Here is a 72,089-nt window from a genome sequence, read left to right as displayed (position 1 = left end):
AGTGTTCCCAGTTGACCTAGAGAATATTTATGTGGAAAACAGTGTAACATTAACCTACTAGGGTATGAATTAAAATAAAGTCCCCAGCTATGTTCCCTGCTTTTTACTCTAACTAGCTGTTGCTATTTGCTCCAAACTTACTAGCTCCCCAAAAGAACTTAAATAACACCAGGATGTCAGTTGAGATGAGAAACCCAGTGCTCTGTGAAGTCTGCTATGCAAGGGACTGTTTGCACATCTTCAGCACCTGCTGGGGTGTTCTGCACATTGAATAAAGCCAGCGAAAGAAGAAGACCAGGGAAGGTCAGGTGCTCAGTCCCTAAGAGACTAATTCTGTGAGACTTCAACAAGATCTTGGTTTGCAGGGAAACAGGAAGAGCATTTAAGAGCTCTGTCAGACATGAGTAGGAGGAAGGCTTGTGAAGTCCTCAAAGTATGCTGGCACAGAATTAGGACACATGCTGATCTCACAGATATCTAACACAGAGAACTCTAGCCTCACAAGAGACATTTCCTCTACAAATAAAATGGCACATGACATTTATTAAGGGATTATCTACAGACTTAAAAACTTATACTATGGTACTCTGCTACAATGTGCAGTAGGAAATATTTACCTTGGTATAAAGAGTTAAAGGGAAACAACAGGATGGGGATGTGGAGGCGTGGATAGTGATTCCCGGGACTAGGTTCAAATATAGGATAATTAAAATTTATTTCAGGGAGAAGTCACTGACACAAGAAGCAGATGGCCGCCGCAGGTTCCCTGCTCTAAGGATCCACACAGTCTGCCCCTGTGACACGACTGAACTCAAGAGAAAGCCACCTGCCCAGACCCAGACCTAAATTCACTCCCTGTCACATCCTCACCTGTGACCATGCCCAAATGGGCGTGGTCAGTGCTACAGGTTCAAGTAGAGTGGATATTTCACTACAATTCCCCTTTTAGTCTAAAGAAAAAGATTTAGGCTTGATACAAAACTATATACAAAGATAGCAAATATCACGTATACTCTAGGAGAAGGAAAAGTAAGAACAGGTACACTTAAGACTTACTGCCAGTGAAGCAACTAGAGCAAAAGACAGGAACTATATATCCAGTGCTTGGGTAAAGGCATGACAGAGATTACTAGAGAGTTGTCCTAAGCTGGCAAGTTTAAGTCTTGTACCTAATATTTCTATCTAAGAAGAGAGAACAATAATTGTGACAGTCTAATCTTCAGCCTCATCAAAGACCTGAGGAGGAGGATAACAATACTAGGGTAGGCAGGAAGTAGAGGAGAGCAACTTCCACAAGATGGAAAGAAGACAGAAACAGCAGGCTCACTGGACAGTCACCCAAAAGTCTCACAGCAACATAGGGGCAACAAGCATTGGCTAAGGCCTAGAGTATCTGACTGACCAAGGCAGAAGCAAGGAAGTAGAAAGGCTGTCTTACCCTGACTTGGCAAGGTTCAGCAAGCACAGTAAAACAGCATGTCCAAAGTCAGCAGTTGAGGTGGGGGCAGTTCTTTGCCCAAGGGGCCATTAGCCAAGGAGAGAAAGGACTCCAGAAGGAGTGACATCGGTGCTCAACATTTTCTCTGGAATAGCTTGGTGCTTTCAGGAGCAATTATGTCTCATGTCAACAGACTACTGGTATTAAAACATTCAAATGCCTGGGACCTCCTGAAACTGAGAAGTTTTTGTAAAGCAAAGGACACAGTCATTAGCAAGACAAAAACGCAGCCCACAGACTGGGAAAAGATATTCACCAACCCCACATCTGACAGAGGGCTGATCTCCAAAGTATACAAAGAACTCAAGAAGCTAGTCTCCAAAACACCAAACAATCCAATTAAAAAGTAGGGTACAGAACTAAATAGACAATTCTCAATAGAGGAATCTAAAATGGCTGAAAGACACATAAGAAAGTGTTCAATATCCTCAGCCATCAGGGAAATACAAATCAAAACAACTCTGAGATACCTAATCTTACTCCTGTTGGAATGGCCAAATCAAAAACACCAATGACAGTTTTTGCTGGAGAGGATGTGGAGAAAGGAGAACACTTCTCCACTGCTGGTGGGAGTGCCAACTTGTACAGCCACTTGAAAATCAGTATAGCGACTCCTCAAGAAAATGGAAATCAGTCTACCACAAGATCCAGCAATTCCACTCTTAGGCATATACCCAAAAGAAGCACATTCATACAACAAGGACATCTGTTCAACTATGTTCATAGCAGCACTATTTGTAATAGCCAGAAACTGGAAGCATACTAGATGCCCCTCTACCAAAGAATGGATAGAGAAAATGTGGTACATTTACACAATGGAGTACTACTCAGTGGAAAAAAACAATGGAATCTTGAAATTTGCAGACAAATGGATGGAACTAGAAGAAAACTCTGAGCAAAGTAACCCAATCACAAAAAGGCAAACATGATATGTACTCACTCATATGTGGATTTTAGACATAGAGCAAAGGATTACCAGCCTACAATCCACACTGCCAGAGAAGCTAGTAAACAAGGAGGACCCTAAGAGAGACATACATGGTCCCCTGGAGAAGAGGAAAGGTTCAAAATCCCCTGAGCAATTTGGGAGCACGGGAAGAGGGGGCAGGGAGCTAGGAGAATGAGAAGGGGAGAAGAGGAGGGATGCAGAGGACATGAGGGAGCAGAAAGGTTGAGTCAGACGAAGAATAGAAGATAACAAGAATAGAGATACCATAATAGAGGGAGACATTTTAGGTTTACAGAGAAATCAGGCACTAGGATAATGTCTGGAGATCTACAAAGATGACACCAGCTAACAATCTAAGCAACAGAGGAGAGGCTACCTTAAATGCCCTCCCCTGATAATGAGATTGATGACTGACTTATATGCCACCTGATAGCCCTTATCCAGCAGCTGGTGGAAGTAGAAGCAGACACCCACAACTAATCACTGAACTGAACTGGAATCCAGATGCAGAGAAGGATGAGTGAAGAGCAAATGGGTCCAGACCAGGCTGGTGAAACCCACAGAAACAGCTGACCTGAACATTGAGGAACTCTTGCTCCCCAGACTGATAGCTGGAATACCAGCATGGGACTCATCCAGATCCCAGGAACATGGGTTTCAGTGAGGAAACCTTGGAAATTTACAGGACCTCCTGTAGTAGTTCAGTACTTATCCCTAGCATAGGTGTGGACTTTGGGAGCCCATTCTACATAGAGGAATACTCCCTGAGCCAAGACACATGGGGGTGGGCCTAGACCCTATCCCAAAGGATATGATAGACTCTGATGACACTCTATGGAAGGCCTCACCATCCAGGGGGAGCAGAAAGGACATGTGATAGGTAGGGTTTTAGTTGGAGGGGGTGGTAGGGGAGGATGGGAGGAAGAAAGGAACTGGGATTGTCATGTAAAACAATCTTGTTTCTAATTCGAAAAAAAAATCTGCAAAAAAAAAAAAAAACATTCAAATGCCATATTCTGCAGGTCTATGAAGTGTTTGAAGATCAAATATGTCTGACTAATCTCATGGATAAGAAACATGGTAAAACATGGTAAAAGTCTATAATTCTTAGAAACATAGTTGTACAATGCCTGAAGCTTCTCAAAATAATTTAAACAGGACGATGACTTCAAAAAATGTAACTATATACATATGTATAATTCTCAATAACAGAGATAGAACCGATGTCTTGACTAGAGGTAGAACTGTAGATTGCAATATGATAAAATATCGTAAGTTGTATCAATGTACAAATGCATACACATCAAGATGGATTTTATATTTGTGTGCAACAGCCACATACAATAATCTAACGATTTAAGTTATCTATAGGAAACAGTTGCTAAAGTTAGTTCACTAGAAAATATGTTAATCTACCTCTACCCCCATCTTAGCCATACCTATCCCATTCATACCCTAAAACTTATCTAAAAGAGACACCTGAGTCTGAGCATCACCTTCCATCCCCAACCCTAAACAACTAAAAACCACCTTATGCAGGTGAATACTATCCCTTAAAGCCAACAGTTGCAAAAGTGAATTGTGTGAAGGTGTATTACATGGAATGTTTGCTGCCATAGCAGACATGGTACCCAACACTCTCATTGGCTTCCCTTTGGCAGTTGCCAACCTGTTAAAAATACCATGCTCAGAATATGAGACCGGGCGCTCTCTTTGTTCTGGCTGCGCTGGCTGGGTTCTTAACCTAGCTCTGGCCTGTGTTTCACCCGGCTGTGCTTGGAATAAAGAGACTTTAATCCAATATCTGGCGCCCAACGATAAACGAACCTGAAGAGCCAACGAGCACCCGGAAAATCCAGTGAGTTTCCCCCGTGCGTGAGGGGCTTACCACCCCCCACCCCCACCCCCCACCCCCGCCTTTCCCGGCTCCTGACTCCTGCCGCGGGGTCCTTGGATTCGTCCTCTTCCCGCGGCTGCTGCAGGCCGCGGCTCAGACGCGAACAGCAGCGCCCGCGCATAACCACTGCTACTGGGACTTCTGACCCGCCACGTGAGAGCTGCCCGCCCGCAGGAGACCCGGCCTGGCTTTGTCTGGCCATCCGGCTACCTGGGAGAATTCTCCGGGGCACTCATCTTAGTTAGCTTCCTGTGTGCGCTTAGGGCCTGAACGCAGAGCTCCTGCGCGCAAAGAGGAGGGTTTTCAGCTTTCATTTACAGGGAAAGCACCCCTGTTCCCACTTGCCTGTCTACACCTGCTGCCTCCGTCTGCGACCAGACCCTGGCAGGGTAAGTCTTTCAACTCTAGCCGTGGGCACAGCCACCCGCCTGACGCAAATACCCACAGGTAAGTTCTAAAAAGTTTCTTAGCGGCAAAAGCAGAATTCTGTGAGTCAGATCCTACTCTAGATAGACGCGCTGCGCCACCTGCTGGCCGGCACGTGGTTACTACAACGGGAAATGAATTTACCAATAGATATGGTTACGTTTCCCCTAAAGCTAGATACGTATAATATCTCTTATGCTTACATGCATTCACTGCTGGAGGAGCAGGCTGACTTACAAAATATGGGCTTACATGTTTTGTTAGCTGTGACTTTCTTGATTCACGTGTCGTTGTTCCTCAAGAATAGAAGGAAGGTTGATATCTCTACCCACTTGCAGGACATACAAGCCTTACGTAGCCAAGCTCTAAATGAATCAAAACTTACCTATTCATCGATTCTTGAGCTGTTAGAACAAAAACTGGACGATGGGCTCCATTCAATGTTCTATAAGATACAGACAGATCTAACTACTCAAGCTGAAATGCAGCATATTTATAACAACATAAAAATGGACAGATGCTCCATCGAGTCTTTAAAGGCCGATCGGGCAAAGGACCGTGATGAGATTCAGGATGTTATTCAGCACATTTATAACAACATAAAAATAGACAGATGCTCCATCTTAGAGTCTTTACAAGCCGATCGGGCAAAGGATCGTGATGAGACTCAGGAACTTATTCAGACCTTACAAGCTAAACAGACTAAAGACCATGAGGAACTGACATCTAGTTTGGGAATGCTGCAAGCTAAACAGACTAAAGATCATGAGGAACTGACATCTAGTTTGGGAATAATTCAAACTAAACAGGTTACAGACCATGAGGAACTGAAATCTAGTTTAAGTTTTCTACAAACAAAACAAACTACAGACCATGATGCCTTAATGGCTAAGCAGGCAGCAGACTGTGAATCGCTAGAGATGGCATGCAGCCGCTTAGAAACTCAGCTAGGCTCTCTCTCCTATTCCTTTGTCACTAAGGTACAAGAGACCCAGAATAGGCTTCAACAATCAGATAATGCCACTAAGTCAATAGCTGGGAAATGTGAGAGGGACTATGATGAAATTAGAACTGAGCTTCAAAGATTACAGGAGGAGTTACAGACCAGGGTGGTCAAACTGGAAATGTCTACCGAGTTAATGGCAGAGATTAATCACAACCTTGATTCTAAATTTCATTCTTTGGATGGCTATTTCCAGGCCACCCAAATGCTAGCTAGGGATGAACGTATTACTTGTCTAGAAAATCTTACAGGAGAATTGTCGAAGCAAATCGAGGATTCCGCATCACGCCTTGAATCCTTAATGGTGGATGAGATTAAAGCCTCGCGTGACGAAATTCTGACCCGGCTGACATACCTTGAACAAGAAGACACTGACTCACTTCGATCCGAGATGCACAATTCGAGAAGGTATTTCAATCACCCTAAAGCGGTTACACACACACCTTTAGTATACCCGGCCATGGTGGTGGACAAGCAATCATCTAAAAAACACTCCCAGGGGCAGACAGCATATACGTGGCAACCAACCCAATTAAAGGATCTTAGGCATATTAAGGAATCGGTTGTCTCGTATGGTCTTCATAGCCCATACGTAAAACAGCTGTTGCATTCTTGGGCCACTTTTAACAGGGTGACGCCCGCAGATTGGGTGGGCTTGGCATCGGCTGTCCTCGATAATTCCTGCTTAATTGAATGGAGAGCATTATTCAGGGAAGAAGCTGGAATCTTAGAACGACAAGCCGCCAGGGACGGAGTTGATGCACCTCTCCAAAAAATCCTAGGAGAAGACATTTATTCTGACCCACAGATTCAGGCTGAATATGACGACCATACACTGTCCCTATGCAGAACAGCAGCATTAAATGCATGGGACAAGGTTCGTGAATCAGGAGAACAGCTAGAAGCTTTTACAAAAATAGAACAGGGACAAACAGAACCATTTAAAGACTTCTTAGACAGATTGACCAGAGCAGTAGACAAACAGGTAACAGATCTAACAATAAGACATCCAATTGTGTATAGTTTAGCTTATCACAATGCAAACCCAATGTGCAAAAGAATACTTTTGCCTCTAAAGATCAGATCAGCTCCACTAGAAGAATGGGTTTTGCATACTGCCCATATTGACTGTAACATACAAGATACTGGAATCTGGGCAGGAGAAGCTGTCCCAAGAGGCTTCAACAAACAACAGGAGATTAGAAGAGATAGTAACAGAAGGACTTGGGAAGGAAGAGCACCTTACAGGGGCTCACACAGGTACCGTGAGGCCAGTGCTCATCGCCACCTTGACCCAGAGCCTCGCATAGGAAGAGCACGCTCTGGAAGTCCATGGAGGCGTCAGGAGAATAGATGTTTCAGCTGTGGTAAGATAGGACATACAAGGAAAAATTGTAGACAGAGAAATTCACGCGACAGGTCATTGCCCTCTAGATTATGTAGGAGATGTGGTAAGGGCAAACACTGGACTAATGAATGCAGATCAACTAGGGATTTTCAGGGAAAATTACTGGCGCCGGGAAACTCGAAAAGGGGCCTCGAGCAGGCCCCTGCCCCGAGAACAGTTCGATCATTCCCAGTAACAGTGGAAGACAATCTCTCACAGGACAAATAGATAATTCCTTGCCTATGGTGGAAAATGATATTGCTCTAGAGGGTAGTTTAAATAGTGATGAAGAATCACATGTGACTAATGAAAATGACAAACGCGTATTTTGGCAAGCTTCTATTAATGATAAAAGGCCTCAGTTACAAATTAAAATTCACAATAAAGTTATGTCTGGTCTGGTGGACACTGGAGCTGATGTGACTATTATCACTCAGAAATGTTGGCCTAAGAATTGGCCACTTAAAGAGGCCAATGTACAATTTTTAGGAATTGGAACTCTATCTAGGGTCCGACGGAGTGTTAACTCGATGGTTTGTATTGGACCGGAAGGACAAAAAGGAATATTAAAACCTTACGTAGCAGATATTGCTATAAATTTATGGGGTCGTGATTTATTACAACAGTGGAATACTCAAATTAACATCCCTCCAGTGTCGGATACGAATTCTAGACAACCGCGGGATAGTAGAAAAGATCGAGTAAGATGCCATGGAAAATGGTTACCAACTATCCGGGCTGTACAGACATTAAATACAAATGACAGGCCTTTAGAGGAACCAAAGGCCCTGCCATTAAAATGGCTTACAGACGAACCGGTCTGGATAGGGCAATGGCCTTTGACCTCTAAAAAGCTAGAGGCTCTAGAAAAGTTAGTACAGGAACAGCTAGAGGCTGGTCACATAGAACAATCTACCAGCCCTTAGAATTCTCCTGTATTTGTCATCAAGAAGAAGTCAGGTAACTGGAGAATGCTGACAGACCTGAGAGCCATAAATAAGGTAATTCAGCCTATGGGCGCTCTACAGCCTGGAATGCCATTGCCTTCCTTAATACCTAAAGGATGGCCGATCATAGTAATTGACCTTAAAGACTGCTTTTTCACTATACCATTACAAGAAAGTGATAGAGAAAAGTTTGCATTTACGGTGCCAACTCTTAATAACTCACAACCAGTTCGGAGATACCAATGGAAAGTTTTACCTCAGGGGATGCTAAACAGCCCTACCTTGTGTCAACAATTTGTACAACAACCTTTGGAAATAATTCGTAAACAATTTCCACAATCTCTTGTTTATCATTATATGGATGATATTCTTTTAGCAGATTCTAATGAGGAAACTTTAGAACGTATGTTTACTATGGTGAAGGAGGTTCTGCCTAGATGGGGTTTACAAATTGCCCCAGAAAAGATACAAAGAGGAGATTCTATTAACTATTTAGGATATAAGATAGACTTACAAAGAATCAGACCTCAAAAGGTACAAATTAGAAGGGACCGTTATCAAACTCTTAACAGTCTTCAGAAGCTACTAGGAGAAATATCTCAATTACAGACGATCATTGGTGTGGAGGGACATGACTTAAAGCATTTAAAAATGGCACTAAAAGGTGATAAGGACTTAAACAGTCCACGAATATTATCGGCTAAAGCAGAAAAAGAGCTACAATGGGTAGAAAACAGAATATTGGATGCACATGTAGATCGGATAAACCTTGATCTAGATTGCATTCTGGTTATCTTGCCATCCAGAGAATACCCTTCTGGGATTCTGATGCAGAGGGAAGACACTATATTGGAATGGATATTCTTGCCACATAAGCAGAACAAAAAGTTAAAGACGTATATAGAAAAGATTTCTGATTTGATTTTAAAGGGCAAATTAAGACTTCGTCAGTTGACTGGGAAAGACCCAGCAGAGATTATAGTACCCTTAACTAATGATGAGATTTCCTCCCTATGGAAGGATAATGAATATTGGCAAATAGCTCTCACTGACTTTTTGGGAACAATTAGTAACAACTATCCCAAAACCGACAGAATTAAATTCATAAAAAAGACGGTTTGGATTCTTCCACGCATTGTAAGACAAACTCCCATTTCTGGAGTTCTTACCTTCTACACTGATGCTAACAAAACAGGTAAGGCTGGTTATAAAGCAGGTGAGGTAAGCAAAGTAGTTCAAAGTCCATATACATCTGTACAAAAAGCAAAATTATATGCAATTCTTATGGTGCTCATGGATTTTACAGAACCTCTTAATATAGTTACTGATTCCCAATATGCAGAAAGAGTCGTCTTGCACATAGAGACTACAGAATTTGTCCCTGATAACACTAAACTAACCTCGTTGTTCTTACAGTTACAGGAAACAATCAGAAACAGAAGTAACCCACTGTACATTACGCATATCAGATCCCATACAGGTCTGCCAGGCCCACTGGCACAAGGCAATGATGAGATCGATCGTTTATTGATTGGCACTATGCTAGAAGCCTCGGAATTTCATAAAAAGCATCATGTAAATAGCAGGGGTTTAAAGAAGGACTTCTCCATCACTTGGCAACAAGCCAAGGAGATAATGAGAAACTGTCCTACTTGTTCCTTTTATAACCAAACTCCACTGCCAGCGGGATGTAATCCCAAAGGCCTTCGGAGGAATGAGATCTGGCAAATGGATGTTTTTCACTTTACAGAATTTGGAAATTTGAAATATGTACATCATACCATTGACACATTCTCAGGTTTCCAATGGGCTACTGCTCTCAACTCTGAAAAGGCTGATTCCGTTATTACACACCTATTGGAGGTGATGGCAGTTATGGGCATACCGGCGCAGATAAAAACTGACAATGCTCCGGCATATGTCTCCACAAAAATGGAACAGTTTTTCAAATATTATAACATTAAGCATGTCACAGGTATACCACACAACCCTACAGGACAAGCAGTCGTCGAAAGGTCTAACAGGACACTTAAGGAGATGCTCCATAGGCAAGCTGGTAAGTCAAAACCCCCCAAACATAGGTTACATAATGCCTTATTAACGCTAAACTTTCTTAATGCCAATGACAGTGGGCAGACAGCTGCGGAAAGACACTGGACTACGGAAAAAACAGCTGAACTGAACCAACCAGTGTATTACAAAGATGTGCTGACCTCGGTATGGAAACCTGGACATGTATTACGTTGGGGTAGGGGTTTTGCATTTGTCTCCACAGGAGAAGAAAATCTTTGGATACCATCAAAATTGATCAAGATTCGAGTTGAAGGAGACAACCCCCTCGACAAGGATGACTGACAGGTATTTTCTGAGGAACTGCCCTCTATAAGTCAAAGGACATTACATGTATGGATACTCAAGGAAAGAACGTAGCTATAACCATCGAACAAAAGGAACGTGATATACGGTAAAAATTTACAGCTGTCTCTCGAATAACTCTATGTCTATTCATTTCCTGGTCCCTATTCAACTAAATCGAGACTGGATTTAGAGTTGGGTTTGGCTTTCCTACTCTAAAATCCAAGTATGTTATTTAACAACATTTAAAAGTTTCTGTGTTATATCAAGAAGCCAATTGCTATAATACAGAATAAATAAAGAATAAGAGGACTATCTTTGTTTTTCTTGGCTTTTCTTTTACACCCTCTCAAATCGTTGTTAGTCAAGGTTCATCAAGGTACCTTTTCCAGTACACATACATAAACAAGCGAACATTTCTCTGATGACACTTATGTTTGAGTCCCATACAGCCATCAAGACCCATCCTGACAGCAATCCCTACATGCTCCGGAAAAGGAATTGGACTACACCTTCCTGACTACACTGGATTCAACTCACTCCGTTTCGACTGACACTCCAACCAGAACCTCGAGTGACGACTTCAATCAAGTTGAGGATTTCAACGTAGATCTTCAATCAAACAAATCATCTAACATGGACTAGATATAACTCACTAGAGACTTTCCCTGTACTGGCATTTTTTTTCCACAGGGCCCCCACATGACCATCTTCGTCCCGTTTCAGCAGGAAGTAACCTAGAAGATGCTACGCCCCCGTTCCCCATTATTGTGTACTAGGGTAGTGTAAGCATAGTTAAGAATGACCTTCTTATTGTTTAGAGTTGGGATTGGAAGAAGGTGTTCAAGTTAGACACTTTTTCCACATGACTTTAAGACTTAGCTAGAATAGACATAGGATGTATCATAGCAGATTATTGTATATTCTTGTATTCCACCCTTATGATTGTTAGTTTTGGATATTTTACACTATTAAGTTTTAATCCTCTCTTAGACTAAAAGGGGAATTGTAGGGAGTAACCCTAGCCCCGCCCAATAGTCCTGGGGCAGGTACCAGGTGGACCTGGGGACTCGCCCATAAGGGCGGGGTGAAGGAAAGCCGGCATGACGTAAGGGGGGCTTCTTAAAAGGCTGCACGTGGGGACCGGGCGCTCTCTTTGTTCTGGCTGCGCTGGCTGGGTTCTTAACCTAGCTCTGGCCTGTGTTTCACCCGGCTGTGCTTGGAATAAAGAGACTTTAATCCAATAGTGTATTACATGGAATGTTTGCTGCCATAGCAGACATGGTACCCAACACTCTCATTGGCTTCCCTTTGGCAGTTGCCAACCTGTTAAAAATACCATGCTCAGAATATATTGCCTACTTCAGGTAAATAAAGGGCTATGGGCTTCAGGGGGGCCAGAGGAGGTTTACATCTGCTAAGTGAGTCTGTATGTATGCTAGCCTGGTGAGAAAGAAAACTAAGGTCTCTGGGCAGCTCTGGTCATGCAACAACCTGAATTCTGTCACCAGGGTCTCTGAAACAGCCAGAGTGTAAAAGGGAATTTTGTTTTTCTGCTTTATCTAATCATTGCATTGTCAGACTGGTGATTATTGCTAAAATAAGTAACCTGTTGTGGGAATAAGTTAGAATCAGCATACATCTCTTTGTTTTGCTCTGTTTTCTATGATTGTGTTATTTGCATCGTTTGAAAGTATGTCTTCTATAAAATTAAAGTAACCTACCTTAACAAACAAAAAAGCCAACAGTAGGAAAAAGGGGTGTTGTTTTCTTAGGTTTACTTCCTGCTGAAATGGAACCATGATAACTCCATGGGATCCTGTAGGGAAAAAAAAGTTAGAGCAACAAAAAGTCTGGAGAGTCTAGCTGTAATATTGTAGTTAGTCTCTGTTACCAAAGACACTTGAGACATACAGCATTCCTATCATGCTGATACTCATCTGGAAGCTTCAACTTCTGGCTAGCTTTCAGTGGTGGAGGCATTACTCTCACTCACTACTAGAGGAGAAAAGTAACTATCAATCTTACCCAGGTGTGAAGCCTGACAACTACAACACCACCCAACCTGGCAAAGCATGCTCAAAGGCACTACAGTGGCACAGATGTCATGGGAGGATCAAACTACCTTCTGCTTGGATTTAGGGCATACTCCACAAGTTGAAACCCATACCTGGTACCATTACCAGAGCCAAGAACCCATAGGTAGATAGGAGATAGTTCTAAGAGAGAACCTGCTACTATTCTTTTGCTAAATGGACATAGTACTAAATAAACCAACTTATCATTGTGCTCATAGATTAACCACTTCTCAACTCTCACCAGAGAAGTTTCCATTTGCACTGGGCAGCAACTAACACAGAGACCCGCAGTGAGTCAAGGTGCAGGGAATAACAGACTGCAAAATTCTTAGCCACAAATGGGACATCTAGATGATACCCCAGCCTCCCAAGAACCAGGGATCATTGTGGATGAGGAAGCAGAAAGCCTGGAAGACCCAGGGGTGATGGATGGCTCCAAGGAAACAGTCTTTTCCTGGCATGGCACAGCAGAGCACGTGTGAACACACGGTAGATGTGACAGCACACACAAGATCTGTGCAAGCCTGACCAAGACAAAATGCCAACCTGGAGAAGGAAGGTGAGCATGAAGTCCCACCCGGTCAAGGAACCATTGATCATTAACAGCTTCTGGGGCAGGGAGAGTCAGTTTTCTCAGAGTTCAACCCCCAGTGACATCAGCCATGCTCCAGTGGGAGACCATATATCTAAGAACATACAAAGTGGACTCCGTAGGTCCCCAAATAACAATAGGACACAAAGGTGGGCTGGCTGGGAAGGGAGGTAGGTTTGGGAGGATTGGAGGAGGGGGATAAAAATGATCAAACACACTCAAACAATAAAAATAAGAAGTAAATAGCAAGCAATAAGATACCCCAGTCAAGTCTTAAATAAATTCCTTCAATGTATAAGGCTTAATGAATAACTATCTCTCTGAAAATAGATGAGGATTTGACTCATGATTTTTTGTTTTGTTTTGTTTTTTTGTTTTTTTCGAGACAGGGTTTCTCTGTGGCTTTGGAGGCTGTCTGGGAACTAGTTCTTGTAGACCAGACTGGTCTCGAACTCACAGAGATCCACCTGCCTCTGCCTTCCGAGTGCTGGGATTAAAGGCATGCACCACCAACACCTGGCTACACCTAGCTCTTAAGATCTCTCTCTCCTTGGACTCCTGAGCTTTAAGAGGCAGGGTATGATTAAAATAAAATAAAATAAAATAAAATAAAAACTCCCATTTGGAGCTGAGCACTCCAACTACTCTTAGTCTCTGCACATTTTCCAGTTGTGGGGTCACTGCATTAATTAACATCCACTGCAAGAAGAAGCTTCTCTGGCCAGGGTTGAGTGACACACTTGATCTATAGGCATAGTGACACGTCATTAGGGGCAGTTTTATTGTTGTGCTCATTTACCAGAATAATAGTATTAGATTTTCCCCTTGCCCCATGCCCAATCTAGTCTCATTAACAATGTCAGGTATGGGTTCCATCTTTTGGAGTGGGCTTCAAATCTGATTCTAAAAGTTGTTGGTCACTATCATAACAATTGTGCCATTATTGCACCGGTGGCCATATCTTGCTAGGAGCCTTTATCATTGATTACACAAGTAGCAATTAATATTCTAGGTATCAACTCCAGAATATTTGTTACTATGAATTTGGTTGTATATAGAATATATATTGGGTGATTTATAGCCTCAAATAGGCCCCAGAGAAAAGAAATTCCTTCTCACTGGGGCATCAGCAGTAAGAGCTGCAGCCTTGGATCTCAGACTACATAGCCTTAGTTTTTCCCTTTGATATAGCATTGAGAAGCCCCCTGTACTCAGTTAACAGCATGTTTTGTAAGTCATGTTTCCCCTCTTGAGATGCCTGCTTTTCTCAAGATTTTATCAGCCTTCCTGGCTCTGAGAGATATGCATGCCCTATTGTCAGAGAATTGTTAAATGTGCCTGTGGGTATAAAAACTAGAAGCCTCCTGGGATCCAGAGAACTTTTTGAAAAAAAAAAAAAACGTTTTAGAAAGAACTCTAGGAGAATTTTTAAGGAGAACTTTTGAACGAGAACTTTAAGAGAGCTTACAGAGAGGGAGAGAACTTATAGAAGGAAAATTATTGGAGAGAATTTCTAAGGAGAAATCTTAAAGAGAGCTTTTGAGAGAAAACTTTTGGGGGAGAACAGTTCTCAAAGAATAAAGAGCCATGAGAGGAACACATATGTGTTTATTTCCTTTTGACCCTCAGATGATAACTTTTTAGCAAACCCCAAGTCACCTGCTGTAAGCCTCCTGCTTGAAGTTGTGATAATATCCTGTAGGCAAGTAGTTATTATAGCTAACAGGGTTTGTTGCTGGGTGAGACTGTTTATTACTAGCTATGCCACTCTTGGGAATATATCCAAAGGACTCCACATCTTATAACAAAAGACACTTGCTCATCTATGCTCATTATTGCTCTATTCATAATAGCCAGGAAATTAAAATAGTTAAGATGTCCATCAACTGATGAATGGATAATGAAAAATATGGTACATTTACTCAATGGAATATCACTCAGCTGTTAATAAAATGAAACTATATATATTGTATAAAAACTTTTAAACTTAATGTTCACATATAGGAGAAAACATGCAATATTTGTCTTTCTGGGTCTGAGTTACCTCACTCAGGACAACTGTTTCCATTCTACCCATTTACCTGTACATTTCATAATTTCATCCTTACAATAAAGTTTTAATAATTTATTAAAAAGAAAGTTAGCTTGAATCTAGAATAGTGATAACTAAAGATTGGGAAGGGCAGCAAGAGAGGATGGGAAAAGGAAGTTGTATTTAATTGATGCACGCTATATAAAATGTGTATAAAAATATCCTACCAAACCCTGTTGACATTATTAATGAATGGAATGTCAATCAAAAACACAATGGAAAAGAAAAATCATGAATAAACTTGCTGAGAACTGGACCTTATAGATAGGATATCACATCCATATTAAAATAAACAATAAAATTATGGATATCAGTATGCTAGCTAGTTTCTGTGTCAACTTGATACATGATAGAGTCATTTGAGAAGAGGCAACCTCAATTGAGAAAATGTCTCCAAAGGAATGGGCTGTAGGCGTGCAAGCGGATAGGATCATTTCTTAGTAATTGATGGGGGAGGGTCTGCCCATTATACATGGAAAAACCCCTGGGCTGATGTCTCTAGGTTCTGTAAGAACATAGGTTGAGCCAGCCATGAGGAACAAATCAGTAAGCATGGCCTCTGCATCAGCTCCTGCCTCCAGTTTCCTGCCCTACCTTCCTTGATGAACTGTGATATGGAAGTATATGCAAAGTAAACCCTCTCCTCCCCAAGCTGCTTTTGATCATGGTGTTTTACCACAGCAATAGAAACCCTCACTTAGACAGTTGGCACATTAAAAATAATGTTAACCCAAACTAGAGGGATGGCTCAGCAGTTAAACGTACTGCCTGCTCTTCTAGAGGGCCCAAGATAGATTCCCAGCACCCGCATGACAGCTAACAACTGTACATAGCTCCAGATTCAGGGATCTAATGCTGTTTTCTCACCTCTGTGGGTATCACCTGCACGTGATACACAGACATACATTCAGGCAAAATATCCATACACATAAAATTAAAAATAAATAAATCTTATTTTTTAAAAAGTATAAACTGTCACAAAGTGAAATAACTTTGCAAGCCAAAACTATCTATTTTTATTATTACTACTCATTTAAACAGCACAGAATCACACACATAATGCAAAAGGCCACCATGCCAAAGGCAGGTGCAATTTCTGATATGTTTTACTGCATTGCTATGTGTGTCCATGTGCATGCAAATAGAAACTTCACATTCTAAGTGTGTTCTATGGTGTGGGTCCTGGCCAAAACCTTGAAAGTCACTGTCTCTGATAACTCCACAAGACCTGGTTTTTTTAAACAGCATCATCTGAGGCTGGTGAGTGAGTACCAGATCCAAAATAACTTAACTCTTACTTCTCTCTGTGGTTTCCCCAAACCTGCCAAACCTGTTTGATTAGTACTCAAGAAGAATGGATATTGCTCTTTATCTTGTAAGCCTATTTTGGAGTGGATTTTGTTTGCAGTTTAGATTTTTTTTTTTTTAAAAGATAAGGAGTATGAGGGAATGTAGGTGGGGCTATAATGACTTTTCTAATCACAAAATGTGACAACTCATGGTGCTGTCACAACCAGTGCAGTTATGCTTTACACTGATAGAGATTGTAGTGGGGGCACCAGTCAAAAGGGAAAGCAAAAGAAATGTAAGGTTATATATTTGCATCTGCATTTGAACTATAATTTTATTTAATTCCATATAGTGAACAAAAAATTTAATCAACTCTTTGATGGACTACAAATAAAATAAAGATGTGGTTCACAACATTCAATATAGTCCTAGGTAGGTTCACAGAGCCGATGTACCGAGCTTCTGGCATTTACCACTCAGCCTCACCAATGGCTTTTGCAAATACATAGTCTCTCCCTCCAAAACACATGACACCATCTTTTAAGTAGAATTTCCATCTGTTCTTGCTTCGATGAATCTGGAGAGAGAAAAATAATCCAGACTTCGTTTGGAAGCTAAGGGATCACATACATTCTTTAAAATAGCAAGTGGGGTTATTCTGACCCTAAATATAAGACCCCAAGATACTTTATTCATTCTTTAGCAAATCTTTGAGTTCCTATAAGTCAAATACTAGCTCAAGTATTGGAGATGTGTCAAGTCATCCATACACAATGAGAACCATCACTCCGTATCAAAAGGATCAATGATTGGCTCCACAGCTACAGAGAGCCAAGTCTGTGGATTGCTCCAGCCCCTTATGTATTTCATACAACAAATGCACATCCTCCTGGGAAGACTTACATAATCTCTAGGTTATTTGTTAACACCCAATGCAATGAAAATGCCTTTAAATAACAGTAATATTGAATTGTTCAGGAAATAATGACCAAAAATAAGTCTTTATATGTTCAATAAATGTGTAATTTTTCAAAGGTTTTTGATAGCCTTGGTTGACTCTGCAGAGGAAACAGCTGGCTATAGACTTCAATATATTATGTATGTAAAAAAACAAAAGATCCTGTCTTTGAAGAGTTTACATTTTCATGGAGAGGGAGACAAAACTTGATAAATTACCATTATAAATATGTACATATACATAATGTTAGAAGGAGATTTTGTAGAGAAAAAGAGTTCATTTTTATAGCTATTAAAAGAAGCATTATCGCCAGGCGTTGGTGGCACACGCCTTTAATCCCAGCACTCGGGAGGCAGAGGCAGGTGGATCTCTGTGAGTTCGAGGCCAGCCTGGTCTCCAGAACAAGTGCTAGGGCAGACTCCAAAGCTACACAGAGAAACCCTGTCTCAAAAAACCAAAAAAAAAAAAAAAAGCATTATCCTATGTCTCCTTTAAGTATATCGAATTATGACTCAAAAACACCAAAGATGTAAACATCCACTGTGTCATACACAGTAGAATGTCAAGTATCTGAAGGTCATGTGACAAGTAGTAGCAAGGATGTGGGCATCGCAAATAATGCTGGTAAGTCTGTCCCAGGCACATATTTCATCCCTTTATATCTCTGCTTTGTATCAGGCTGCACCTTGCATGCCTGCCTTCCACCCCTCTCTCTGAGCTACAAATCATTCAAGCCCCATTTCAAAGGTCTACATCGCCCATGAGGCGTTCATGGAGAATTCCAACAACAAATGTTTTCTTGTATCTCCTTGCTACTTTTTGGTCTTGCTGTCTGCCACATAGCTGAAGGTTTGATTCATATTTCAGCAGCATTTGCTTTACCTGTCACACTCTTCTAACATCTGACTTGCCTGTCATCTTATCATGTGTGTGTGTGTGTGTGTGTTTTTTAATCCTATAAGAAATAGTGTGTTTGAATAAGATTGTCACCTCCCTAAGACAGAGATTACCATTTAGGGGCTGGGTGTAGCCTAATGGCTTAGTGCAGAGCACTTGGCTGGCATGTGCTACATCCTAGGTTCCATCCACCTGGGGAAAACAAGGATTATCACTGTCAAGTGTCACTATAACACATAGCACAGTGGCAGACCCAAGACACGCCCTCAACTCTACAGAACTGGGCTGCAGAGATGGCTCAGTAGGCAATGTGCTTGCCTTACAAATATAAAGACCTGAATTTGAAACCCAGATCCACACAAAAAGGAACTGGGTGCAGTGGTGCACACCTGTAATCCCAGTGCTGGCCAGCCAGCCAGCCTAGCCTACGTGGCTAGCTCCAGGCTAATGAAAAATCAAAGTAGAAAGTACCTAAGAACAACAGCAGAGGTTACCCTCTGGCCTCCGTGCACATACACTGCCATACACACATGGGCACACAATGCATACACACACACACACACACACACACACACACACACACAGAGAGAGAGAGAGAGAGAGAGAGAGAGAGAGAGAGAACACAAGACAGAGAGACAGAGAGAATTAAACCGCTGCCCTATGAGTCACTTGACTGTGAACTGGAACTTGCCATCATATTTGACAATATTTTTATATACCTTCCAGTATAAGTTCAATTAATGAAACCCAAGTCCAAAAGGTGAGCACAGTACCTTATCATACTGACAGACAATTACATTATCTGTGTCAAACAGGTCTGGCACATCCTGCTCACTGACATCATCTCCGGAATTTAGAGGGTCCTAAAGATGAAAGATGGTCACATTAAGGGACTTCATGATGCCTCAAATTATTTAAAGACAGAAAGACATAGGAGTAAAGGGACCTGAAGAGACAGAATAATACTTTTTGCTTTAAAGTCAAATAACTTGGGTTTGGATTCCATCTTGACCACTTAATTACATGATCAACCTTGGACAAATTACCAAAATCTCCTGTATCTTGGTTTCTCATCTATGAAACGAGAAGTGCTTCAAGACCTAGAGGATACCAGGACTGTTAAAGACAGTAAATCAGATAGACAATTACCATAGGCAGACAGTAGAAGGCAGCCACAAGTGAGAGCCAACAGCCCTCACCAACTTAACTACCACATCCCACTCAGACTTCATCACATTTACTAGAGAAAGAACAAAACCTGTGTCTCCTAAGCCTCCTAACTTAAAAGCAACAAATATAAAACCAATTCCTAATCATGCAACAGCAGGTTAAATTACAGTTTAAGGTGGAAATGCTTAAGGCCCTGCATACAAATAACTCTAAGTTTAAAAGACTGAAGGCGAGGTTAATCTTATCAAGAATTGCATTGTGAAGTCCATGAAATCACAAGTCCTGTTAGTTAATAAAGCAAGTCTCGGCTCAGGTGAGCACCTCACCTCTTCCATGGTGTCTATTTGGTGGTCCTCATTGTCACTGCTGTTAGCAGTGGAGTCTTCATTTGATACACTGTCAGCCTCTTCCTCCAGGACCTTGAGGTCACCGGCATCCACGATCCCTGGGAATTCATTCTCGTCTACATCTCTTATACTTCCCCCTTCTTCAGTAGAAGAGTTGTCACCAGTTCCATCTATTTGGATTATTTCATTAATGTCATCATCAGTTACCTGAATATTCAGGTCCCTCTCAGAAGAAGAACTCTGCAAGAGGAGGAGACACCGTTGAGTTCTTCGGGTCAGGCGGGGCACTGAAGCACTGAATCTGAATGTTAAGTCAAATGACTGGCAAATACTGCACAAGGGACCATTTAAACATATCTCTGCCTTCTAAGACCAGTCTGAAAGCTTGGAATTCTGGGATATCTTTAGCATTTCTAACAAGAATGATCGTTCAGTTACAAGTTCAGTAAACACATTATTATACGCTGTCACCAAATGAGCTCACTGCTTTCACATAGTATTTGCCAGCTTTTGCATATATCCCCTTAGATAGCATGTACTTACTGAATTTTAACTTGGTTAAAATGGCAACTGAGTGACGTAGAAAAGACAGTGGCTCGAGAAATGAATGCAAATTCCAAAGGACTATATAGGTCAAAGCAGTCAATACAGAACAGCTATTTTATTTCACTTAACCTGAGGCGCCTGTTGTAGAAATGTCTGTGGAGACAGAAGTGAAACAAAGACTACCAAGGTGAGGGAGGAAGAGCGCAATGGGGGAGCATCATCTTAGTTAAGGTTTCTATTGCTGTGAAGAGACGCCATGACCACAGCAGTCTTACAAGAAAACATTTCACTGGGGCTGGCTTAGAGTTCAGAGGTTTAGTTCATTATCATCATGGTGGGAAGCATGGCAGCGTGCAGGCAGACATGGGCTGGAGAGGGAGTTTGAGAGTTCTCTATCCCACTCAGCAGGCAGCAGGAAGAGAGTGAGTCACTGGGCCTGGCCTGAGCATCTGAGAACCTCAAAGCCCACCCTGGGTGACACACTTCCTCTAACAAAGCCATACCTATTCCAGTGAGGCCACAGCTCCTAATAGTGCCACTCCCTATGGGCCTATGGGGGTCATTTTCATTGAAACCACCACAGGTTATTATTAGTGTTTCTCTTTGAGATGATTAAAACCTTCTGGAAATGGATAGTTGAAGGTGGAAGTAACTTAAACATTAAACCCTGGCTATATCATTAGCTATTACTTTTATCATTTTTTTCTCTCAAACGAAGCTTACAATCATCTGGTAAATACTTTATACACATTTTCTAATTTAAATCTAATTGCAACATACCAAGATGAGACACTATGGCTTTCAAGACCACAACGGCAGCAAAGAGTGAGACAGGATTAAAGCCCAAGCTTGATTTCAGAGGGTTCACCTCCAATGCAGTGTATATACTCTCATTGGTCCATCACAGTGGGCTAGCGCTCCCCAAAACCTCAAGTCTGTCACAGTGGGCTAGAGCTCCCCAAAATCTCAAGTCTGTCATAGGGGCTAGAACTCCCCAAAACCTCATGTCTGTCACAGTGGGCTGGAGCTCCCCAAAGCCTAATAAAAGAGGTACTTTCTGTAACCATAAATAACACAGAATTTACAGCAGAATTCTTATCCTTTTTGACAAAATCAGCCCCTTAAGAAACTAATCAAAGTGTGTGTGTGTGTGTGTGTGTGTGTGTGTGTGTGTGTGTGTGTGTGTGTGTGTGTTATAAAAAGAGGATATGCATTATGGGCATGGTTTCAGAGGTATATGAAAACCTGTATTAGTATTGGGGAAATTAAGTGAAACTTTAGATTAACGCACACAGCCAAGGTCTTTCTTTAAATATATAACATGTTTCTAAGAGATTTATGCCTGATATGAACAAAGTTGTACATGGTTACATGATTTTTCAAAACTCCTCTCTTTTGTGAAGATGATTAACATAAACATTCATTTTTTCTCATTAAAATGACTTTATGTGGATTTAATCACTTATTTTAATAACTAAAAAGAAATGAAAATAATTTAAACACTGTTGAAGCCCAGATCTGGTGCAGCATGCCACTAATACCAGCACTCTGGAGGCTAAGGCAGGAGGATCACATGAGTTCAAGGTCATTGTCTCAAAACTGAAAACTTGGTAATAAGCTCCAGATGTTGTAAGGTAGAACAAAGACATGCTGGCTGTTTGGGAAGCTCACAGATGGACAGCTGGACACAAGTTACCTGACATGGGATACTTTTGTCTCTCAGGACTAGGTACACAAGTACATTCAAGGGCACTGAAAACATAGCTATCTGACCTCAAAGAGCCTCCGCATATCAGCCTCAGAAACTGTTGGAATCTTCAAGGCCACTGATGCTAGCAAGGCTCCCCAGCAGGCCCAGAAGCTTTGTTGTAGTTTGAACAAATATACCCTCTTTCTACTCCTGTGTTTGTAATGGTATAGACAACACAATTATACACCTTAATGCATCACTTTAAGATACTACTTTAACATAGGAAATACTCAACTTGTTTTTGAGTGGATAGTTTCTGGGATGCATATCCATGTAAATATTCTCTACAATGAATCCTCACAAAGTACTCTTTAAAAATAACCTTACATAAAAGATTTAACATTAATAAACATACAAGTAATTAGTTTACATGCAATTAACTTTTTCAACATTGGAAACAGACTGCACTCACAGATGGAATGAAGGTACATCACTTATGCAGAAATGAATGGCTATGGTGTGACTGAAATATAAATAAGTCTAAATTACAGAAACAAGATTATGTTTATTCATGTACCAAAAAACATGGCCACTGTCACTTATAAAAATGCTTAAAAAAAAAAAATCACCACCGCCACACTATCAAAGAGCAGAAGCCAAACTATTGCATCACAGCTTTGCTTGATTTCATTTTTAAAAATCTATCTGGGGTACTGGACACTGAAGGACACAAAACTTGGTTGTATGGAAAATATAAATACATCTCTCTGTGAGAAAAATGACAGCCATCTCCAAGTGTAGGTACCATGTACCCAAGTCTGTCCTTTTCTATACAAGATGTTTGACCATCAATCAAAATCAGTAACATGAAACCAAAATAGCAAGAGAGGCCAGCTATAGGTATGAAAGCCAATCAAGAGAAAGAATCAGACCATGATTGATGTTAGGCAATCCGATGGGAAACGTGGGCTGCATGAATAAACATGACCCTAGCATGGAAACTTCCTTGGCCATACAGAAAATATGAGTCAGGAGGAAACTCTAAAAATAAAAAACATCAGAGTAAAAATTTCATCTGAAGGAGTCATCAGTACAATCAATACAGACAAAGGAAGAATCAAACATATGCAGATAAAGAGAAGAAAGAACACAGCAACAACCAACAAGCAGTTTAATAACTATTCCAGGCATAAATGGTTTAAACACACCAGTTACAAAGCCACAAGGCTGGACCAAGTTAGCAATACCCAATGACATCCTTCCTGTGTATAAGAAACCACTTTGTATGTAACACAGATCAGTTAAGAGTATCTAAGGTGAGGGCTGGTGAGATGGCTCAGTCGGTAAAGGGACCTGATGCCATGCCTGACAAACTGGTCCCTGGGACCCACATGGTAGAAGGAGAGACCCTACCCCTGCAAATGGTCCTCTGACCCCCCCATGCATGCTGTGACACAAACACACATCACACACAGACACCAAACAATTTAAATGTGAAGGTCTTTAAGAAGGACAACGTGTACCTTGCAAATACCAATCCAAGTAAAACTAAAATGGTGATATCAATCTCAAAACAGGAATATTACAAAAGATAGTAACAATATTACCTAACAATAAAAGGCTCTTTTGTAGGAGAAGACAGCAATCCTAAATTTTTATACATGTATCAATACTATGAATATCCCTTCAAAAATATGCAAACAAAAAACAGCTGGAGATGTAGCTAAGGAGTAACAGCCAAGTTTATTATGCACCAAAGCCCTGAGTTAAACTGCACAGAACAACAATAAAAATAACTAAAGGAAGTAAAAAAAAAACAGGTATGTTCATAACTGTCATTGCTGTCAGTAAGCAACAGAAACATTGACAGTAATTACTCGGTAACAATACAGAAGACCCGAACAATGCATACAATCTATATGACCTAACTGACATGTATAAAATATTCTATCCAAAAGTAGTCAAACAACTTTTTATCCAGAGCACAGGAGGGCTGGAGAAATGACTCAGTACTGATTTGCAGTGCCAGCATCAGGCAGCTCACAATGGCCTCTGCCTCTTAAATGCCAGGGTTAAAAACATGCATCTTCCCTCCCCGCCTAGGCAACTCTCAGCAATCCTTTACTGAAGGAAACTCTGTCCACCTGTAAAAGATTCCTACACAAAGCCATAGCCGGCATGGCACTTGCTAACAAGACTTGACTTTTTTCCTTTGGTATCAAGAGCAAACAGATGGCTCTCTCCACTCTGATTCTGTACTAGAAGTCTTAGAGAGACAAGGAAAAAAAGAAAGAAAAGGATGTTGACAAGGAATCAATTAAGCTGTTTCTGCTCACAGTGATTATAACTGTATAAAACAATTCCAAGGACTACACAAACTTGCCTGGTTTTAGCAGGTGACAAGATATAAGATAAGCTGGCAAAAATCAATTGTATGTACACAGTAGCAATAAATAATTAACTGAAATTGTAAACCAGTACATTTGAAGCAGGAAAAGAGAAAATAGCTTTCTATACTCACTAACACTTTTGTCGGGTTTCTAACACAACACCCAAAGGCAAAATCCAGTGGGACAATATATTTAAAGTGCTTAAAATAGGGTAGGGGTTGAATCCAATCCACATCCCAATGAAAGACACTGTTGAAGTGATTTATATAGCTGTTGCCACGCCTCCTTCTCCCCCTTGCATAACGTTTACCTGCCATCTTAAACAGGAGGGGGGAATTAAAACATTCCCAGATAAACGGTAAAGGGACCCATCACCACTGGGCCTCCCAGAAGCCCTTCCGGTTGAAATCAAAGGACACTAGATAGTACCTGGGAAACAATAGGAAGACATTTTCCAGAAATGGGGAGTTGACAATGGCAAACACTGAAGCCCACATGACTGTAATTTTAGTGCAATAGTCTCTTTATTCTTCTTTAAGGCTTAAGAGGCAAAAGCATAAATCTATGTTAATGTGTCTAACTATGTAAATTCAACAAGGAAAAGCAGAGAATGGTTGAATCATGAAGAAGCAAGTTTTTGTGTGGTTGCTGCCAGATCCAAAGGGATTATTACCACATGAAGATAATATATTTAATCCCCATAATAACCAAAAGCTACAGAAAACAGCTATAGAATATCACACAGTGGGAATGATAAGGAAATCAAAATGAACCAAGACAAGAATGTCAACTAAACAGAAAAGAAAAAAGCAAGGCAAGGAATGGAGGAACAAACACTCAAGACACACAGAAAACAAGTAACAAGATAGTAAAAGTTTGTCCTTCCCTATCAATAATTACCTAAAATATACATGGACTAAGTTATCTCTATTAATCCATTTTGTGTTGTTCTAACAAAATACTTGGGCCTGAGAAATCTATTATGAAAAGAGATTGCTCATGATTCTGGCACCTCTAAAGGAGCCAACACCTGCTTGGGTCTGGTGAAGATGTCACAAGCATGGGAAATCACAATGGAGGGACCATGTGGAAAAGAAACAGGACATTGGAGCCTCGGGGGAGGCAAGCCAATATTTTTCACACCTGAAGTTCATGGGGACACTCTTTGAGCCATCCCATTCTAGGAGCTCAGCAGGAATCTATCCTGATGGTGGACCTAGGACCTGACTCATTCCATCACCTTTTCAAATGCTCCTACAACCTCAGCTCCACCTTTGGGGAGACACACTCTGTCCAAATCACTTTCCAAGCAAAACACACAGACTGCAGGCTGATTGCAAAGGGCAGGATCTAACCATCTGCTGTCTACACCATCCTAACTGAAAATCTAAGAACATGCATAGTTTGAAAATGAAAGGACAGAAGAATAAATGTCACATAATAGTAGCCAAAAGAACTCGTAGGGGCTGTGTCACTGTCGACAGAAAGGAAAAAATGAGGGAGGAAAGGACAGATACAGAATCCAAAAAGATCATCTCATCCACAAGATTATAATTATAACCGTGTTACCAAATGTCAGAACCATGTATGCAACAAACACTGAAAGAATGGATGGCAGGGACAATACTAGGACAGGAAGAGACTTCAATATCTTACTTCCGGTGGTATATAGATAGAAACTCAATGACAAAATTATGATCTTAACAGTATAACCGGTAGGACTTAGGGGACTATTCTTCTAGTTAATTTTCTGTCAGTGTTATCAACACCGTGACCAAAAGTAACTTGGAGGAGGCAAATGTTATTTGGCCTCCCACTTCCAAGTCAGTCCATTACTGAGGGAAGTCGGCACAGGAGCCCAAATAGGAACAGAGATAGGAAGCATGGAGGAATGCTGCTGCTTACTGGCTTCCTTTCCCTGGCTTGCTAAGCTACCTTGCTTACCCAGCCCAGGCCCACCTGCCTAGGGATGGCACCACCCACAGTGGGCTGGGCCTGCCTACATCAACCAGCAATAAGAACCTGCCCCACACACATCCCAACAGGTCAGTGGAGGTGATTCCTCAATTGTGGTTCCCTCTTCTAAGGTAACTCTAGTTTGTGTCAAGAGGACAACAACAAACTGGCACAAAGACACAAAGGACCTCTCCATCCAACAAAAGCAGAACGTATTTTTCTCAGGTCACAATATCAGTCACTAAGATTAATTAATTTAGGATGCAAGACAAAATTCAGAAAAAATCATACTAAAGCATCTTTTATAATCATGGTACTAGAAATAATTGTGAATAAAGTTACAAAAATAAGGAATTTAGAATAAATAGCAGAAATGTTTAACTAGAACGTGATAGCAAAAACTAGAAAGTCTATGATAGATATCAAACATCAAACCTTCAAACTCAATGGGTTAAAAAAAAGAAATTGTAAGTTCTTAAGTTCTTTAATCAAAAAACCATTCAGTATGGAGCACTGAATAAGTCCAGTGCTTAGTGGGCTGAGGCAGAAGGATTGTCAGTTCAAGGATTGCCAGTCTGAGTTCCCAATAAATAAACAATACAATTTAAAATAAAGCACACATAACACACATTCCAAGCTTACAGGTCCTAGAAGGGAAATTTCAAGTTGTGAATACTTATATTTAGAAGACCAATCTCAAATTAACAACCTAACCTGATACTTTCCAGAATGGTGGTGATGGTGGTGGTGGGGATCCAAGGTTATCAGAAGTTATAAGGAACATAAATAAAACAGTAAATGGGAAAAGAGGAAAGAAAAACCAGTAAAATCAAAAGTTGGTTCTTCAAACAGATTGATGAAACAGATGCCTCTTTATCTAGAGTGAAAAAGAGAAAAAGAATATTCATAGTCCCCAAATCCTAAGAAAAACAAGGGACATCACTACCGACCTTACAGACACACCGACCCTTCAGAGATTGCTAAGAACACTTCTCCACCAACACAACGACAAATCTAGGGGAGCTGAGGGATGGCTCAGCAGTTGTAAGCATGTGTTGCTCTTCCCCGTTCACAGTACCCATGCTGGGCAGCTCAACTCCAGGGGATCAGACACCTTCTTCTGGCCTCCATGGGTGCCTGCAGTCATGTGGACAGACACACACATATACATACGCAATATTAAAAATAAGTCTTTTAAAAAAGCAGAGAAGTCGATGAAATAGACAAGTCTCTGGAAACCCAGCCCTACTGAGACCGAATATGAAGAAATAGACACTCTGAAGAGACTATGGTTGTCAGCTCTCCCCTTGCATCTCTAGAGTTGACACAGCCCAAAAGAAATCCCAGAAGCTTGGTTTCAGGTTTTTGTTGTTTTGTTTTGTTTTGTTTTCAGTTAACAAGCTGACTATCACATTTATATGGAAATGCAAAGGAATAGGAATAGCCCAAATGATTTTGAAAAAGAACAAATTTGAAGGACTCTTTCTCTGATGTCCAGCTTACTTTAAAATCACTACAATAAAGAGAATGTGGTACTGGTGAAAAGCAAATAGGCATGGATCGAGTAGCAGAGAGAATGTCCATAAACAAACCAATACAGGGCAATTAAAATTGAAGATGAACTGTTCCAGAGAGCCAACTTGCTTTACATGGGCTTCTCAGATGTTTATTCGTGGCCCTGTTATAAAGGAGAAATATTTATCCAACCCCAGCTATACAAATTCCAAAACTAGGAAATAACCCAAATGCCCTACTGGTAAACTGGTAAAATAACATTCATACAATGGATACGCTGCTGCATGCACCAGCATAAGGTAATCTCAAGCATACTGTCAAAGCTGCACACTGCACAACTCCCGTTGATTGCCATTCTGGAAAAGGCAACTCCCTGCTGAAAGAAAACAGATCCAGCGAAGGACTTCGGGCACTGGGGGCAGAGGGCAGGCACTGACTACAAACGCACATAGGGAGTCTTGGGAGTAAGACAAAGGTTCTCTTGCACACTTTTACTTGCTTGGTATAACTGCCTATGTTTGTCAAAGTTCACAGTACACCAAAAGAGGGGGATTTTATTGTACTTAGATTATACCTCAATGAATCTAACTTTTTAATAGGGAGTTACTGAGTCAGTCCTAGTCGTAAATTACATGCTGAGTGTGGCTTTTCATTATAACAGCAAAAAGAAAACCTTAAGTTACAGATACCACTTGAACAAAATGAACTGAAGTCTGTCCCTACAGGACTTTGTTAAATGAGTTCCCAGCTTACTAAGTAAAATGACAAATTCCAGGACTAGGGTGGGGAGCTGGCTCGGTGGGTAAGAACACTTGCTGCTACTGAGTTCATATCCTTAGCACCCTTTGCAAAGCCAGGTGCAGCTGCTCAAGCCTTTAACACCAAGCTAAGTGGAGGAGCAGTTCACTGACATTCACAAAACCATAAGCTCTCAGTTCCAGGAGGCCCTGTTTGAAGGGGACAAGGCATAGATTGACAGACATCCTCTTCTGGCCTTCCCACGGCTGTATGCAACATCTATACCACCCTCTTCTCCCCTCCCCAGTCTCCCCCCTCCCCAGCAATCTCTTCACCTCTCTGTCCCTCCCCTTCTCACTCCCTAGCCCTCCCTCCCTGTCCCTTCCTCTCTATCCCTTTCTTTAGGACTCTTCCAACTGAATTAAAATAAGACCCTGTTTTTCTTAAACTGGGGAAGCTCTTTTTACTCAGAGAGAGAAGGAATATTACAAACTCAAATTTCTTATCAATAACTTCAACAGTCTTTTTTTGTTTTTCATTTCTAACTCTGTCTTCAGAAGCAAACACTGGCAAGTTCACATAGCTGTGCTAGCTCTGGTGTCCACCTGGCTGGACAACCAAAAGAGCATATAATGTTCAACATCATTCCTAATGAATGCTGAAGGACCATGCATAGGAAGATCCGAGTATTTCACAAAGCCCAGCAGCCACAAATAAACCCTCCAGGAGAAATGTTATGAAGGGGTTGTCCTTCCCTCCCCAAAAGACCAGACATCTCCCTAGACATTAAACAGGTTGCCAACCATCCACCAATAAACCCTCCAGGGGAAATGTTATGAAGGGGCTGTCCTTCCCTCCCCAAAAGAGCAAATATCTTCCCAGACATTAAACAGGGTCTTCAGGGATGTTCTTTAGAAAGCTGGAAAGATCCTGCAGAAAGGAGAATATAAACTTTGTTTACATTTTTGATACATGTATTGAAAAAAAAGACAATACTTCAAAACCGTGGCTCAAAAGTCTTTGAGCTTTATGTCAGCAGACAAGACTTCTGAGGTTACTGGCTTTGGCCTAGCAACAATGTAGGCCACATGCTGAAGCCCACAGCATGGGCTCTACCAGAGCAGAGAAACCCTGCCTTGTGGAGGGTGTCCTCGGATGCTGCATTCATGTGCTGGGTCTCAAACCCTACCATGCACTGTTACAAAGATGTCAGTCTCCAGCTTGAAAAGAAAAACCAGGCTCACAGCATAGGGATTGTTTAGTGATGTCAGTGTGTGAGTGGAAATTAAAATCAGATGCCAGCCACCCTCAGAAGCAACTGGTATTTTTACCCTGTTGAATGTTAAAGGAATGTCAGCGCCAGTTCTTCCATGAACCCTGTGTGTACATGCGAAATGTCAGCAGTTCTGCTGCAGACCATGTAATGAGGAGGGGTGGCTGCTTCAGCCTTCCTTCTGTATAGCAAGCCAGCTGCTCAATGGCCAGGACCCTTCACTCCAGGGAGGTGTCTAAAATGAGTGTGGGTCTTGAGGCTAGATGATACAACAAGAAAATAAAACAGGATCCCTTAAGACAAAGCTTTGACAACTCCAGCTTTCAACCATTACAATCTAAGAAATAACTGCATTATTCCAGTGGCAGATAAGGCAGAACTTCAAAATACAGGGTGATAGACACAAAGCATGAGACTTCAGCACCCCTCCCTATCTTCAACCTGAATTACATACAATCTAGTTGTTCACTGGGGCAGAACAAAGCATCTCTTATTCTTAAGAGAAAGCTAATCTAGATCAACCACAATATGGTAAGGTAACAGTGGCTACACATTAGCCAGCTATGACAGTAACACTCTGTGCCATGCTACTCCCATCTGCCATGTGTGCTACTCAGAGTCCTTGTCACTGTGACAAATGCCTGACAGAAACAATGTAAAGGTATTTGTATCTCTTCCCCTCCCCCCCCCATGGTTTCAGAGCTGTGAGTTCACTGGTTTGGGCCTCAGATGAAGGAGACCAGCATGGCAATGGGAGTAGGCTTTCAAGGCTGCTCATCTTGGCAGCCAGGAAGCTGAGAAAGTATATTCATGTTTCTGGCCTTCCTCCTTCCTCTTTTATCCCATCTGGACCCATGGCCTATTACATATCACCAGACACATGCAGAGAACATCCTTTCCCCATGGAAATACTCTCATAGACACACCCAGAAATGTACTTCAACGATCTCCTGAGTGTCTTTCAATCCAACCAAGTTGACCGTTGAAACCAACCTAACTAATTACATCAAAACTAACTAATACAGCATGGAATACTTTAGTATATTTGATGAGTATGAAAAAATATTCAAACTGTTTTCTTTGTTAAATGGGGCTAATATGTCCAGGGTCTGTGAGACGGCTTAGCAGGTAAAAACCTTTGCTGCTGCAAACCCTAATGGCCCTAGTTAGAGCTCCTGGAACCCATATAAAATGTCAGAGGAAGTGGTGCATGTCTGTGATCTTAGCACTCCAATGGCTATATGAGAGCTGAAGCTGGGGTTGTCTGCCAGAAGCTAATGGGCCAGCTAGCCTGGTATACACATCCCTGCCACAGAAACCTGCCTCAACACACTGAGAGAACTGGCTCCTTAAAGTTGTCCTCTGACCTGCACTCATACACTGTGGTTTGCACAACTGTGAACACACACACACACACACACACACACACACACACACACACTAAATATTTTTTAAAGAAAAAGACCAATAAAAATTAAAATTAAAAGAATCAGTAATCTTTGGTGATACCAATAAAATATTAGGCATGAGAGGAAGAATAAATAAGAAAGTGGCAGGGAAGCAAAGGTCCATGCACACATAGGAAAGCACTGTAGCTTATCTTTCAAGGTGATGGGCAGATGGCGATGTGACGAGCAACGGAAGGACAGGGCCAGCTTCACTTTATACAGGTCTCTAGAAGCCAGGAGATGATATAGCAACAGCTAACACACCAGGCATTCCTCATGCTCTAGACAGCATGAGCTAAACACTTCAACCAGCCCAGTTGACTAATCCCACCACCACCATCACCCTGCATTATACACCAACCACAAACAGGTCCACACGAGTCGGAAGCTTACTATTGGTCCTGAAGCTAAGTCCTGTATCCATGCCTTCTTTTGCCATTCTCAACGTTGAAAGGGTGTAATTACACCCAAGGTTACAAGCTATCCCTGGGTTACAGAAACAAACATTCCATCGCTTGCTAATAAGTAGTCAAGCTGGAATCTTAACCTATTATGCTTCCAAGTGACCCCTAAACTATCGTTGATTAACATCCCTGAACTAAGCTTGTTTCTCCTGTCCAGAAAAAAAATACATCACAACAGCTAGTAGAGCAGACTAAATCCTTGATCATCACACCTCAAATCTACAAAGATCATACAAAATCCAGGAGGAAAATATCTCCAAAATTACTAAAGGAGGAAAGCATAGCTCTCCCTTAGTTACTTCTACCTCAAAACCAAAAGTCGAGTTTTGCCTATAGTTAGTTCCTATACTGTATGTGTTATGTGGAAAATATGAGAAAAATACCAAAAACTCGAATTTTCATGTTAATTCTTTATGCCAGAATGAAATGCAAACCTTCTAAAAGGCCTGGAACAAGTGTCATGAAACATCAGAAATGTTAAAAAAAAAAAAAAGAACAAATTGTTCCTCACAGTCATAAGTTTAAACTCTCAAAATAGTTTAGAATATTTGGCTTCAGCCCACCTCTGTCCCCATCATCCTCCACCTCTGTCCCCATCATCCTCCACCTCTGTACCCATCATCCTCCACCTCTGTCCCCATCATCCTCCACCGCTGTCCCCATCATCCTCCACCTCTGTACCCATCATCCTCCACCTCTGTACCCATCATCCTCCACCGCTGTCCCCATCATCCTCCACCGCTGTCCCCATCATCCTCCACCACCATATCCCACCTTCCTCCACCACTGTACCCCTTCTCCCTCATAGCTTGGAAGGGTTAGATAGTGAAGATGCGGCTTGGCACTTGCCTAGCATCAGCCAGGCCCCAGGTGAGATCTTAACATAAGAGACAGAGAGAGAAGAGAGGAAAAGGAAGGAGGGGGAAGGGGAGAAGACAAGAAAGGAAGGAGAGGGAAAGGAAAATGGGGGTAAAAGAGAGAACAAGAAGAGAAGGCAGGGGAAAGGAAAAGAGAGAGAAATTTTAAGTATTCTGAGGATAAAATGTCAGGTTGTGCTTAATTGTCTACTCTACAGACTGTGAGTTGGGCTAGAAAACCAGTCCTCTATTATCTGATCATGATGTTTCGTTGTCTATTATAACACAAACTGAATAAATGGAATTAGCTGTAAGGAGTTTATGTTTGTAAAGAGAAAACAATACTGTCTTGGATTTTAATATATTATTAATTCTTTGAAAATTTCATATCATTTTTTTTTATCACACTCACCTCCTGCTTCTTCCCCTAGGTCAAACTGACATGTGAAACTTACCATGACACCACAAAGAAAAAGAATTTTCTATGGGAAAAACGAAGCGTACATAGTTCTGATTCATCTTCCACCTCAAAAGAAAAACCTAGATGATCTAACCACAGGCCACCGTCTACGTCCTAATACCAAGACGCTGAACACAGAACCCTACCTTCTCTGACGCAGGGAGGCTGCTGGGCTCCTCCGTTTTCCTCGGTTGCTTTATGGGGTCATATCCATACATCCTGTCTTTGAGGCCATGAAGCTGTGTGTCCAACATGTGGTGGTGGAGAGGGCCCTGGGGGCCCGGGGGAAAAGGACCACTATGAAGATTCTGAGTCACGTTTGCGGAGACACCAAGCATGGGCTCCAGGCCAGGCTCCGTCAGGGTGACGTGAGGAGCAAACCCCACACCTGGAAGGCTGATGTACTGAGGGCTATCCTGCGGCCTCAGCAGAGCTTCGGGCAGGGTCTTAGGCTCACTTGCCGGGAGACCGCGCCTCTCGGTGGTCGCGGTGTCTAAGTGTTTCCTGTCCACCGGTGCTGCGTGCACAATCGTGGGCTGCAGCAGCAGAGGCTCCATTCTGTGGGACTTCTCGGGAGCAGCTTGCAGAGAGCACGGGTGCAGCGGAGGAACACCGCTCTGCACCATCGAAGGCGGCCCGAGCTGCTGCAGGACTGGCGGGAATGGGTGCTGGAGGACATCCGGTCTTCCCGAAGTCTGTGTCACCATGACCGGTACGTTGACTTTGTAAAGGTGACCTTGAGAGGGAGAAAACAAGATGGTAGATACAAGACAGTTCTCTTCCGGCGGTGTGTGCAGTGTGTGCGGTGTGTGCCCGTGTGCTCAAGGACAAGGACATTGGTGTCCGGAGTTGTCGCTCCCTGCCTCATTCCTTCAGGCAGGAGCTAGGCTGGTGACCAGAAAGTCCCATGATCTTCCCATCTTTGCTCTGCACACCACTGGCTTTTCCACAAGAGACGGGGATTCCAACTCAGATCCTGTGTAAGCTCTCTTACCCCTGTTGTCTCCTCAATCCGTATAAGAGAATTTATTTTATTTCAATGTATGAATTGATATATGAATAAGCTAATAGTGATTGTCTCTAGGAATTATTGTAAGATATTTTGTTTTCTGCAATAAATATTCATTACTTAAAAAAAATGGTTGTTTTAACACTAGCCTTTCCCCCTATTTTTAACTGACTTATTTTGGTCATACAGGCCACCAATATTTAATCCATGAGTCTCTTCTACTTGAAAAATGGATGTTATTGACACACAGTGGAATTTTAACATGTAATCATGGAAAACGTATTTCCTGTACTGAAGAAGAGGTTAAGAGCACTGGCTGTTGTTCCAAAGGTCCTGAGTTCAATTCCAAGCAACCATATGGTGGCTCACAACTATCTGTAATAAGATCTAATGCCCTCTTCTGGCATGAAGAGATACCTGCAGACAGAATACTCTATACATACTAAATAAATAAAATTAAAAAGAAAGAAAGAAACTTAAACTTCACAGCAACCCAAATAAGTCTGCACATTTTTTCAAACCCAGAGGAGGCCCTGGAAGCCTGACCCTTCTACTAAGCTGTGAACTGTAGAGTAAGAAAGCAGGCAGGGGTTGGTCAGCCTTAATTAGCACTACGAAAACAGAGATATACGCTTTCACTTTCTATTTGCTAAAACTGAGGTGGATGAGCCAGCAAGCTGTCTCAGAAGTTACCATCCCCAGAACTCACACAGCAGTAGGAAAGAACCAACAGACACAAGGTGTGCTCTGACCTCCACATACACACGTATCTCCACCCACCACCCACCATGCACTCCTGCAAACACAAATAAATTAAACATAATTCTAACTTTTTGTTGACTTTTAAGACTTTTTGTGTATGAGTGTTCTGCTGCATGTATGTACCATATGCATGCAGTACTCATGGAGAGGTCAGAAGAGGGCACCAGATCCCCTGAACATGGAGTTACCTATGGCTGTCAGCAACCCTGTGGATGCTGGAAATCCGGCCTAGGTCTTCTAGAAGAACAAATGCTCTTCACCACTGAGTCATCTTTCCAGCCCCTAATTTAATGGATTTTTTAAATTAAAAACAACAAAATTAAGCTAGCTGATTTGAATTGAATTTGAATATATACAAAGTCTCTAATTCATAAGAGAACTGGGAATGAACCACAAGGCAGGCCCAGCTCAGTGTCTTCTATGGTGCACTGATCTCATAACAATCACAACTGCGATTTATTTTTTCACTTTAAACTTTTTATTAAAGGTTCCTATCGCCTCTAGCATACAGTTTACTAAAAGTCATGAAATCTTTCAGGAAGTGGGGGGTAGGGGCTGAAGTGTTGATGCAATCAAAATACATGAGAAATTCTCAAAGAACAAATACTTTTAAAAGATCATATAACTTAATGGCCATGCTAAAATGAATATCCTTAGACTAGCTCTCACCGGATGCAGTCTGCAGGGTCACACCTGCTGGGACGTGGATCGGATAACCAGGAAAAGTGAAGTTTGCGCCACAGCTGGAGGTATTCTAGACAGAACAAGTGCTTATTAGAAAGTTATAAAAGCACCGGAATTGGATCTTTTACCACACTATCATAGAGAGTCAAAAATACCATTCTCTAGAAGACCCTAGTCTAACTACACTTAACATTTAAGGTTGGGCTGGACAGATGGCTCAGTGCTCAAGAGCACTGGCTGCTCTTTCAGAGGGCTTGGGTTCAATTCCCAGTACCCACATGGTAGCTCACAACTGTAACTCCAGTTCCAGGGGATCTGACACCCTCACATAGAAAAGTGTGCACATAAAATAAAAAATAAACAAACATTTAAGACTAAGTTCTCTGACTAAACAGCATGTTAACATTTGGTTCAAATCATTCCATCATGAGGAATCCCACTGCAATAGTTAGCCATGAGTCCAGTAAATCATAATGACTAGAATGGACACCCTCCCACCACACTGGCTCAGGGCACAGCTATGCCTGGACCACTGATTCTCAAAAATGTAAGAGTCACAACTGCTTGCAAGAATCTTCCAAACTCTAAATTGATCCTTAGCTGCATTTTAATGCAGATATAATAGTGCATCTATAATGTTTAATTTTCTATTATTAAACTTAGGGTTTCTAAAAACCACTAAATCGAGACAAAGAAACATTTTTTTCTATCAGATCTGCAAAAATATAAGAGATAAGTGTGAACTAGAGTTCCTGAAAAGGCCAGATCACTGTCAAATATTATGCACACCGACTGGCTAGTTAGAACTTCATCACTGTAGAAAGTTGGAATGTTGCAGATTAAGAGGCAGAATTACTTTGGAATTTGTTTAGTCCTCATAACAGCCATGTATAACCCACCTATGTATCTGATCTAACATCCTCTGACAGTTTGAATCTTTGGAATCTATAAGAAGACTACTAGCTTCCCCAACCCAGAACCCAAGAATGTCTTCAAATACCTCTACAACCTGCGACGGAGCTGTCACATCACTGCCTGATGCCCTGTTCGTGTATTTGTTAAATGCGCTGACTGTGTCTTTTCTTCTGTGACTATCAATGGTCATATAAACACATTGTTCGTGGCAGCCTGAACCCATGCTCTCAGGCTATGGTCACTCTCTCCCCTTAAGCAAAAGCTATGTTCTGCTTTGGCATAAGTAACATGCAATGTTGCTGTGGGTGTGATGAAAACAATTGCTTTTCTCAGATTAATATTTATATAGAGTGCACGCTGACTGGGACAACTCTTTGGAAGCGCAATTTTGCAAATGCCAAAATGAAAATCACATGTTACCATTGTCTCAGAAATTCAACCTCTGGGAATTTACCTGATCATTTATCTCACAAACAGACATGTACAAACCAGTAAAATTCTATATTAGAAAATGGGAAGCGGGAAAATTTCCAACAACGAAGTATTGCCTAACTATTATGGCAGATCTTACTTTACTAGCAAAGAGAGTTAATTTACTAGTAAAGGAGAGGATCATGGGAAGAAAGAAGGGAAAAATAAAACAAGGAAAGAGGAAGGAAGTGAAGGAGGAAGGAAAGGGAGAGGGCGAGTAAGATTACAGAAAGAGTAAAGAAAGCAATTCTACGGTATACCCTAAAAGACAATTCAGGAAATAAGCTAGTGATTCCATTTTAAACAATTACAACAATTATCTTTGGGGAATAGATTTTCAGGGTTTGCTTTATGAATTTGTTTTTATTTTTTATAGAATAGTATTTCTGTAATCAAGGAAAAAGATGTTTCTGTACCTCTCAAAGACTGAGCTGTCCCATTGGTCGCTCATGAGAACAGAGTTTCTCTCAAGAAAACTGTCCTGGGGTATTATCTTAATGGATAAAGGCAAATGGCTACCCAGCTAAGACCCTGAAAAGGCAGTCATGGACCTAAAGACAGTGTGAAATAGTTCCTAGATTATGGCCATCAGTGCCATGGAAGAGAAAGAACTGTGGAACATGTTCCTCTCAATTAAAAGCTGCTTGATTTTCTGTAAATACATATAATTGTATTACCTGTCTCCAAGTCCTAGAGATGGAAAACAATTCTACTTCACCAAAGTAAAAATAAACAAGCAAACAAAATATTCCACTTAAATAGGATGAAAAGCCATCAGATTACTCTTGAAGAAAAGAAAATCGGGTGAAAAAGATAAATCCTTCAGAGGCACCAGGTATGTACCTACACAGCATATTAAATCCCTGCGTACTATAGTTTCAGGAATGTCCTAACCCTGGTGGAAGCTGACAACTCTAGAGGACCAGGGAGATGCATTTGCTGCAAGGCTTTCCAAGGCATAGGAAACACTGCTGACCCCTCTGGTTTTACCTCCTCCCACTCAAGCCAAGGTCTGGGAACCACATCTGTGCTCAGCCTTCTGCCACCCCTCAGTGAAGAGACAAGCTACATACCAGGTCTTCTGGTGTAAAACTTGGGAGAGGTCTACCAGCAGGGATCAGCAACGAGGCTGCATGGAGAACAAGATGGGATGCAGCCATTAGAACTTACCTCTTTACATGGCCACATGCAGATTATTTTATTTTCAATATACGTTTTAATTGAAATTAATTTTTCCTACAAAATATTCTGATCACAGTCAATTGTAAGTTATTTTTTAAAATGTATTCTCAATGAGTCATGTTAGGTCAAGTTAAAGTCTAAACTTAATGGTTCCATCTGAGGGGGAAAGTATTGAAGTATATTTTTCCTGGCAATTTTAGAGACTTTACAACTAAATTACTTTAAGTTATCAAAGTCAAATATCTCATTAAAATAAAACAGACTGTACTTCAGAAATCCATAATGCAACATACAGATTGTCTTTGGTACTCAGGGAAGCTCTAACTCTCTGTGACAACTTTTCACCAGGAAAAGAATAATATTAGAACATTTATACTAGATGATACTATCGATAAAAAGCACATAAGCTGAGACAAACACCAACAACGAATAAAGAACATGTGGTAAGTGGGTGGGGAGATGGCTCAGTGGTTAAGAGCATGTACTACAATTCCCCAAGACCTGAGTTCTATTCCGCCACCCTCTCAGGTGGTTCACCTGTAACTCCAACTCCACAGGGAGTTGATATCTGTGACCTCTATGGGCAACTACACTCATGTACACATACATCCTCACAAACAGACATAGACACATAATTTTTAAAAAAAAATTTAAGAAGAAACTGTGGCACATGTACACAATGGAATTTTTTAAAAATAATGAAATCATGGCATTTGCAAGAAAACGCTCAGAGCTGAAAGGCCTTACGTGACACACAAAGCCACGCAGAAAGACAGATAATTCATGATTTCTAGGAATTATGAAACCTGGATTTAAAACCTGTGGGTGTGCGCGTACATGGTTGCGAGATGTATGTCTGCGTGATCACACTAGAAGGGGGACCATAACTGAGGAAGAAGAGATCTTCATGGGGAAGGGGGAAGAGAGGATAACAGAATATGTGACATGAAAACAGAAATAAGGAGTAAGAAAGGGACCCAGCAGAGAATAAGAGAGGCAGGAGAGGACAGAAGGGGAGGAGTGAGTTACAACAAAGGATAATCACACACACACACACACACACACACACACACACACACGAAAATGTCATAATAAAGCTTGCTACTTGGCATGCTAATTTAAAAACAATTTATAAAACCAATGCCATTTTGCCTTTAACAAAAAGCAGGAGACTTTTAGCATGCTTATGCAGCCATGTGTGTGTTGAGTGTGATGTTAATGCTGGCTCTTTTTCACATACGGCACTCAGGAAAATTGCCCCAAGGTCTGTTTTCCACGCTAGCTAGAATGGCTCCATCGCACACAACAAATAGCTCAATAGAGCACTTTTTTCAAAACTAACTATTCTCCCCTCGTTAAATAGAAGTGAGGCTATGGACCGATGGTTAATGAAGCACACAATTATTTTATCCTCTACTCATCTATGGCTTTGCTTATTAGCAGGCATTCTGTTAGAAAAGCCAAATGAAGAAGAACTGGAACGGCAGGAACTCAGTGGTATTAGTCATAATTAGCTGGAGTGAACGAAGCTGATGCTGCTCCAGCTTAAGCCCCGCCCTGAAGGATACAAAACTGTTCTTCCACATCTGACTCCTGGAAGAAAACCCAGCAGCGACCCTTCTCTACTAAGCCGATTGTGATAAATCCTAAAGGGCAACTCTCCATATTTAAGAGAAACAAGCAAAGCTCTAAGAGAACCGCTAACACTTCTTCATGGACATCAGAATAAAAGCCAGAACTGACAGGTCTGGAGAGGTCTGTGCACCCTGACCCACTTAATTTTAATATGAGGTTCACAAGTTCTCTCTATCATTTAAACTTGCCTGACAATTTAAAATATTCAGCCTTGTTTCATAACCAAGTAACTTTTCATTAAATCTGTATCTTAACTCAAATGAAGTATTATAATTTCAGATTCCATAGACGTGTTCTAGGAACATTAAATTCAAAGCAGTACATTTTTATAATAGTAGCAAGAATTCAATTCTGCAAGTATAACATAAAAATTTAACATAATAATCTGATTTAACACTATTTAAATAGTAAAATACCTTTTCCCAATCCACAACCAAAAATTCTGATACATGATAGCATTTGCTTTACAATTCCTGATCTCCTTTTGAGTCTATACAAATCTTAATTAATATGTGAGCCACATGTCTTAGTGAGAGTCTCTATTGCTGTGATAAACACCATGACCAAAGCAATTTGGGGAGGAAAAGGTATATTTAGTTTACACTTCAATATCACATCACTGAAGGAAGTCAGGACAGCAAATCAAACAAGACAGGAACATGGAAGCAGGAGCTGATGCAGAGGCCATGAAGGGGAGGCTGCTTACTGGTGTGCTTTCCCTGGCTTGCTCAGCCTGCTGTCTTTTGTTTATTTATTTGTTTGGTTGGTTTTTCGAGACAGAGTCTCTCTATATAGCTTTGGAGCCTATCCTGGTACTCGCTCTGGAGACCAGGCTTGCCTCAAACTCAGAGATCCACCTGCCTCTGCCTCCCGAGTGCTGGAATTAAAGGCGTGCTTCACCACAAGCAGCCCTGCCAGCCTGCTGTCTTATAGAACCCAGGACCACCAGCCCAGGAATGGCAACACCCACCAAGTGCTTGGCCCTTGCCCAATAATCACTAATTAAGAAAATGCCCTACAGGCTTGCCTGCAGCCTAATCTTATGGAAACATTTTCTCAATTGAGGCTCCCTCCTCCCCAATGACTCTAGCCTGTGTCAAGTTGACATAAACTAGTCAGCTCACCACACAATTAAAAAATTCAATATCTGGCCATTTTTCTTGAGCACATGGGTGTGTCCTGATGATGTAACTGAATCAGTCCCCAAAATCACCAAAAGGGCCAGTGGGGGCATTCACTCCAGATAAAGCTCACTAACAGTGGTTTACATTTGTACCTCCTACAGTTTAGGAGGTAGAATCTCAAAGAGAGATCCTACCACCTATGCAGGGCTCCATGGCTAATGCACACTGGACACAGGTGTTGTTCATGTGCGCGGGTGCAGTGTGATGCTGTTAATCAAAAGTTTAAAAATGCAGTAAATTAAGACACAAGCCTCCATACACAGCAACAAGGAAAAACATCAAGGGTCAGCTGACTTCGTGGTTGAATTCAACCATTCCAATGTGAATTAATATCAAGTCTCCTTAAACTCTTCCAAACAAAAGAGGACTTTACAAAGCCAGAGGACTGTTTTCAAGGCCAGCCCCAAAGCCAAACCCAGATTCTGAAGAACAGGCCAATATCTCTAAGAGACTCTGATGATGAAAAAAAAAATCTTAATAAAATCACAGCAAACCAAATGCAGCAACATACAAAAAAGATCATACCACAACCAAGGAGCCTCTACATTTGGCATGGAAGAACAACTTGACATCTACAAGTCAATGTGATAGGTAACATTGGCAGAAAGGAAGAAAAAAACACTCATCATCTCAATCAATATAGAAAACGTGCTTGGCCAGGGGGTGGTGAATGGTGCACACCTTTAGTCCCAGAACTCAGGAGACAGAGGCAATCAGATCTCTTGAGTTCAAAGCCAGCCTGGTCTACAGAGCAATTTCCAGGACAGACAGGGCTCTACAGTGAAACCCTGTCTCAAAAAACCGAAAGAAAAAAAAAAGAAAAGAAAAGAAATGTGTTTGACGAAGTCTTCATTTTAACATTTAGTGTGGTGTGTGTGTGTGTGTGTGTGTGTGTGTGTGTGTGTGTGTGTTCATGCATGCCACAGAATACATGTAGAGGTCAGATGACTTGTGGAAGTCTGTCCTCTCATTCCACCACATGGATTCCAGGGATTGAACTCAGGCTGTAAGTTTTGATGGCAACCACCCTGGCCTGCTAGACCATCTGGTCAGCCCTTTATATCCTTTCTTGATTAAAAGAAACAAAAGATGCCAGCCAGATGGCTCAGCAGGAACAGTACTTGCGGCACAACCCTGACTACCTGAGTTTGACCAGCAGAACCCACCCACATAAAAACCCAGATGTGGTAGCATAAATCTGCAATCCTAGCACTCTTGTAGCAAAATGAGATGTGGAGACAAAAATAACAACAACAACAATAATAATCCACAAGCTCAGAGGCAAGCTAGCCTGAAGTCAGAAACAAGCAAGTCCCTGCCTCAGGCAGAAGAGGAGAACCTGAAACTTGTCTTCTGACATGCACACTCTCATCAAGGAACACACACACTCATACATGTACACATTGTACACACATGGATACATTAATAAGTAAAATTTTAAAGCTCAACACCTTGCAAATAAAGGGTGTTTTCCAAGATAATGAAGACTATGGGGGCTGGAGAAATGGCCCAACACTAAGAGTGCTTGCTGCTCTTCCTGAGGACCTGAGTTCAGTACCCAGCAGCCACATCAGGTGGCTCTCTACTGCCAGTAACTCAAGCTCCAGAGGATCAGGCGCCCTCTTCTGGCCTCTGGAGGCACCTGCACTCACATGCACATTCCCACACAGACATAAGTATACACACAATAAAAAATAAACAATAAATTGTTTAATGACTACAAAAGCCTACTACAGCTGATATCATAACAGGGGGATCTAAAAGCTTTTCCTCCAAGATCTTCCACAGAGTAAGGGGCCAACTCTTACCACACCTGTTCAATAGTGAACTAGACAGTCTAACAATATTATAGAAGAAAAAGACATTTAAAAAACGTACAAATGATATGAACCTATATACAGAAACAACAGAGTCCACAAAAAGAATTAATTAATAAGTGAGTTTGGTAAAGTTTTAGATTCAAACCAATCTTTGAAAGTCAGCTGTATTTCTGAATAAAAACAACCCATCTGAAATAGAAATGTGACAGCATCTAAAAAAGCAAAATACTAATGAATAAATTCAGTCAGGAAGGTAAAAGATCTGTACCTCTAATAAAGAATGTTTTAAAAAAAGATTTTATTTATTTATTATGTATACAACATTCTACCTCCATGTATATCTGCACACCAGAAGAGGGCAACCAGTTCTCATAACGGATGGTTGTGAGCCACCATGAGGTTGCTGGGAATTGAACTCAGGACCTCTGGAAGAACAATTGGTGCTCTTAATCTCTGAGCCATCTCTCCAGCCCTAAAGAATGTTTTTTAAAACAAACTTGAAGAAGATAAGATGAGCATGGTGGTACATGCCTAAACTTCCTGCACTCAGAAGGGCTGAGGCCAGAGGATCACAGGTTTGAGGTCAATCTATAGCACAGCGTGTGGTTTGAATGAGAGTGGCTCCAGAGGCACCTACATTTGAATACTTGGTCCCCAGCTGTGAACAGTCTGGGACTGTTGGTGTGTCCCTGGGCATGGGTTTTGAGGTTTCAAAATTACTCATGCCATTTTCAGTGGATCTCTTTCTCTGCCTTGTGGTTTGGCTCAAGATGTGAGCACTCAGCTGTTCCTTCACTCCGCCATCACTGACTCTAACCCTCTGAAAGAGTAAGTCTAACTAAATGCTTTTTTTTTTTCTCTTTTTGGTTTTTCGAGACAGGGTTTCTCTGTGGCTTTGGAGGCTGTCCTGGAACTAGCTCTTGTAGACAAGGCTGGTCTCGAACTCCCAGAGATCCACCTGCCTCTGCCTCCCGATTGCTGGGATTAAAGGCGTGTGCCACCAACACCGGCTCTACAGTTGCCTTGGTCGTGGGGTTTTATCACAGCAATAGAAAAGTAAGTTACACAGTGAGAGCCTGTCAAAGAAAGAAGGAAGAAAGGAGGAGAAGAGTGGGAGTTATAAGGGAGAAAGGGAGAGAGACAGAGGAAGAGAGATGAACAGACCTGAGCCCTAATACTCCCAGTTAGGCTGCCTTCACAAAAGCTTGGACTACACAAGAATAAGTGGGACTCAGGCTTTGTCACTAGGACAGACATCTAGGAGAAACAAGATGGGCTGATGAGGTTCACCATTTCAGCCCAGTGTGGTAAGTCTGAAGTAAGGCTAGCAGTGATGGCAGAGAGGACACGGTGGAACAGAAATGCTCACATCATCACAACCAGGAAGCAAAGAGTCAGCCTGCACGAGAACTACCTCCTCCTTACTCTTCTGTCCTCCCTGGGGCCCCTGTCTCCAGGTGGGATGCTGTGCACACTCAGGATGGACGTCTCCCACCCGGTAATCATTTCTGAGGATGCCCACACTGACACAGCCAAAGGGGCTTCCATTCATCCCAAGCATGCTCTCTCTATGCAGTCAAGCTGAGACGTAAGATTAACTATGACAGGACTACATCTGATGAAAGAACTTCTGCACAGCAAGATGATCCATCAACAAAAAGGCAACATGTAGCTAAGAAAATATCTCCAAGCCACATATCTGATAAAGGGTGAATACCTAAAATATGTAAAGAATTCAGTAGCAGAAAAAAAAAAAACTCCATTTTAAACTGAATAAACTATCTGGACAGGTGTTTTTCAGGAAGACATAAGAATGGCCAATGGACATTTGAAGAGGTGCTTGGCACCACTGTTCATTGGAGAAACACCAATCAAAAGGCCCAGAACGTAGGGCATAGGGCAGTGGTGGTAGTCTGCCTACCACACACAAAGCCAGGATTTTCTCACCAGCACAGAACATTTAGAAGATACACCTGACCCCCATAAGGATGACTATTGTCAGAAAGAGATAGGGGTGATGATGATGCAGAGAAAAGATACCCGTCCCATTGAGACAGGGTTTGGCTCCTAGCCTGGGTTGGCCTGTAAATCACTTATGTGACTTGGATGGTCTTAAGACTCATGGTCTTCCTGAACATCGGGGAACTCTTGCTCCCCAGACTGATAGCTGGGATACTAGCATGGGACTGATGCAGACGCCAGGAACATGGATTTCATTGAGAAAACCTCGAAAATCTACAGGACCTCCTGTAGTAGTTCAATACTTATCCCTAGCATAGGTGTGGACTTTGGGAGCCCATTCCACATAGAGGAAAACTCCCTGAGCCAAGACACATGAGGATGGGCCTAGGCCCTATCCCAAAGGATATGATAAACTCTGATGACACCCTATGGAAGGACTCAACATCCAGGGGAAGCAGAAAGGATAGGTAGGGTTTTAGTTGGGGGGAGGGTGGTAGGGGAGGATGGGAGGGAGAAGGGAACTGGGATTGTCATGTGAAACAATCTTGTTTCTAATTCAAATTAAAAAAAATCTGAAAGAAAAAAAAAAAACTCATGGTCTTCACCGATCTGCTGTGACATCACACCTAGCTCCTAGGCTTTCTGGCTTTCTGGCTTTAAAACAATGAGAAACCAAGCAACATAAACATTCTATAAGTGTACATGGACAAGTCAGATTCTAACAGCAAGATTCTGTACATCACCGCAACACAGATGAACCTAGGAGACTCCATACTAAAGGAAATATGCCAGACACCAAGAAAAAATGCTTTGTGCTCTCATTTATGTTTAGAGTCTATAAAGAAAAGGAAACCAGTGAGATGGCTCCGCAAGTAACTTGTCACCAAGACTGACAATTGAGCTTGATCCTTTGGAAGCATGGTAGATGGAAAGAACTGATTTCCACATGTGTACCATGGCATGTGTGTGCCTGTATACACACACACACACACACACACACACACACACACACATGCATGTATGTTAAATAAGAGGTTTTTTATTTTAAAAGAAAACATGCTGAGACAAAGAATAAAATAGGGGGTTATCGGATTCAGGGGAGCAGGAACCGAGACTAGTCAGAGTGTCTGAAGTCTAGAGGAAAATGTGTAACACAAGGGCTGTTCGGCCATTGTATTATTTTTGAGGGTTTTGCTAGCAGTGTAAATTTGGGATTCTTGCCACACTTTTTAAAAAATGGCTAACTCGAAGATGATGGACACTCTGATGTATGTAAACTACAGCAACACTCTATGTGTATCATAACATCGTGCTGCCCAGTTTAAAGAGTAGAGTTTAAATTAAAAATAGGTATGGGGGGATCAGTGGTTAAGAGCACTGACTGTTCTTCCAGAAGTCCTGAGTTCAATTCCCAGCAACCACATAGTGGCTCACAACCACCTTGAATGAGATCTGTTGCCCTCTGCTGGCATGCAGGCAGAAGACTGTGTACATAATAAATAAATAAAATCTTAAAAATAAAAAAAGAAAGAAAGAAAAAAGAAAAAAAAAGATATGGGATGGAACCAGATGCAAAGATCCACAACCAAGCACCAGGCTAAGCTCTAGGAATCCTGTTGAATAGAAGGAGGAGGGAACATATGAGCAAGGGAGGTCAAGATCATGATGGAGAAATCTACAGACAGATGAACCAAGCTTGTGGAAACTCATGAACTCTAGACCAACAGCTATCAAGACTCCATGGGACTGAACTAGGCCCTCCGTATGTGGGAGACAGTAGTGAAGTTTGGACTTCCTGAGGGGACCCTGGCAGTAGGACTAGGATCTAACCCTGATAATGAGCTAGCTTGTTGGAGCCCATTCCCTATGGTGGGATGCCATGCTCAGTCTTAATGCATAGGAGAGGGGCTTGGTCCTGCCCCAACTTAATGTGTCAGACTTTGTTGACTCCACATGGGAGCCCTTACTCATGAGAAGTAGTAGACTTGGGGTGGACTAGGGGGAAGGTGAGGTGGGGAGGAGGGGTGGGAAGGAGAACTGAGGCCAGAATGTAAAATGAAACTAAAAATAAATAAATAAATAAATAATTTTTAAAAACATAGGTATGAGGGCCAGGGAAGAGGCACAACAGACAAAGGTGCTTCCTATGCAGGTCTGAAACCTGAGTTTGATAACCAGAACCCATGTGAGGGTACATGGAAAGAACAGAGTCCACAAAGTTGTTTTCAGACCTCCATGCCCACACACGCTAACAATGACGACACACAGGCCAGGCTTCTGTGTGGGTTCCGGGGATCTGCCCCACCCTTGCACAGCAGGCACTACTGAGCCACCTCCCCAGCCAAAATCCATATTTTAAAAAGCTCTTTGGGGTCTTCCATTATTAAGGATGTAAAGAAACCCTGTGGCAAAAAAAAAAAAGTTGAAAACTGATAACACAGGCTATTCCTAAGAAGTGAAACACCACACACACACACACACACACACACACACACACACACACACACACACACACACACACACACACGGAAAACAAGCTTTAAAAACAGAATGGATGGAGGTAAATGACTTACACAATTGTGGATTTTGTTTGAGCTTGTTATCAAAAGACATAAAAAGATTGTAGCACTTTAAGTTATTTTAATCAGGCTTTTTAAAGCCTACCATAAGAAGATACAATTAAGAAGTACTTCAATTTTATGAGACCATTTATTTTGAGACTCTTATTGAAGGGTACCCAGAAATGAAGACAGATAAGGACAGGGTCTGTGGCATGCTTTTCTTCTTCAGCCTCTTCATTGTAAATTTCAAGGAAGAGAATAAGAAAAACTGTCTTATTTTAAATGTAATTATTTCTATTATTCTAACTTCCGAGACAGAATAAAAAAAAAATTAAAAAAAAAAGAGGTGCTGAGTGAAAACTAACTAGACCCAGGCTTTGTCAGACTATTTTGTGATTTAAATCACTGGTAATGTTACCATCTTCTGGGCAAAATGGAGTACTGCAATTTTAAATGACAAGAAAAATGAGACTTTTTAACCATGCTTTTGATAAAGGACATTCAAGTATCCGCCCCCCCCTTATGCATTGCACCCTCTCACCAACTGCAGGTAAAAAGAACCTTCAGGGTTATGTGACTGAGACACAGAGACTGCTTAACTGTGTACAGCAGCTCAAACCTGTAATGCCAGCTCTCAAACTGGGGCAGAGAATAACTGAGTTCCAGGCCAGCCTGGGTGACAATAGTGAGTTCAAGGATAGGTTCCTGCCTCAAAAAACTATTTCCTATTGAGAGTTGCAAAAGTGCTGGATGGAGTGATAGTGAAAGGGAATGTCCTGATAAAGTAGGTGAGTGTGAAATGAAAGCCCAGCTAAAGAAACGATCGCCGATTTTTAAAAACGTTCCAGCACGCCAGCTTCACAGTGAAGTTCCCATGACGTACGTGTGTGTGTGTGTGTGTGTGTGTGTGTGTGTGTGTGTGTGTGTATGTGTATGTGTGTGTGTATGTATGTCTATGTGTGTGTGGTGCATATGTATGTATGTGTGTGTGTGTGTATGTGTGTGTGGTGCATGTATGTATGTGTGCGCATGTGTGTGTAGTGTATGCACATATGCATGTGGTATGTGTGTAGTATATACATATGTATATGTATGACAGAGTATGTGTGTATGCAATCTATGCATGTATGTGATGTGTGCATGTGCAGTTGGTGTTTTGTGTGATAGCACGTATATGTATATGGTATGTGTGCAGTATATCAGGGACATCAGTGTCCTGCTCTTCCTCTTCCTCTCAGTTTCTCACTGCATCGCAGCTAGGCTGGAAGCCAGCAAGCCACAATAAACCTCTCTCCAACCCTCCCAGCCCTGGGGTTAACACATGCTTGCAAGGTCACATGTGGGTCTTTATATGGGTGCTGGGATCAGAAGTCAGGTCTCATTCCTGCACAGCAAGTGCCCTTACCACTCAGCCATCTCCCTGGTCCTCCTATAACTAACCCTCCCACAGGAATAACATACTTTACAGTGTAGTAAGATAAAATTTGTGCTTGGCAACTCAACATGCATTTGATAATTTATTTGAGTTTCATAATTTGTCTTACTTCAACTATTTTTGAATGAAAGAGGTGAAGCAGGATAGGAAGACTGAGAACATCAAATAGGAAAGGATCCCTCACCCCAGAGTCCAGCTGAAGCCTCTTTCCAGCTGAGAATCGCTAACCCAGCACAGAAGCTGGAGAGATGGCTCACAGTCTAAAAGCACTGGCTGCTCTTCAGAGAACCAAGCTTCTGATTCCAGCACCTACATGGCAGCTCACAGCTGTTTGTAACTCCAATACCAGGAGACCTGATACCCTCTTCTGGCCCCCATTGGCACCATACACATGATATACGTGGTACACCGACATGCTCACAGGCAAAACACTCATGCACATAAGACAAAAATAAATAATTAATTTTTTTAAAAAAAACACTATGGCTCAGGATCTGGGTCTGGGGAAAGGGCTTCAGGTACCATGTAGGTGGCCAAATGCCCCTGAAAGAGCCCAAGTAGGCCAAAGAGATGGGTGGAGAAGATGAGGCACTGGGATGGAAGAAATGAGAAGCCAACAGCAAAGGCTGCAGGGAAGGATGTTGGCTGCAGAATGAATCAAGGAATCTGTCCAATAGTAAGCTGTGCCTAGATGAAGTGACCTTGTCCACTCCTGTTTTAACACCTGAGTGCCTCATCATCACATCTTTTGCTACCTATTGCTAGAATGAAGTGCTTTCTTGGAGCCTACTGGACATTGGTAAAAATAAGTAAAAATCATAAAGTAAATCCAGTCTCAGATCCTGCTACCGCTGACTGTTCTTCTTTGCTCTGTTCTGAATTCTGTGTCACTTTGAACTCATTTAAAAGGATATATGTGTCTGTATATACACACACACATATACCTAGTCTGGTAATAAACCCCCACTCTGCTTCAAACTGCCTCACTCTGAAACTCTTTTCTACATGAAGCCAAGGACCCCACTCTACCTGTGTTGAAGTCCCTAACTGAGGTCCTCAGCCCCCTGTGGGTGGAGGTGCAGAGCCTTGTCTCTGTCCCTATTGCCACTGACTGAAGCATTCTTTCTTCTTCACCATGGCTGACATGGTTTTCACAAGAAATTTCCCCAAACATACAAAGATTGATCTACTTATTAATGGCAATCTACTCCAAACACCACCCTTTCTTCTTACAAACACTATTCCACTAAACTTCAACTAAAACTAATAAAATCTATTTATGTGTACACACCTAGACATATGTACTCAAGCAGCCTACGGCTCATAGGACTCAGAAGGAAGTGGAATAAAGGCCAGAGAGATTAGTTATCTGTTTCATTTTTATTAGTCTTTACCAGTTTAAATTGACCCACATAAATCTGAGCAAAATTTTTCCTTAAAAGCAAAAGTCCAGATTTAGAATGAAATAAAATACATATAGTTAATCCCTTGCTACTACTTTATATAGTCAAAACTATAAAGTAGCCTGGATTATCTCCATATTCTTTTCACTCTGGTTTGCTTCCAATGCAATAATAGATTTGTAATGTGCACAGGAGGGGAGGGGAAGGGAGGGGAAAGGAGGGGAGGGGAGGGGAGGGGAGGGGAGGGGGGGAGGAGGGGAGGGAGAGGGAGGGGAGGGGAGGGGAAAGGAGGGGAGGGGACACAAGCATTCAAGCACCTACCTTTCCCACTGTTAGTTCAGCAATGATGGTTGGATCACTCTCTCACAACACCCAGTGGACTTCTCAGAAATAACAGTGGATGCTGTAAACTTACAAACTATATCACTTGTTTCTCTAGAGTAAGGGATTATTAAACTAGTTTTAATAATGTGAGTTTTTTAAATAAGCACGTATACCGTGTCCATCTGATTAATTCATCTAAAGGGGACACCCTCTCCACCTTAAGAACATTAATTATCCTGACTAAAAACAGTACCAAATAGGAACGTGTTCTGAAAAAATAAATAGCCTTTGACTAATTCTCTCCAACCTGTTGATTGCAGTGTTGGTAAACCATGTGGCAGCTGAAGGGTGAACAGAGGCGAGTGGACACTATTTCTGAAGAAGTCCTCTGTCGCTTTAGACTGTAAAACTTTCGTTTCCCAGAGCTGAGAGGGAAAAAAAATACTGTTTTATTTTCATTAATAGTATTCTTGAAAAACACTATTATGATGTTGTTTTTTCTTAAGTGTCTATGCTTTCAGTGGACAACACAAGGAACACATACTAACACAACTGAAGGGCGACAAGTAGTATAATGTATCAGGATCTGAAGACAATACAGGAGAGATGTGAGCACAAACCTTCTTCAGGTCTTTTAACACCTGCTCTTCGATGCCTTCCTCAGCAAACAGGTCCCGCACACCTTCAATTACGTCTTCAATTACAGATCGGTAGAGTTTGGGCTACATGAAAACAATTGTTAGAGGTTTTGGTTCTCAAATTAGAATGGACTTGCCTTTAAAGGATGTGAAGATGGGGGCTGGAGAGATGGCTCAGTTAGTAGAGAGTGCTTGCTGCTCTTGAGGAGGTCCTGGGTTTGATTCCCAGCACCCATGACAGTCGGTTCACAACTGCCTGTAACTCCAGCTTCAGGGGAATCTGCCGCTTCTTCTAGTCTCCTGGGGCTGTACTCATGTGTGCACTCACATTCCATGCAGATGAGCACACAGATACACATAACTAAAAGTAAATAATTAAAAACACGCTCTCCAGTCCTTGGTTGGAAGAAAACCATCACAGTTGCTAAGAACACCCTGCTCCCGGTATGGTCTTGGCTGTTTATAGATTGTATTCGACGCCTGTCATCCTCGGAAACCCTATCCACAAGGCTGAATCATAAGACTACACCACACCTGGAGGGGATCTCACAAATGTATGGGTGTTAAATACACCTTCCTGTTCCTTTTTGAAAGGGAAATTGGAGGCAGCTGGGAATAAGCCTGTTTCCAGGCAACCCTTTCCTCAACCTAGCTACTAGAAGTGAACCCCCATGGATGTAAATGAACTTCAAGCCTTAAAATTGGGCCAATCAGAGCTCGCCCTGCTTCCAAGCTAGACATGGAGAGAGGGCTGTTGTAACCGTGGTCAAGTAAGAGCGCAACCGTACCCCCTGCGTCCCAGTGAATGACCTGTGATGGTCACCAATAAGTGCATGTTGAAACCAAAGGTGCCAAAACCGTGCCATGAAACAAAATGAGGCAATCTACCCAGAGTAACCTATTATGCCAACAGCACAAGAAGCATGTGAAATATACTCCACCTTTTGGGTCTATATATAAATCCTGCCCTCTCTGGGTTTCCTATGCAAACGATACTGATCCACAGAAAACACGTGGTAAAACAAGAACTCCAGTTGCTCTTATCCTGGATGGCCTAATCCATCCCAAATGAAAACTAAGGCATCCATGGACTGGTTTTTCCCACAAAAATACTCTCACTCCAAGAACAGCACACTTTGAACTAATCCTTCCAAAGATTCACAGTAAGTCTATGAATAGGCCAATCAGGAACATCTAAATGTTAGTCACAGGCATGCCCATTAAGACTAAGTGCCCCCAAATGAGTTGCTTCTTCTAAAACAGTCTACCCTGATAAGGGCTTCTAAACGGATGCTTGGATTTTAATCCCAGCTAAATGATCACACTCTAAGAGCTAGAGAAAAAAAAAAAAAAAAAAAAAAAAAAAAAAAAAAAAAAAAAAAAAAAAAAACCTCCTAGGGCTAAAAACATCTTTTAAGACCTACCCCTCGGAGTCTAACAGCAGCAGTCCAAAAGAAGCCAATAAAATACAATTTTCCAAAAGCAAAATAAGTATTGAGCGTGGTCTCTCTTGTAGGACTACTGTTAAGCTTTATATTGCTTTCTCTGTGTTATCTTTATTAAAACTATATATAGTCTGGACCTCAATCTTACCTGCGTCTTTTGTCTCTAAAAGAAAACATACTCTCTTTGGCTGTCACAGTCAGGCAAACTGGCATACATCCTTCACAGTTGGTAAAGCATCAAAAAGTGAACATACATGAGTACGTCTCTGAAAACAGAACCTTTCGTGCTACATAGTTACACACGAAAATATACAGACACAAGCCTATCCGGGCTGCCCATCATCTTTTGGGAAATGTGCATCTGTTGGTATTGGTTTTGCCTTTAACTTGGGTTTTTACTTGGAAGGAAGATCTAGCAAGAGCTGTTTTGCCGATAAATTCTCACCGCATGTGAGGTTTATGGGTTTTGCATTTAAGCATTAAAATATTAAAAGACATGGAGCAACAATCCACCTACCATTCCAGGTTAGGGAGTAATAGAGCATGAACTAGAGTTTGGGCTGGAGTTTGCATTGAGAGAAGGAGGTGGAAGGAACCCAAGTCGGAACACAGCCTGGGGTTACTTTACACGACCTTGTTAAAAATAAATAAATAAATAAATAAATAAATAAATAAATAAATGGGGGCTGGAGAGATGGCTCAGAGGTTAAGAGCACTGGCTGGGCTTCCAGAGGTCATGAGTTCAATTCCCAGCAACCACATGGTGGCTCACAACCATCTGTAATAAGATCTGATGTCTTCTGGCATGTAGGCATACATGCAGGTAGAACATTGTATACATAATAAATAAAATGCGTTTTAAAAAATAAATAAATAAGTAAATAAATAAATAGAAAGCAATTGAACGTGGAGGAAATCATCCTGACCTAGGATGCTACACACTTTCTAGTCCTAACCTAGGTATCTCCAACTGGAGTGGGAAGCACAACTTTTTTCCATTGAGACCAGAACCCACTTGACTGTCTTCAGTCTCCTCTAACCCATGGTGAGACGGGATGCCTATCAAAGTCTGTGACTTGCCATGGAGGGCTAAAGGGTGTCAGCAAAGCCTACCCGCCTCCTTACCACCAGGTTGACGAAGGCCATGCCAGCGGCTGGGTGCCCGACCGTTTGCGCCTGCGTGGCAGAGAGCCTCCAGGCTTGCTTTTAAACCGTGGCTCTCGTTGCTGCGCAACCGCAAGGACGCTGTGGGGCGGAGCTTAGTAGGATGGGACAAGAAAGAAGGTTCGTGATTGGAGGGATGGAGTTTGGGCGTGGCACGGGTGTGGGAAGGCGCCTAGCCAGCTTTAGCAGACTAAGTGGACCTGTGCAGCCACGGATGGGGCAGCTTCATCTTTGAAGGATGTAGGGAGAAGACAGATGAGTCATTTCTGCTTTTACCAGTTTGTCATGCATTCCTAAACCTCACTCGAAGCTGCACTCCATGCTGCTACACAAAAGTGTGACAAGAGCCAAACTCTTCTATAACTAGCTGTTGAAGTGGGGGCAAAAGCAGCAGCAACCACTTTACCTGGGAACCTGTTAAAAATACAAATGGGAGTCATAAAGATGCTTGCTGCCAAACCTGACCCATGTGCTAGAAGGAAAGTGGGGCTCTAGAAGCTTGTCTGCTGACCTCCACTGGTGCGCAGGCACACAAACGCAATCCATTCATCAATCCATGTAAAAGAACTAACACAAACGACTAAGGATCCATAAAGGCAAACATGTCTCCTGAATCAGAGACTGGACATCAGGGACCCGGCACACAGTGACTTCAAAATGTTCTCCAGGCAACTCTTTTGGGTGTTAAAATGAGACCCACTGTCCTAAGACACAGTCAACATTGGGTCCGCATGAAAATTACCTGAAATTCTTTTCAAAGGTTTGCCTGAGTTTCCCTGAGAGCATAGGTTTTAAAATGCAGCGATGATGGAGAAGTACAGTTTAAACCAGATCAGTTAATCCCCAGTGCCACCATGGCTCCTTTGCTCTTCAGGCAGAAGTCTCCTTCTTTGTCCTGTAATTTTATTCTCTCCCACCCACCGCCTCCTCTCTCCTCCCTCCCTTCTCCATCTCTCTCTCTCTCTCTCTCTCTCTCTCTCTCTCTCTCTCTCTCTCAGATTTAACTAGCTAAAGCTGAAGATGGATTTAAGCATACATAACCCCACTAGTTCAACAAGGAAAGAACCCATCTACTTCCACAACTCTGCCTTCAAACAGCCTTTTGGATCTGAAGATTGATCTCCACCTAACAGGCAGTTATGTGATGATTTTAAAATCCCATTAGGGTTTAGAGTTGTCTGCTTGCGTATTTGTGCGTTTAAGTGCAGTAGAACTGTGTGTGCTTGCCCACTCTGAAGTGGCTTGCCTGGACCAGGTGTAAGTTTCTAGCAGCTGATTTATTTGGTGTCATTTAGAAGACTTTTCCTAAATTGAAAACTACTGGGAATTTATTTTACAAAAAGCCATTAAGTATGTGTGGTGATTTTTAATGGTTACATCTCTATGTGGCAATTTACTACCAGGAATATTTAAAGTGACTTACCTTTCACCCAGAATAGAAAAGCTAAAAGCAAGCATTGATTCCTTCTGATATTATAAAATCCAATTAAATTATTCAAGCTGGGAAATAAGAAAGCTGAAAGGTCTCTTGTTTTCCATCTTTCTCCTTTCAAGGTTTTAAAATTTTAATCCTAAATGCATAGAATGGGCAACAATCTAACATTTTGTGACAGCATACCCTTTCTTTGTACTCCATTATCCATTATACCTTTCTTAAAGCTATAGAGTAGACCGAGTGTACTTTTAAATTTAAATTTAAATGTTGGTACCCATAAAAAGTGTGGCAACAACTGAAATGTTACTGCCTAGTGTACTTGATACACTTTTTATAGAAAAGCTATGCAACATTGGTTGGGTGATCTCACCAGCTTTCTGTGTGTCTTCTTGGTATCTGAACAATCACTGGTAGATTCTGCTTCAAATTCTTCCCAGTAACCAAAGACGACCATTAAAGGAAGGGTGGTTGAACTCAAGATCTAGGCTGTTAACCTTAGATAGGAAATGTCTCCAAAATACAGGTGTTAATGCTTGCTAGCCAAAGCGATAGTGTGCCCAGGTGTGGCTTCCAGGGGTCAATTGGGTCACTTTTGTTGTTATTCAGACCAAAACACATGACAGAAATAACTGAAGCTGAAGACTTATTATTATTATTATTACTTACAAAGACTTATTATTTTACTTATGAGTTCAAAGGATTCGGTCCATCAAGGCAAAACAGTTCAGTTGTTGCTGGCAACCTTAACAAGCTAGGCTCCATCACCCATCCTTAATAGACTGATTAAAGAGATAAATACCAGTGACAAGCACAGAAAGGAGACTTGTTCGATGTGATCACACTGGGGCGAGGAACACATAAAGTGACTGTGACTCCAGTGTCCAATTTAGTGTCTTGATGTGGGTTTTAGTTTCAAACAGAACAAAAGCTTTCTGTAACTACTCAGTCTCTGACAATCAGCTGTGGTCCCGCCCATGACCGACCATCATGGTCTCCGCTCCAATCTCCCCTGTAAGGTGATCTGACAATCTGGCAGCACGAGTGAAATCTCTTTTCCAGAGACAAGTTCCTTCTGCCATCAAAGTCCCAACCTTTCCCTTGCCCAGTATGAGCCTCCTGGGAAATTCGAATTGGGATCAGTTGTCTCAGTAATATGATAGCTTCGGGGAGGGGCATAATTGTCTCTCTTGAGATGATCTTAGCAGGTCAGAGAAAGAGGAGTGTCACCCTCTGTCGCTTTCCCCTTCATCCTCGCCTATTCTGGTGGGACTCACAGCTGTGGTGTGGTATTCTGAATAGTCCTTCTGCTTCAGTTAATTCTCTTTTAAAATGATCACAGGACATACCCATAGGTGTTGTTCATCAATCTTCTAGGTTGAATGAAAAATAAAAAACAATTAAAGGAAGGACATGACTGCTCCTAGGTAAGGTGGAGGAAAAGGTTTATTGTAGATAAAAGGGAGAAGATAGCCAGAGGCCAGGACACCTGGGAGAGTCCATAGTGAACATGACTCTCAGCCATGTGAGGAGAAGGGAGAAGGGAGGGGAGAAGGGAGAGGGGAACCAGGTTCAGCGGCCAGTAGGCCCAAAAGAGACTAGAAGACAGGACCAGGTAACCATAATGGTTGGATTATACAGGGAGGGACAGGTGGGGGAGGACAACCCAGCCCCTGGGCTGGAGAAGTTTAGGGTAGGGGTTGGGGTATGCCAGCCAGAAGGAACCTGTAATAGGTAGGGACTGAGAGATTCTGGGAGAACCTGGCAGCTGGGTCCACTTTGCTATTTTAATAGGCACCTCAGTTAGCCATTTGTCCCTGGCTTGATACCTAAGATCCCAGCCTTTCTATTGACAATAAAGGATAAGTGGTGATATAATCTTTTCTATGACTACGTCCTGTTGATACTGGGGTGTCATTGTTGAGGACCCAAGAAAGCTGCAATGCTGGCCAAAGCCAGGAAAAGCAGGCTGCTTCACTCACTGTCCAGAATCTGAGAGACCATCTGGGGCTAGGGAAGCTCAGACCACATTGGAGCAGTTTGTGAGGCTGGACCAAATGGGGCGAGCTGCTTTGGAGCCATCTAGAATGCAGAGGATCAGACTTGTCGGAAATTCTGTCAGAAGCACGTAAGGATGGTGACTTTGGAGCAGTCATGTTAAGGAGTTTAGGGGAAAAATTGAAATTTCCAGGCCCATGGTCCTGGTAGTTGGGGGAGGGGGAAGAGAGTCCCAAGACCAGAGAGAGGGGGAGTGATCCTACCCTCAGGAATAGGCTTTAGGGGAGGAAACAGGCTTTTGGTTTGCAGGAGTACTTATCTGGAATCCATTTGAGCCGTGAGACATGGATCCTGAAGCTTACAAGAATTTTTTTTAAGTTTACAAAAAGAGATAAAAGTTTTAGATATATTAGCATTACCACTGTTTGTCATCTGTCTTGGAATCCACCATGATTCACACCATTGAATAACTGTAAAAGCTTGGGGATCCAAAAATGATTCTGAGTTAAAAGCACCTATGAGTTTGTCCCCTTGCAGAGTCTGGTAGCAAGACAAACTGTTGGGTCTGTTGTTGTTAGCTGGAGACCCAATAGTTCAAGGACAGTGAGGCCTGAGGCATGGTTTTTACATATGAGGAGAAGGCAACTGCAGCCTTGGAGGAGGAGCTGTCATGCTCCATGCTGTTAAAGTTACAGTTAGTCAATATCATCAGCGATCTGAGGACACAAGATAGCAGGGGTAAAATCTAAATGGCTTCCTTATTGGTTAAAATGACTGACTTACCCACTATCTAAACAGTTGCCCTAGGCTCCCTTGATCTCCATGGGTCCTTGGGAGCAGGGGTTGGTCTTTAGATGGCATACAGGACAACCCAAAATTGTCCACCGTTTGGGCAGAGCCCGGGCAGCAAGTGAAGCATGGGGCAGCTTTGTGCAGTGGTTAGTGTTACCATAATGCAGGTGGCATCATTGTGCCCAATCTATCTTGTTTGGAAAACTCAGAGTCCCCACTATGAGCATTTCTGTCTATTGTGGGAAGCTTTTTCATTAAACGTTTTAAATGCCATGTTCGGCAAATCTTGGAAGAGCTTGAGGGCCATCTATTAAGTATACCTGAGTTCAGGTGTGATCTTGAAAATACATTAACTCGTATGTCTTGATTTTTCTCTAATGGTTAAAGTTAGTAGCTTTCATAAGAGTAGTGTTTTACAGCTTTATCCCTGTTAGTTTCATACTTAAAATTGAAGTTGAAGATTTCATTGAAAATCCTTTAGCATCAAAATAAAACTTTAACCATAAATTCAGCCCATAGACTGAGAATCCCACTGTCCTGATTCTTTTGTAGTGCACCATGACAGTGCATTATTACTATTATTATTATTATTATTATTATTATTATTATTTTATTTATTTTATTGTATGGCTTAGGTTAGCCAAATAACTAAAGTTTAACCAAGTGAACAAAGACAAAGAAGCTAGACATATATTACTGTGACCCTGAGTAGACCTTAGGAATTTATACACCTTATCAAATATACCTTATTTATCGAACTCATGTTACTTGTTCAAATCTTTTAGAAGCATGGTGTTGAACAGCTAGCAAAGACATAAGTAGTTAGGTGCAAATCTCTAAGTCAGCTTTTGCTAATATGAGTAGACCTTTATAACCTTAAATTTTATCATCTATACAAAAATCCAAAACAATCTAAAGTATTTAGACGCTTGCTTTTAATATGAAAAGGGGATATAATGACAACTGGAGAACTCAGTAGGACTCAGAAGTTTTATAGGTACTGCCTTGGCTGATTTATACCCTGTGGTCATCTTAAGATGGTGAGGTCACATGGCATGGACCCCTTAACCTTAGGAAAGATGGCTGCCAACCATGCGGTTCTTATTTATTTTTTCTTAATTATTTTTAAATTTTTAAATTTTTTATTTTAATTAAAAAGAAGATTATTTTACATCTCAATCCCAGGTCTCTCTCCCTCCCTCTTCCCCCCCAATTAATACTCTACCTACCCCATACCCTTTCTGCCTGCCAAGAAGGGTGAGGCCTTCCATAGGGGGGGTCTTCAGAGTCTGACATATCCTTTGGGATAGGGCCTAGGCCCACCCGCTTGTGTCTAGGCTCAGGGAGTATCCCTCCATGTGGGATGGGCTCCCAAAGTCCGTTCCTATGCTAGGGATAAGTACTGATCCACTACAAGGGGCACCATAGATTTCCGAGGTCTCCTCACTGACACCCACATTCAGGGGGTCCGGCTCAGTCCCATGCTGGTTTCCCAGCTATCAGTCAAGGAACCAAGAGCTCTCCCTTGTTCAGGTCAGCTGTTTCTGTGGGTTTCACCAGCCTGGTCTTAACCCCTTTGCTCATCAGTCCTCCTTCTCTGCAACTGGATTTCAGTTCAGTTCAAGGTTTAGCTGTGGGTGTCTGCTTCTACTTCCACCAGCTGCTGGGTGAAGGTTACAGGATGACAAATAAGTCAGTCATCAATCTCATTATCAGGGGAGGGCTTTTCAGGTAGCCTGTCCTCTGTTGCTTAGATTGTTAGTTGGTGTCATCGTTGTAGATCTCCAGACCTTTTCCTAGTGCCTGATTTGTTTTTAAACCTATAATGGCTCCCTGTATCATGGTATCTCTTATCTTGCTCTCCTCTATTCTTCCCCCAACTCAAACTTCCTGCTCCTTCATGTCCTCCTCACCCCTCTTCTTCTCCCCTTCTCATTCTCCTAGCTCCCTCTCTCCTCCCCTCCCCATGCTCCCAATTTGCTCAGGAGATCTTGTCCCTTTCCCCTTCTCCGGGGGACCATGTATGTCTCTTTTAGGGTCCTCCTTGTTCACTAGCTTCTCTGGCAGTGTGGATTGTAGGCTGGTAATCCTTTACTTTATGTCTAAAATCCATGTATGAGTGAGTACAAACCATGGTTGTCTTTTTGTGATTGGGTTACCTCGCTCAGAATGGTTTGTTCTAGTTCCATCCATTTGCCTGTGAATTTCAATGTTCCATTGTTTTTTGTTTTTCTGCTGAGTAGTACTCCATTGTGTAAATGTATCACATTTTCTCTAACCATTCTTCAGTTGAGGGGCATCTAGGTTGCTTCCAGTTTCTGGCTATTACAAATAATGCTGCTATGAACATGGTTCAACAGATGTCCTTGTTGTATGAATGTGTATCTTTTGGGTATATGCCTAAGAGTAGAATTGCTGGATCTTGTGGTAGATTGGGTGTAGAAGACTGAAGATAGATCCATATCTATCACCATGCACAAAACTTAAGTCCAAATGAATCAAAGACATCAACATAAATCCAGCCACACTGAACCTCTTAGAAGAGAAGGTAGGTGGTACCCTTGAACAAATTGGTACAGGAGACCACTTCCTGGACATAAAACCAGTAGCACAGACACTGAGATCAACAATTAATAAATGGGACTTCCTGAAACTGAGAAGCTTCTGTAAGGCAAAGGACACAGTCAATAAGACAAAACGGCAGCCCAGAGTGAAAGGTTCAGGCATTATGCTGGCCTGCCCGTTACCTGGTGGAATCCACTCAGGCAGAACCCTGGTCAGCCCAAGGTTCCATGGGAACTAAGTCTGCACGCAGGTGCAGAGGACCCCTTTAAAAGATGGGCCCCTGCCCATTTACTCTCTCTGTGCGCTCTGTTTCCCTGCTCTGTCTCTCTATGGCGACCGGCCGTGGCGGTCAGCCATTTACCTTGTTCCTCTTCTTAGTCTCCCCATTCTGCCAGGCCTTATAATAAACTTATAGTCAATATGTCTGTCTCAGCATTTCTCTTTTCTTCTTTTTAAACAAAACAATAACATACAGAATGAAAAAAAGATATTCACCAACCGCACATCTGACAGAGGGCTGATCTCCAAAATATACAAAGAACTCAAGAAGCTAGTCTCCAAAACACCAACTAATCCAATTAAAAAGTGGGTACAGAACTAAATAGAGAATTCTCAATAGAGGACTCTAAAATGGCTAAAAGACATAAGAAAGTGCTCAACATCCTTAGCCATCAGAGAAATGCAAATCAAAACAACTCTGAGATACATTTTACTCTTTTCAGAATGGCTAAATCAAAAACACCTATGACAGTTTATGACAGAAGAGAGGATGTGAAGAAAGGGGAACACTTCTCCACTGCTGGTGGAGTGCCAACTTGTACAGCTACTTTGGAAATCAGAATGTTGACTCCTCAGGAAAATGGGAATCAGTCTACCACAAGATCCAGCAATTCCACTCTTAGGCATATACCCAAAAAAAGCACATTCCTACAACAAGGACACCTGTTCAACCATTTTCATAGCAGCACTATTTGTAATAGCCAGAAAATGGAAGCAGCCTAGATGCCCCTCAACCGAAGAATAGATAGAGAAAATGTGGTACGTTTACACAATGGAATACTACTCAGCAGAAAAAAAAAATGGAATCTTGAAATTTGCAGGAAAATTGATGGAACTAGAAGAAATCATTCTGAGCAAGGTAACCCAATCACAAAAAGACAAACATGGTATGTACTCACTCATATGATTTTAGACATAGAGTAAAGGATTACCAGCCTACAATCCACACTGTCAGAGAAACTAGTAAACAAGGAGGACCCTAAGAGAGACAAACATTGTCCCCTGGAGAAGGGGAAAGGGTCAAGATCACCTGAGCAAATTGAGAGCATGGGAAGGGGGGGAGGGAGCTAGGAGAATGAGAAGGGAAGAAGAGGAGGGATGCAGAGGTCATGAGGGAGCAGAAAGTTTGAGTCAGGGGAAGAATAGAAGAAAGGATATGTGATAGGTAGGGTTTTAGTTGGGGGGGTGGTCGGGGAGGATGGGAGGGAGAAGGGAACTGGGATTGTCATGTAAATCAATCTTGTTTCTAATTCAAATAAAAAATGATAAAAAAACTAGAATAAAAAAATAAGCGCATTCATACAACACCGACATCTGTTCAACTATGTTCATAGCAGCATTATTTGTAATAGCCACAAACTGGAAGCGGTTGTTATTTAAAATATCTATTTTTTTAAACAAGAGTTGAATCCAAGTTGCATATACGGTATATTCTAAACAAGAGTAGAATCACATATATAGTAAGGTGTAGCAAATTAAGATTATCCATATCTAGATTTTTAATTATAAGCCTTTTATGTTTAAAGCACAGATTTTATAGATTTTTTTTAAACCATACTCAATGAACTTACAAATCCTGAGGTAGAGTTTACAGCGTAGTCTTAAGGGATTTTTTGAGAGCAGAGCATAGAGAATAGAGATAAAAGATTGAAAGTGTGAAGTAGAACCTTCAAGACTTTTGGAAGCTCAGAGCAGAACATGTTTATATATGAGAGATCTGGGGATCATTTGTGCAGTGGCAGAAGTTGTTATCATGTGAGCGAATCTGAAAACGGAGAATGCCAATTGTTGGCTATTGATCTGTACTGAGGCCAAGCTTTTGTAGTATCCCATATGGCCTCAGGGTTAGAGAAGTTGAAGAAGGAGTTCCACATTCCACACCAGAGAGTTGCAGCCTGGGAGCACTTAAAGAGACAGAGCAGGTGGCTCTGAGGGGTAGAGGAAACCTTAGGAAGGCAGGACAGAGCGGAAGTTACAGGACTGCAGGTAGAAGTTGAGAGACCGTGCAGTAGACTACAGGTGGGACTGTAGTCCCCTCAGGGGAAGCAAGAGAAAGTAGCTGATCTGAGGTGGATAAAATATCTTCGTGACAAGAATTTCCATCCTGGGCATCCCCAAGCAGAATGAGAAACTTGTCAAGATGTTCCAAGTCACAGAGGAAGGGTGTCCCTTGTCCTCGTGACCATAGCCCCCTGGGGGTGATAGGAGCTTCCTGGCACACCAGTGTGGCTTTTGTAGTAATAGTAGACAAAGAAGGCAGATCAGGGTGACTTATCCAGTAGAGAGAGATGAGAGAGCATGGGAAAAGGGAGATGGTAAATGTCTTTGATAGATATACCCACATGGATGTAGCAGGCCAGACCTGAGATATGTGAATACCCAGGTAGGTGCCTTGGGAGGGTTTAGAAGGCTCTTAGAGCCAGAAAGACACTTGTGGCATAGACAAGGAGACGGATGATTAAAGCTCAGGGAGGGAGGAGTAGCTGAGAAGGTAGACTCTAGAATTTAGGGTCAAATTTAATGGATGGTCAGTACCAGCAGAAACAAATGATCTATCTGAACATATCTTAGGAAAGTCAAACAAACAGCTTGGTTTAGACAGGCCTAGTCCCTTGAAAGGGAGCTCATATATGCCAATCCCAGGTTTTGGTACCATATGAATGAGAAAAATAAATTTAAAAGGGAGGTAGAGGTGAAGGTTTATTGTAGATAAAAGAAAGAGCATAGCCAGAGGCAGGGACATCTGGGAGAATCCAGAGTGAACATGACCCTGAGTTGGGCCTTGTGAGGAGAGGGAAAGAGAGCCAGAAGAGTAAAGGGTTAGACAAAACAGGCCAGGTAACCAAAATGGCTGGGTTACATAAGGAAGGTCATTTGGGGGAAGGGCAATCCAACCCCTGTGCTGGAAAAATTTAAGGTGGGATGATGAGGAATGTACTTCTGTGTATGTTCATCTTATTGATTGTTGAATAAAGTACTGTTTGGCCAATGAGGCAGCAAGTTACACGGGACTAGGAATCAAAGAGGATTCTCGGAAATGTAGTAAAGAAGTGATGATCCAGGCATGAAATGACATAGCAGGGAGACTCATATTTAAGGAAGGACAAGCAGGAAGTGGTCCCTGTTCCCCTTGGCTCTTCCTCTAGCTGCCCGATGTGATCCACCAGCAAGGGAGGATGTCAATGGCAGGTGTCTGATAAGATAAGTCTTATAAAATATATAGATTTATGATAAATAAGACTGAGCTAACAGATGAGAATCCTAGTCATTGGCCAAGCAGCATTTGTACCTAATATAAGTCACTGTATTATTTTGTCCATCCACATGGCGGGCAGAACTCAGGTGGTTGGCGGAGACCACCCATGTGGCAGTAGGGCTGGTGGGGGGGGCTTTTGGCAGAAAGATTTCTTGTAACAGTGGGGGGAGGAGTATGCCAGCCAGAAGGACTCTATAACAGGGACTGTGGGATGCTGGGAGAGCCTGGAGGCTGGGTCCACTGTAATATCTTAAATAGACACCTCAGCCATTTGTCCTGGGCTTCAGACCAACATAAATGATTCTAAGTCCAGTCAAGTTGACAGGCTATTAACCATCACATGAGAGTCCTAACTGGATTATTCCATTCACTATTTCATAGCTAACTGGACTGTGGGGACTTGTTGGAAGAAGTAAGTCATGAAGGACACATTTGGTTCCTGGCCCTTTCCCCTTGGTGTTCTGTCTCATCATTTGCTAGCTGCCATAGGAGACACAGCTTTGCTCTGTCATACTGCTCATCATACAGTTGTCCCTTGTCACAGGCCCACAGTAATGGGACCAAAAACCAGGGACTTAAACTCATGAAACATGAGCAAAAATAAGTCTTCCAGAATTGCACTCATTTCCCCAGATATGTCACAAAGTCAGTAAGAATACAAATCCTCTCTGAACACTTGGAAGCCAGCTTCTAAGGCCCCCAATGGACTCCTCTGCCCTCAATATTCACAAGCGGTTGCCACCATTCCCACATTGCACCACAGCCTTTTCTATGTCATGTGTGAGTAAAGCAAAAGTAATGGTTTCTGACTTCCTAGACTTTTGGAAATGGTGGTGTGTAGTGGAATATCACTTTAACTGTGTAAAGGTGTGTTGCATTTGTTTTTGCTGCGTTTGTTGATTATGAAAAGTTGTGTTGCTGTTTCACCTTGCCTGCCTAAGGCACCTGATTGGTCTAATAAAAAGTTGAACAGCCAATAGCTAGGCAGGGGAGGAATAGGCAGTGCTGGTGGGCAGAGAGAGTAAGTAGGAGGAGAAACCTAGGCAAAAGAAGAACAAGAGAGAATGAGGGAGAGAGGGACATGCCCAGGGGCCAGAAGCCAGGCAGCCACCAGCCAGACATGGAGAAGCATAGAAATTAGGACACACAGAAAAGTTAAAAGCCTGGAAGCAAAATGTAGATAAAGAGAAACGGATTAAAATAAGAGCTAATAATTGGGCATTCAGAACTAATAACAAGTCTCCACATAATGATTTGGGAGCTGGTTGGTAGACTAAAAGAAAACCTGCTATAGTGGTGAGACATCTCTTTGTAGGCTGACAACCATTTTGGATGAAGCCGGGTGTTTCATGAAAACAAGGCACACAAAAAACAACTACCAAAAGCAGAAGGTGTGGAGAGACTGGAAAAGAAGCAAACAGGTCCAGAATGTCACAGAGTGTAAGTATGAAGGATTACAGACAGAATTAAGTCTTAGGTGGCATCAAGATATAAGGCATCAATGAAGCAGAAGCTATGGTGACTCACCCACAATTCTGACAATAAAATAAGTAGAGCAGTATAACTGATAACTAGACCTATTGTGATGGAGATGAAGCTGTTAACAGACACTTGACAACAGAGGAAGAATCTGGTTGTCACTCCCCTGAACCAGCTGCTATGTCTTAGGCACCCCTTGAGTGCAGTTGGAGTCAAAGGTTGACTGGGTTTGGCCCTCTTCAGTGGTCTGCTTTGTGAGATGTCATACTTAAGGTAGAACTATTTCCTTTTTTCTCCTCCCTCTCTTTCTTTCAGGTGCTAAGTGTGCTTTTTCTAATGTTTTGGGCTTCCTTACTCTTTGCCTAATGCCCACCCCCATTCCCAACTTGAGGCTGTCTATTATCACGTGGTTGCCACAGCAGCTGAACTCAAGTGGCATGGCTTTTCCCCCCCTATCTTCTTCATTCTCCTCTGGGCAGCTCCTGAGATTTAAGCTTACCTGTCATGAGGTTTTTCTTCTCTATTTATTCTTTTAGATTTAATTTTATGTGTATGAGTACATTTCAGGCATGTATGTCTGTGCACCAGGTACATGACTGGTGCCTACAGATAATAGAAAAGGGTTCAAAGAGGGCATCAGATCCCTTAGAACTGGACTTGTGGACAATTGTATGCCTCCACCTGGGTGTTCCTCTGCAAGAGCAGTCAGTGCTCTTAATCACTGAGCCAACTTTCCAATCCCAGGTTATTCTTTTAAATGCTAATTGTTATGCCCAGTTGGTGGGACCCCAAAAAGACCGCCACCAAGGAGGCGACTCACTGAATGCAAAAACAAAGGTCTCTTTATTAGCAAGCTGCAGCAAGGATTCCACCCGCTCCGGAGCAAGCAGAATACAGCTTACAGCTAACGGTGAGTTTTAAAGGGAAAGTTCAAAAGGCTGAAAGTCTTGAGACTACAAAGCTTCTGTGGTTGTATTTGGATAAAACAAGAACTGTATGTTTGGGCAATATACAATTATGCAGGATATTGTAGGGGAAATAAGTTTGTTAATTATCTCCTGTTCTGGGGATTTTTACAACCATGAGTTGATAGTTATCTGGTCTTCTTTAGGACAGAGAAATGTTGACACAGCTGGGGTATGTTATCTGTTGTCAGGCCTCTAGTCACATACCCAGTTCTTTGTTTAGCCTTATCTGTTGGGCTGCCTTTGGGAGCTCAGAGGAACTTGAAAGTTTTCTTTTTTCCTATATGGGCTTTGAAGTCTAAGTTTTTAGACTTTTATTAATTTTTCCTGTTTCACTAACAAAATTTTCCTTGAGTCTTATGTCCTTTTCTTAATGAGACTAAGAACCACAAGAGGGTACCCCAGTTTCCCCAGTACCATCTGGTTACTCAAATGAGACTCACTCTAATTTCCATTAACAAAACCAGTTAAAACCAGCCTGCCATAGAACAGTCATGGCAGACTATCTTAATGCTTCTGTTTATCCTGTGGGGCTTGGATCACCAGGATCACCTGACAGGCAAAATAACAATCACAAACCAAGATGGGTGCAGTCAGGTCAAGCTGAATCCCACAAAAGTCATGCCACAAGAAGTCACCTATGGAGAGTTCCATGTAGCAAGGGACTTTGACTCTCAAGTATCCATATCTGGCATTAGGAACAATCTGGAGCCTCCACAGTTGACCTATGGTGTGAGTCCAGCCCAGAAGAGAGTATGACTGCATCCTGAGGGCCTCCAGGATTTCTAATCCTCAGAAACTTGATATCCTGGCTTCTCCTCCTCCCTGGGTCCTGGGCAATCTGGCCCTGTTCCTGCTCCTGACTCCTCTCCTTCTCCTGCCCTGGCAGTTTCTCCTCAGCACCCACCTGTCATTGTCACTCTGTGCCAGCCCTCTCCTGGACCTGTGCCTTCTCCTTAGGGAACCTTCCTGGTCGTGGGACCTCTCTAATCCTCGGGTTCTCTCCCCACCCTGGATGGGATCGCTCTTCTGGGTGGCTTTCCCTCTCCTCTGGATCTATCTTTGACAAGTGATAGTTCCTTGCTAACAGCTCAAAGGCTGTCAAAGGTTGCACGGCTATGCCATGCATACGTTAAGTGGCTGCATAAGGACTCTACATGCAGAAGCCTTGTGTAGCTGGGCTAAGGGCAGATCCATGACTCCAGGTTCAATGGCCCCAACTGCTGAACCTCGTTCTAAACTGCTCCCTTTCCCTTTTTAAGCATGTGCCTCTCACCTGTTCTTTTTCTTTCCATTTCCACTCCCAAATGGTTAACACTTACCCCTCCCTTTGCTCTCTTTCCCAATAAAACTCCATGCGGTTTTGTTGAGTTTGGTGGATTGTGTTTCATCACCCAAAGTTGCAGCAAAAAAAAAAAAAAAAAACATGGTAAGTATGTTAAGTGTTGGAGTAGTGGAGCAAGAGGCCAGGAATGCAGGCCCTTTGTTGGATTGCACAGTGCCCATGGGAGGCCTGTCTTCCCCTCACTGTAACCTCAGTGTGTGAAGATTCATTGGTCACAAGAGCACTTTAAAAGAATGGAATATAAAACAATCTTTAGAGCCCAGTACTGGTTGGCTTTGATGCAGGGTTATCATAAAACACGCATGTGCTGTAGTCACATGGTACCACATTTCTCTTGGCAATTTCCCCAAATCCAGGTGGTGGAGTGTTGCACATACCAAGCACTTAGGAGAGTCCAACTGAGATCTGAAGATCCCAAAGTCTTGGTGATGCAATTTTACAGGGACAATATTTTATGTTAGGAAATGGAGGAAAAAGAGGAAATTCTGAACCTTGACCCTTCTTTGGGTTCTTAGTTCTTTGAAATTAAACCCATGCAGAAGCAGGAAGCACTTCCCAGTTACCCATCTGTCTTTCATTTTCTCCTGCTCATCTAGAGACCATAATGCTCATCTTTCTATCATTGGTCATCAACACCAGCACTTACACCACTTAAGGAAATCTTAATAATCACATTAATTTCTTCCAAATTCTGTATGTTCTCATTATTTTTGCCTGGAGGGCCTATGGTACTGTTCCAAAAAGTGAAGAGAGTGTTTCAATTCATTTACTGTGTGAAAAGGATGTATCACTGTGGTCCTCCCCTTGAGTAAGTGTGTTAGAACGTATCTATTTTAAAGACAACCCATTTCTTTTACATATTAAGCTTTACAGTCAAAATGTGGTTTTCTTTTTCAGTAACGGCACAGGTTTTAATAATGTATTTCTCTGTAATGGAAAGTGTGATTTCATCTCTGGGCAAATGGCTTAAGGCAGCATGCAGTCCAAATCAGCTTCTGAACATTTTGCTACCAATGCATTAAATCCAGCAGTATTGTTTCCCTGCCTCTGCTTCACCCTTAGCGTCATTTTACAGGAAATGAAAATTCAGGTGATCTGTACCTCCCGGTAAGTCTGAAATGGCCCCACTGTTGGCTGTTTTGATTTATTTAGACAATGCATCTCTGTAACATTTTCCATTTTCTAATACAACTTCAAAATCAACTTACATTATTTGAACATCAGATACTGTTCTGCTGTGACAAATCTCTTCCTGCACCCCAACAGGATTTCAGTTAAAGTGACCATAGGCTGTGTGATGGACAGCTGAAGTCCCACATTATCACACAGTGGAACAGAGTTATTCAGCTCTTTAATAATCAAGAGAGGTAGCCTTTGTATACATTGGTAAGCTGACTAATAACTCACAGAAAGCATTCAAGACAATCTCACACTCAATTTTTCCCATCCACATTTTATCCAGTGCTCTCACCGTCTTGATAAGAACGCTGTAATTTCCTAGTTAACAAATGTTCCATTTTCATTTCTCTGTCATAATATGTATAATTATACATGAACATGAAATATTAGCAAGGATAATGTTCACTGTCTCTGTTAATTCCACAACGCAGGTCTGTATTTAAAGAAGATGGGTAAGGCCAATAATCTCAAATGAAGGCTCTATCCTAGAGCCTTGTTCTCACCATAATTGTACTTTTCCTCTTGCTTGATTTGTCTCATTTTTAGGAGATGTGAAAACAACCTAAATAGTTTGTTCTGCCGCCTTCGGTGCTTTAAGCGTCTCTAGAGGCAAAGACCCACATGGTGGACATACTTCTGCCTATTCCCCTAAGAACAGCTAAATATTCTGGATATTAAATATAAACAAACACATGGAAGCACTAAAAATAAAAAAAATAAAATAAAAAACTGCAGTTGGGGACCTTACAGCCCCAAAGTTTTGCCACAAACATCCTAGGCTGGTAGATGTAGGGGAAGCTGGTGATCTGGTAATTACCAAATGGCACAAACAGAAAGAACACATCCAGTCTCTTGTGCCAAGGACTGAGAAGTATTAAGACAAAAAAATAATAGCAAGGTGTGGCTATGTACACCTGTAATCTCATCAGTGGATTCTGCGACAAGAATTGTAAGCATTCCTGCTATGATAGAAAGGTCTCCTGGCATCCAGGAGCCAAGGAATACTACAAATCACACCACACAGCAAACCTCACACAAGAGATTTAGTGGGAGGGGGAAAAAAAAAACAGGAGGGTGGCTGTCTTTGCCCTGGCGGGAGAGAAACAGCAGGGAGCAGGGAATTGAACAGGATACAGAGCTTACAGAGTTTCTTGGGAAAGGGGTGGAGCTGTTCAGGGTGGAGCTTTCCAGGGTGGAGATGGATGGAATTTCATGTCCAGAGATTGGGCTTTTTACTCTGTATGGTGAAGCAGTATCCAGCAGTTAGGGCAGTTCAAGCATTCTGTGGCTGGAACCTGGCAGTTGGAGGCCCTCGGGGGAGGGGTTTACATGAATCCCATTAGGGGTATATGAGGCCAGTTTGGGCTACCACACTGAGTTCCAGGACAGGTAAGGCTAGGCTTTGTCTCAAAATCAATCCAAAACATAAATTAAAAAAAAAAAAAAAAAGGCAGGTGTGCTGGCTAATGCCTTTAATTCCAGCACTCTGAATGCAGAGATGCTAATGGATCTCTGAGTTTGAAGCCAGCCTGGTCTATATAGCAAGTTCCAGGACAGCCTGATCTAACTGCATAGAGAGACCCTGGCGTAAAAACAAAACAACAGAAAAAGAAAGGAAAACCTTTAGACAATAACCATGCCCCTCTCTGCCGATGCCACAGACAGACAGACAGACTGACGTTTCTCCTCACTCTCACTGGTTGATGTTTTCTTTGGCTTTGGGAGTCACTCATCCCATGGTCCCTTAGGTTTATGACACTGGTTTGTGCCTCCATTTGTTGCCATTTGCATGGCTGCATAAGGGATTCCTAACAGCCTGCCTGCTTGTGTTCGTTGACTTAAGGGGAGCTAGCAATTCTTTCCTTCCCCAAATGTTTTTTTGGTTCTTTTTGTTTGTTTGTTTTTGGTTTTTTTGGGGGGGGAGTTGCATATGAGGTTATTTTTTTTTCCTTTGTGTGAAGGAAATTAAGTGCCTAGCAATGTTTCAAGATCAAGAAAGGGTGGAATGTTGAGAAGTCACACCTTCGTAGTACCTCCAAGACACTTTTAACAAGAAACAAATGAGAAGTAACACTTCTTAGGTGGCCTGTATTTAAAAAAAGAAAACATATTCCATGGCACACAACAGGTTATAAAACCCTACACTGCTTCCTCTCAACCTTTGGCAACTTTCAAAAACAAGATGAAGTCAAAGTTCAAACAAACATCTTAATCTTTTCCTGACTCTATGTGCAAGCCTAACTCTAAAATTGAATGGTAACTGTGAGCGTGGTCAATTTTAAATCCTTTGAAGTCAGAGGCTGTGTGTTATTCCAACTTATGTGACTCCTGGGTTCCTAGCATAGGACCTCAACTATGGAAATTATCCATCAATTTATTGGTCGGAATTTAAACTGTTACAATATGGAATCACTAGACTACAAGTGGGGGCAATTAAGAACTAGACATCAGATATCCTTGGGAGAAATGATGTACTGGTCTAAATTCATCCTGTCACTCTTTCATGCAACGTTTTTTATAGGTCATCGGCCCTGCTAAGAGGTCAGCCCCACACAACTGCCACCGTCCTTCCTCAACCTATTACCACCCTTGTATTTTTGTGAGGCCTCCACCAGAGAAGACTGCTCAGACACGAGTTTAAGCTCATAGAAAGTCTTTATTAGCCAGACAGAAACTACCCTGGGTATCAGGATCCCAGTGCAGTCCCAAGTCTTTCTCAGGGCGAGCTTTTAAGCACAAAAACCAAACCCTGGGTTGACATACTTCGGTTAACAAAGGCAATTGGCCAGATGCAGAACTACAGAAGCCTAAAAGCAAGGTTTTTAGAGGCTTTCTCAGAACATGGATTTTGATGGATTAGGTTTTTGTTTTCGTTTTGGCAGGTAGTGCTGTCTTCATGCTGAGTTTTATGACCTGACTGCACTTCCATCATGGTGTCAGTTGTGTTGAACTCCGGGGTCCTATTACAGTGTATCAGTGTCT

At 42.0% G+C, this 72,089-nt stretch overlaps 1 protein-coding gene across 2 annotated transcripts; it reads right to left on the bottom strand.

Moving 5' to 3' along the window:
• Positions 1 to 16,983: 16,983 nt before the first annotated feature.
• Gtf2a1l (general transcription factor IIA subunit 1 like) lies at positions 16,984 to 53,799 on the bottom strand. Of its 2 annotated transcripts, XM_035445542.1 has the most exons (9): positions 53,779 to 53,799; positions 51,191 to 51,292; positions 50,878 to 50,995; positions 38,138 to 38,193; positions 35,664 to 35,748; positions 33,370 to 33,959; positions 19,866 to 20,126; positions 19,143 to 19,232; positions 16,984 to 17,091 (listed from the first exon to the last, which is right to left on the bottom strand). In XM_035445542.1, exons 1-9 carry the CDS (start codon positions 53,797 to 53,799, stop codon positions 16,984 to 16,986), a joined length of 1,431 nt encoding a protein of 476 aa, XP_035301433.1. The 2 variants fall into 2 exon arrangements, with proteins under 2 accessions (XP_035301433.1, XP_035301434.1); XM_035445543.1 differs by lacking the exon at positions 51,191 to 51,292.
• Positions 53,800 to 72,089: the final 18,290 nt, after the last annotated feature.

Source organism: Cricetulus griseus, chromosome 5 (genome assembly GCF_003668045.3).
Source record: "Cricetulus griseus strain 17A/GY chromosome 5, alternate assembly CriGri-PICRH-1.0, whole genome shotgun sequence".
Taxonomy (NCBI): Eukaryota; Metazoa; Chordata; class Mammalia; order Rodentia; family Cricetidae; genus Cricetulus; species Cricetulus griseus.
This window is presented reverse-complemented; position numbering and strand designations above follow the sequence as displayed.

Excerpts from the sequence above, each read along its gene's own strand:
- Gtf2a1l (XM_035445542.1), bottom strand. The coding sequence starts at position 53,799 with ATGGCCTTCGTCAACCTGGTG. Across the intron at positions 50,996-51,190 it reads TGTTAAAAGACCTGAAGAAG|CTCTGGGAAACGAAAGTTTT; the intron begins GTTTGTGCTCAC and ends TTTCCCTCTCAG. Across the intron at positions 35,749-38,137 it reads GTTTTACACCAGAAGACCTG|AATACCTCCAGCTGTGGCGC; the intron begins GTATGTAGCTTG and ends TGTTCTGTCTAG.